Here is a 68,441-nt window from a genome sequence, read left to right as displayed (position 1 = left end):
TGCCGCGCCGCCATTAATTCTCTGTCGCCGCTCAAGCAGGAAAGTTGAGGTCAGAGGTCGTGTGCAGTACCCCTTCCTGTGTGAATTGGCCACTTGTTTCGGCTCACCCCCCCCCCCACCCCCCTCATCCCTCCCCCTTGTCTGTCCCTGTCGATGGTCCACCACCCTGAAAATCAGGAAGTTTTATGCAGTTGACCTTTGACCCCGCCGGTCTGCCTATTTATGTCTCAGAAAACCAGTGAAATTATGACACTCGCCGTCGTCACCCGGCCGTGTCTGGTGGTGGTGGTGGTGTGTGTGTGTGTTTGTGTGTGCAAGTCCTTGACAATGGAGCTCAATCTTCCCCCTGAGGGAAGCCAGTCTGTCCAGACCTCCATCATTCTCCACAGTTTTGATTAGATGAATGAAGGCCTAATAAACACACACACACACACACACACACACACACACACACACACACACACACACACCACCACCACCACCCTGTGGGCTGTGTGTGCTCATGAGGGTTCAAGCTTGTGCCGGGGTGTCCCAAGCACAACACGCCTCTTGTCTGGACATTTTTATTGCAAGTGTGTAACAAAGTCCAGTGAAACAACTGTTGTTTTGTGTGGGCTCACAAATGTTTCTTTTTGTGTGTGTGTGTGTGTGTGTGGGGGGGGGGGGGTGTAGGGGTGATTGGTTGAAAAAAAGAAGACATTGACACTGTAGCAACAAATGGGAAGACGAGTAGAAGAAAGGATATGGAGGGGGCAACTTTACAGTAGCAGCCACGTGGAGCTATTTGATTAGAAAGCAATTTGGTGAGAGAACTGAAGAGGAGAGCAGGATAGATGACTAGATCAAGGAGCAGTAATGAAGAAAGGAGAGGAGAGGAGAAAAGAGGAGAGAGGAGAGAAGAGAGGAGAGGAAAGGGGAGGAGAAGAGAAAAGAGAAGAGAGAAGAGAAGACAGGAGAGGATAAAAGAGGAGAAGAGATGAGAGGAAAGGGGAGGAGAAGAGAAAAGAGGGGAGAAGAGAGGAGAGGAAAGGAGAGGAGAAGAGAAAAGAGAAGAGAAGAGAGGAGAGGATAAAAGAGGAGAAGAGATGAGATGAGAAGAAAGGGGAGGAGAAGAGAAAAGAGGAGAGAGGAGAGAAGAGAGAAGAGGAAAGGGGAGGAGAAGAGAAAAGAGAAGAGAGGAGAAGACAGGAGAGCATAAAAGAGGAGAAGAGAAGAGATGAGAAGAAAGGGGAGGAGAAGAGAAAAGAGGAGAGAGGAGAGAAGAGAGAAGAGGAAAGGGGAGGAGAAGAGAAAAGAGAAGAGAGGAGAAGACAGGAGAGGATAAAAGAGGAGAAGAGAAGAGATGAGAGGAAAGGGGAGGAGAAGAGAAATGAGAAAAGAGAAGAGAGGAGATGTGAGGATAAAAGAGGAAATGAGAAGAGAGTAGAGGAAAGGGGAGGAGAAGAGAGAAAAGAAGAGATGAGAGGATAAAAGAGGAGAAGAGAAGAGATGAGAGGAAAGGAGAGGAGAAGAAAAAGAGGAAAAGAGAGGAGAGGATAAAAGTGGAGAGGAAAGGGGAGGATAGGAGAAGAGATACGAGGAGAGGAAAGAGGAGAATATGATGATGGGGAGGTTCCTCAGAAAAAGAGCGAAGACTCTGAGAAAGAGGCCAGTAGACAGACAGACCGAAGACAGCGTGGGACAGGAGAGACTTAGAGGAGTGATGTGGGAGGAGGTGGAGGAGGTGGAGGAGGTGGAGGAGGAGGACAACGCCAACTAAACACAACAAGAGACGGGAAGAACCTGTCAGTCACGTTCCCACACAACATGCGAACAACCCTGTCAGAGAACTTGGCACACACTAACGGCAGACCTGCTAGGCTGAGGGTAGACATGTCAAGACGCTTGACAGGGGAAAATGCCAAGTTTATGTGGAAATAATGACACAGTACTATGTGGAGCTGCTAAATCATTTATAACTGGCATGAACAATAAACCGCTGTCATAAAATGAGCCCTGCCTTGTACGCTGGTGCTTGCGATTGGGGGAGACACCATGTGTGGTTCAATGGCGCCCCCAAGAGGAGAGATGCACTACTGCATTATCCGCCGTGTTGAGTTTGGTGGTGATATTGTGTTTAGCCATGGCATGGTTCAGGCAGATAACACAGCAACACAAAAGCTTCTATTCAGTGACTAATGAACACAAACTTGAATTACAACTTTTAAATTCACAACAGCAAATCCAGTCTATCCACATCAACTTTCACTGTGTGTGCATGTGTGTGTGTGCGTGTGTGTGTGTGTGTGTGTCTTCAGTGTTTCAGCTGATTACTTCCTACTCCTGAGAGCCATACAACACTAGTCTTCTGTTACATCACAAGCCCCCATGGTCCCACACAAACTTACTGGGCTTTTCACCACCATGCTTGGTCTGTTCACCCATCGAGTGTGTGTGTCTGTGTGTGTGTGTGTGTGTGTGTGTGTGTGTGTGTGTGTGTGTGTGTGTGTGTGTTTACCACTCTGTCTGACATCTGTCCACATCTATCACCCAGGTCAGGGCTTAGATCTGCCCCAGATTGAGCTTCTGTTTGGGGTTCCATTCTCCCCCAAGGACCACACCACCACAGCCACATATACACAAACCATCCACATCTATAAACGCTGACTTTGATCTGGGGGTTTTTGCAGCCGAGCAAAGTTTCACTCTGTTGGTCCAATCAGGCGGGCGCCGTGTGGACCCAGGGCATTCCGAGAGGGACCTCACCCGGTCAGCACCGTGACCTGCCCCGTCCACTGGGCCAATCAGCAGGCAATCAGGTTTCCCCTCTCATCGGCCTCTTATGCGGTTGTGTCTGTGTGTGTTTGTGTGTGAGGGTGTGTGTTAGGAATTGTGTGTGTGTGTGTGTGTGTGTGTGTGTGTGTGGGTGAGGGTGCGTGCATGTGAGGGGGCGTGTGTGTCTGTGTTAACATGAGTGTGAGAGTGTATGTGTGTGTGTGTGTGTGTGTGTGTTTGTGTATGTGTGTGTTAATTTCAATCCCTCATTCAGCCAGCATTGGCTTACCCTGCTGTGCTGATCGTTATCAAACCCACGGCACGGCCTGGAGATCGCCGGGAGATGCAGAGAGATCAGCTTTCCCCAGCACTCGTGCGGTCCTCTCAACTATTGGGTGAGCTGAGCGATGCACAGAAGCCCAGATCCACTGTCCTTTAGGCTGGAAGGAGAGCACGTAGGGTACCAACACGTGAGCGAGGCACAGAACCTCAGATCCACTGTCCTTTAGGCTGGAAGGACAGCACGTAGGGTACCAACACGTGAGCGATGCACAGAACCTCAGATCCACTGTCCTTTAGGCTGGAAGGAGAGCACGTAGGGTACCAACACGTGAGCTGGCAGTGGGCTCTTGTGTCATTTTCCGTTCCTCTCTCAGGGCGACGTTGCATTTTACTTGGGACAATTGTGTTATTCTGCAGTGTCTGTGAGCCACTGGCAACGGGGTCATCCCTATGTTCCCCAGGTCCTATGTTCCCCGGGTCCTATGTTCCCCAGGTCCTATGTTCCCCAGGTCCTATATTCCCCGCTCGTGGTTAGGGTTAGCGGGGAACATAGGAGCCGGGGAACATAGGACCCGGGGAACATAGGTATGCTTCCCTGGCAACAAGGGCTCCAGTGATTTTTTTCCAGGGCTTTTGTTTGTTTGTTTGTTTTTGCTTTTTTGTTGTTGTTTGTTTATTTTTGCTTTCGGACAGTGACTATGTGTCTGTGCAGCAACTCGGGAGCTTTGTGTCAGGAAAAAGGCCTGAGTGATCAAAACAAGTGAGATTAAGGTGTTATGATCATGGGTCTGGAAAAAAAATAAAAACAAAAACAAGCCTGTCTGTTACTGTTTACTCAGCAGCCGAAAGAAGACGGGAGGGAATTGAGTTATGACTTATAGCACTCATGGTTTGAGGGGATAATTTGAGTGATTCAAAATGTGCCTTGCTCACCAGAAACAAGGGAATTTGCAATGCGGCAGCTGGATTACCACGTGTGAATGTGCCAAGATGGAGAGAAAGAGAGAGAGAAAAAAACGATAAAGACATTACGATCATTCTGGCGAAAGAAAAAAAAAAACAACAATCCTGTCTGTCAGTGTTTATTCACCAAATGAATAGGGACAGCGGAAAACCGAAACAAATGGGAAAAACACGACAATGAGTTACGGTATTACATTTTCCAGTAAACAAAATAAAGAAACGGTCACATTTAAAGCAATGTGTTTTGATCAGATGTCACAAAGACAGATCGCGGCACCCTTTGAGAACCTAATAATTACAGGAGCAGATTTATGGGACTGGGCCATTTATTCAGTGGACTTGGGGGCCGATCTCACAGGGGACGGTGGCTAAATAGGTTTTCACATATGAGACCGAAGTTGACTCTGTATTTTATTGAACCTTTGGCTGGAGATCGAATCAGACCTGCCCTGAAGCAGTACCAGCAAGCATCTGTGGACCATGCAAATTCAAGATCATTCAACCCCTTCCCCCTACACACACACACACACACACACACACACACACACACACATAGACACACACAGACACACACAAACACACACAAACAGATAAACACAAACACACACAAACACATTAACACACACACACACACACACACACACACACACACACACACACACACACACACAGACACACACACACACACACACACACACACACTTATTGTGAGTCAAGAAAGACTCTCCAACCTGCCAAGGAAATGTCAAACCTGCCACTACCGAAACGGCATCAAGCACGGTAAGATTTGATTTGACAGACCAACCTTGCAAAACCGGGCCCGAGTCCTAGTCAAATGCAGATCAAGCAGGTCAATGGGGCTACATATTTAAAATATCAAAGTCCTCTTTAGATCTGCATTATATTGTTCTCTGCACACACACCACACACACACACGCACACACACACACACACACACACACACACACACACTCACACACTCACACCTCTCTCTTTCTCTGTGATCCCCTCCTCTATCAACCATTTCCTCTGTCACAGAAACCTTTCTTAGGTTGGTCGCTTCTCTAAAGTCCTCACCCCCATGCCTGTCTGAGAGTCCTGCCCCACTCTCTACACAGACACACACACACTCACACACACACACACACACACACACACAGACACACTCTCACACACACGCACACACTTACACACACACTCACACATACACACACAAACACGCTCACACACTCTCCCTGACCTCAGCCTTGGCTCCTCTCAAGAGCAGCAGAAGGGGCTTAAGCATGAGGACTTGTCCCCCCTCTTGTCCACCTTGGCTTTGATTACACGCTCCCTGTGCCCCTGCGGCCTCGCTTCACTGACCCCCCAAACCCCCATATGAGAGGACCACAACCTGGGGGTGGGGTGGTGCTGAGGCTCTCAAGTGGGGGTCCGGTGGGTGGGTGGGTGGGGGGGGGGATTGGGGTTGTCATTGTTCTCTTACTTCAGACACAGCCAGCGGCTATGCAGAAAGGAACCGGTACTGGTGAGTGTGTGTGTGGGTGTGTGGATGTGTATGGGGTTGGGGAGGTTGCACCATCAACCTCAATTTTCTACAGATTAAATGAAATTAGCAGCAGACTGCCCCTGAAAAGAGTGCTTGACCGAGGTGAAGGCCGTCCACTCTCAACAACACCCACTACCCACCCACCATCACATCCTTCACCCCCCCCCCCCCCACAAAATCCCATTCAAGGGCCGCTGTCCAGCTGTTCCTGCGTTCGGTCGGTCAGTCGGTCAGATACCCCCGACGGACCCTCCCTTCAAGCAGACGCCACTGTCGCGTCCGTAATGATGCCCCGGGGGGGGGGGGGGGCAGGAAGCAGCGGGGCAGGTGGCAGGTTCAATGGCCAGGCCGGACAGACCACTGGTCCCATTCTATTGCCCCCCGTGGGGTTATTTCAGAGAGAGCAGAGTGCAGGATGTCCGAAGCGAATGCGGTTACGGAGCTTAACTCAGTGTCCAGTGAGCTGGAACCAACTGTGGTTATTGACTGGTCTTTCATAGGGGACTCGCGAAGGCAATATTGTTCGTACAGCAACCGTATTCTAAGCAACTATTATTAAGTCATTATTGAGTTCTTATTAATTAATAGGTTATTAATAGTTTTTATTATTAGGCTGCACACCTGTTGTTCCTTGATATGTTAAATACCAGGAGAGTCACCAATATGCAATGTCAATGATTGTTTTTTCTTTATTTCATTTTATTGTTTGTGAAATTGTTTGTCTTGGTGTCATGCACGGGTATGCTGGCGACTATGCTGCTCTGTCCGGCATCTTTTGTCTTGTGTGTCAATGTCTTGTGTGTGAGCACTTTGGGTTACACTCTGTGCATATAAAAGTGACTTGACTTGACTGTTGAAATTGATTGGATTACAATGTCAACAAAAGATTAGACATACTACATTTGGTTTGACTTTTCTTTGGTGGATAGTTGCACCTGGGGATAGTGTTCACACGCACATACACACACACACACACACACATATACATGCATGCACACACACATACACAGACAGAAAGAGAGACACACACACACAAACACTCTCTTTCTCACACATGCATGCACACGCACACACACACACACACACACACACATGCATGCGCACACACACAAACAGGAACGCATACATAGTCTCTCCTCTCACTTCGTAAGGGAATAGTCAAAGTCTTGCTCCAGTGGTGGTGTTAATAGGATTGGATTGCTAATAAATCTGCACTAATTAGGCAGAACAAATTAAATTAATTCATTCCAATATTTTTAATTAGAGCTTCACGGAGCCTAACCTAAATTCAATGTGCTTGCATCTCTGGTGGGCTTGCTTTTGCAACAACATTTAAGAGGCCTATATTGTCCAAATTAATTTAGCAGTGGCATACTAAATGCTGATAAACCCTAATGTGTTTACCCCTGTGATTGTGTAAACAGGTTTGTTCTGCCGGGAGTGAAGTCACTATTGCCATCATGACTGTAATTAAGGAGATAGTGGGCAATAGTGTAGGACTGGTCTATTCTATTCTGTTCTAAATAAAACTAGCCCTGGCTGACCTGGATGTGTGACAATTACCCCCAAGAAAAGTATGTTATTTTGTCTTTTTCTATTTCGTGTTGACATTTTAGAGGAAGAGATTCTACTTTCTGAGTCTGTGGGCCACTTATATTCTTTAATAGAGAGACGTTTCCAACATTTTCAACAAGGGGCTCACTCTTCCACATGCTATGTTGCTATAGTATGTTTTTGGATAAACAAATGAATGAATGAATGAATGAGTCCATCAACCAAATATGTCTCTCATTGTGTAATTCTTCAGAATATCAGAATAATTAGGTTGCTTTTTTAAGATAGATAGATAGATGGATAGATAGACTGCCTTTGCTAGCCTTTCATTTTAACATGAGGTAGTTTGATATTTTTAAATAAAGAAAAATCATAGATTATATACATTTTAAACCTAGCAGCTGATGGTGATGAGTCCTTCATAGGGAACTCATGGTGTTCTCCTGCCACCTAGTGGTTCAAGCCTTTAACCTAGACATGCAATGAAGAGTCACTTTGTCCAGTAATATAATATACAATTTAATTTATTTAATTCTAATTTAAAGTATTACAATGTAAAAAAGACTAAAACAATTTGATTAAGAGCAGTTCAGTTACAGAAAGTCTGACAGGCAACAAAGTGAACCAGTAATAGTTCCAAACACATGGTGGTGCATCAACATCAACAGGAAAACTACTGTAACTGCAGCATAACCCCCTGACCAGTAGCACAACATACAATCTGTCTGATAAATGTGTGATAAACTGCTTTATTCATTGCTGTCAATTGCTGTGCAGACAATTATTAGTTAGTGTATTTCAAGAAAATCTCAAGACTAAAAGATTAAAGGAACATTTGTCCTGAAACTCTGGTGCAGATTACAGTAGCAAAGATATAAAAAAAAATTGACTTTGATTGAGCTGGTTGAGCTGGAGGTCTGGACTGGAACACAGATGTTTTGTTTATGCCTGAGTGTGGATGTGTGTGTACTGTATGTGTGTGTGTGTGCGTGCTTGTGTGTGTCTCTGTGTGTGTGTGTGTGCCACAATAGGCATAACTCTAAGGCTATGTGTTCTCACACACATTCCAGTATCTCTCGGTGTCTCACCACCTCTCCTCCTCTCATTTCCCATGATCCCACTCTCTGCGCAGCACACAAACCCTCCTCTTCAAATGTAAACGTCCGGCCCCAGTTCTGGTGCGTACACCTGATCCTCCTTCGTGAAGTCTTCGTGGGGAAGCCCCTTCACCCTGACCCTCCACACGGTCATCTTCCTCCGCCGCGGGTCGTGGCCGCCGGGATGGAGCCTCTGGGCCTCGGCCCTGGCCCGGGCGTTCTCCCGGCGCGCCCGCTGCGTCTCCTGGCGCACGTACGCCTCCAGCTGAGTGTCCGTGCGCAGCTGGAAGCCACCGTGCTCGCGGAACGGGTCCAGAGGGTTGTGGTGGTGACCGCCGGGCGGACCGAGAGGGTTGTGGTGACCGCCGGGCGGCGCGAGGGGCGCCTTGAACTCCACGTGCCGGCCAGGGCGCTTGCCGGAGCGGGAGGAGGGGGCGGTGGGGGTGCGCAGGGGCATGCGGTGGGGTGGAGGAGGGTGGGGGTGAGGGGGGTCACCCTGGGCTAGAGGAATACTGGGCGTCATCACCTGGGGGGGTGGAGGTGGACAGAGTCAGAGAGACACATACAAACTTATCTATTAAAAATAATTCACACACTCTTACACGTATACAGAAACACAGACACACACACACACAGTAGAAGTAGTGACAAAATGATGTTGACACCATAATGTGCTTTATGTCTGAAGTGCATGAGGTGCTATACGTCTGAAGTGCATGAGGTGCTAAATGTCTGAAGTGCATGAGGTGCTTTATGTCTGAAGTGCATGAGGTGCTATACGTCTGAAGTGCATGAGGTGCTAAATGTCTGAAGTGCATGAGGTGCTTTATGTCTGAAGTGCATGAGGTGCTATACGTCTGAAGTGCATGAGGTGCTATACGTCTGAAGTACATGATGTCTGTGCTATATGTCTGAAGTGCATATGTCTGCGGTTAGCTATATGTCTTGGTCCTCTCTGAGAATGCTTTAAAGGCTTTGCTATGTCTTGGTCCTGCCTGAGTGTGCTTTAAAGGCTTTGCTATGTCTTGGTCCTGCCTGAGTGTGCTTTAAAGGCTTTGCTATGTCTTGGTCCTGCCTGAGTGTGCTTTAAAGGCTTTGCTATGTCTTGGTCCTGCCTGAGTGTGCTTTAAAGGCTTTGCTATGTCTTGGTCCTGCTTGAGTGTGCTTTAAAGGCTTTGCTATGTCTTGGTCCTGTCTGAGTGTGCTTTAAAGGCTTTGCTATGTCTTGGTCCTGCCTGAGTGTGCTTTAAAGGCTTTGCTATGTCTTGGTCCTGCCTGAGTGTGCTTTAAAGGCTTTGCTATGTCTTGGTCCTGCCTGAGTGTGCTTTAAAGGCTTTGCTATGTCTTGGTCCTGTCTGAGTGCTTTAATAGCTTTGTAGACTCGAGCCCAATAAAAGCCCACAGACCTTGCGAGCGGCGGCTCCTCCTGTTCCAGCGGTCTGGGGTCTCTTGCGCTGATGCTGCTGAGGTGTGGTGCTTCGACCTCTGACCTCTGAGCTAGCCCTTACGGGTGAGGTCACACAGGAGCGCACCTGCTTGCTCCGCGCTTGTTGGCACCTCGTTCCCCAGCTCGGGACTGGGTTTGGGTTTGGGTTTGGGTCCGGTTCCGAGGCCAGGTGCATCAGAGGGGTGTAGATGACGTTGGTGTGCTTGTAGAGGGACGGCTGTGGCAGCCTCGGGGTGTTAGGCTGCAGGCGTCCCTCCACCAGGAGCGGCGGAGAAGGAGCCTTGTGCATGTGCGTTGACGGAGAGGCCGCGGTCGGTGGGGGGGGAGTGGTGTCGGGGCGGCGGCAGAGGTCATCTTTGGGGGGCGATGGCGGCGACGGCGGCTTGGAGCCCCAGGCGTCACGAACGCGGGCATTGCACTCCAGGTTGGCGCGGAGCGGCTCGGCCAGGGGGCACAGCTGTGAGGAGGAGCCCAGGGTCAGCAGCATGCGCTCGGGCGTCACGGGCCGGTGCAGACCGCGCGTCTGGACACGGCGCAGCAGAGCTTTCTCGCTGCGGCTCAGCTCCGAACTCGTCAAACTCTGCTCTCGACCTGGGAGAACACAAACAGTTTAAAAATAATATGTGTCTTTCAACATACCAATATTTACATTTCCCTGAAACTATGACACACTAAAATGATACAGTGATAGCACACTGATAGACTGTCCTAAAGTGAGACCTAATGCTGTCTTTCTAGGTTCAGGTTGCTTTCATCCTCATTCATTTCTTTCTTATAGTAAAGTAAAGTCAAAGCAAACTGACAGGTATCGGTAGCAGACACTTTTGTCCAGTGGCATGGACTCACAACAGTCGCCCAATGGTCAGGCACCCTTACCCAGGTCACTGGTGGTGGTGCTAGGTGCCTTACCCAGGTCACTGGTGGTGGTGCTGGGCACATGACTGGCGTTGTGGCCGTGTCCGCTGGAAGAGGACAGGGCAGACAGGCCCTTGGGCATGAACTCAGGCTGCAGGTCGATGTAGGCGCGGTTGTGCCTGTAAGGCTGCCGGGGGGTCCATGCAACCGGCCTCATCCACTCCTGCTGGACCTCTGTGGAAACACACACACACACACACACACACACACACACACACACACACACACACACACACATTAATCAATCAATTACTTAATCAACCAACCAATCAGTGAATCAATCAATCAATCAATCAAAAATATGTAATCTTATGACCAGTCACTTAGAAAAAGCATGAGTGGGAGTCAGCGTTCACACACACACACACACACACACACACACACACACACACACACAGAAAAATCAGTCACTAAAAAACAAGCCATCTCGTGTGCAGTGGCCAGTGACCAGTAAAGGAAGGAGTGTGACTGAGAGAGGGCCTCACCCCTGGCGTGTGTCATACTCAGTGCGGACACACTGCGTGCGTGGTGTGAGAAGGCCTCGTTGCCCTGGTCAGCGAGCGGGAAGAGCTTGTGACTGGACGATCCGATGACCGCCATGCGCCTGGCCCTCACATAAGTGTCGCTGTGCTTGCGGAGGTCGGCCTTGGTCTCCTTGGCAACAACGCTGGGCTCCTCCTGCGCCTCGCACTCGGACGACGACATGTAGTCCCAGCGCACCTTGGCGAACTGGAGAAGGAATATCCCGGCATCCGTGTCCACCACCATGCTGAGGAGAGGTCAAAGTTCAATGGTCAAAGGTTAAACATTACACAACACAACTGAAATATCTGTCATTACCCAACACCAAATGAATACAGGAAGGTGTCACTGTCACACTGCAACGGCCAACGCATCTACACTCTGTGTGAGAGTGTGTGTGTGTATGTGTGTACACTGCCATTCAAAAGTTTGGGGTCACTTAGAAATTGTCATTCCACTCCATTATAGACAGAATACCAGCTGAGATCAGTTGCATTGATTTTTTTTAATCAGGGCAGTAGTTGTCAGATTACATTATGTGCATTTGCATATAATTTGCATTTGCAAAAGGGTTCTCCAATGTTTTCTCAGTTAGCCTTTTAAAATGATATCAGATTAGTAAACAGAATGTGCCTTAGTGACATTGAATGAATGGTTGCTGATAATGGGCATCTGTATACTTATGTAGATATTGCATTAAATATCAGTCATTTCTTTTTACAACAGTCATTTACAACATTAATGATGAAAACAAATGCATGTCTAAGTGACTCCAAACTTTAGAACTGTAGTGTACATTTATTCATTTAGCAGACACTTCCAAAGCAACTTACATATGTCAATTATATTACAAGGGTATTGTTACATTGTCCCCAGAGCAACTTGGGGCCAGGAACTGAACCCAAAACTTTTCTGGCTACTGCATGCTAGCCCAGCTCCTTAAAGGAGAATTCCGGTGTGATATTGACCTTGTGTGTTGAAACATGATACCGAGTGTGAACGTATGTCTCATAGCTTATCTCGGCTTGTCCTCTGCACTCAGAAATCTGGCGCTAGTTAGCCGATGCTACAAACAGTTTTTCGATGGGGGTGCCTCGGGCATCGGCCTTTAAATGTCAAGGCCCTCGGAAGTCTACCAATGAAGTATGGAGCTACTTTGAGCCTCGTAAATGGTGTAAAACAGTGATTTACATGTATTTGCATGGCTAGGCCGATGCCCGAGGCACCCCCATTGAAAAACTGTTGGTAGCATTGGCTAACTAGCGCCAGATTTCTGAGTGCAGGGGACAAGCCGAAATGAGCTATGAGACATACGGTCACACTCGGTATCATGTTTCAACACACTTTAGGTCAAAATCACACTGGAATTCTCCTTTAACCACTACGCTACCACCGCCGGCACATGCACATATTATATCTAGTCTGGAATGAGATGAGCAACTTCACACAATATCAGAAAATGGGATATGTGTCAAAATGACTGACCCTATCTCTCATGAGATCAACAATGTAAAGAATGACCAAGGAAAGAATAACCACTACAATACATTATAACCTCACTAAGCATGCACAACAGATGCCAAACACGTCTTGAGTGTGCCTTACAACTTGAAGCTGAGGGATGGATGATGTACTATTAGGGGTCGTTTGGGTCGTTGTTTGGGTTGTTGTTTGGGTCGTTTGGGTGGGGTTGAATGACTCACTTGTTTCCGGCCACATGTATGGAGTGGACTGGAGTGTTGTGACCACAGGCCCTGATCACTTTGAGGCAGTCTCCTGTGACAAAGTTAAAGATCCGGATCTTTCCATCCAGACAGCCGGTGATCGCCCGCAGGTACTGACACGTCAGTGACAAAACCTCCCTGTTTCATTTTCACACACACACACACACACACACACACACACACACACACACGCAGCTTGGAATTTTACAATGCAAAATTTACATTTTTATTATTTGAGTTTTACGTTATATTTCACTCACTGTAGCATGCTTCAAATTCCAGATATTGAGAGAGAGACAGAGACAGACAAATGGGGAGAGAGAGAAAGACAGAGAGACAGAGAGAGAAAGAGAGAGAGAGACAGAGAGCCTAAAAGTCAAATCAAAAATGTGAAATGCCTCACATCGTGCAAAGTGGGGCAGTAAGTCTACTTAACACAGGGACTCACATCGGGTGGCGGTAGGTCATGAGACACTTCTTGAAGTCGGGGGTGACGCTCCAGGCCATGACCTCCCCATCTGTGCCACCGGTCAGGATGTGCCACTCGTTCATGTAGAGACACCCCACTGGCCCCTTATGGGCCTCTATCACCTACCGCACAGGGAGAGACACAACACAACACAACACAACACAACACGCTTTATATGAGTCTACACACAACCACAATACAAACCGCCAACACACACATACGTACACACACAGAGTACACAATATATAAGAGCAGGACTTATAAGAGGCTGCAAGATAGGCGTAGGGCAGAAAGAACAGGCTATATACAGTTTGGGGGAACAGTAAAGGTTTTAGATGTTTACTAACACTGTTCTAATGATTATGTCATTATTATGTCAGTGTGTCATTCAAACACACTTCTTCATTTCGCAGAAACATATCCAGTCACTTGGATCATTCATACGTTCATATAGTTTTAAATATCACCACAAAAATAAAGAATTGAATTTGAATCAACCTATGACATTGGATCGATGCAAACTGAAAAACAATCCATAATTCTGCTCCTGGTCAGCTCGCCAATTGCAGTGGTCCACTCACCTTGAGGATGGAGGCCGTCTCCAGACTCCACATCTTGACCAGGCCTTCGGCACAGCTGCTCAGAACGTAGGACTTGTCCATCTTCACACACAGGACAGGCTGGTTGTGTTTAAACCTCAGCGACTCCTCACACTTGCCCGATAAGTTCCACACTGGTCAGAGCAGGTACATGATATATTTTTATTATTTATAATGAATTTGGTCAAATCAAATCAAATTAAATCACATTTTTAGTTAATAATTCAAAAATGGTTGATTTTCACGCACACATATACTATGACCTGCACAGGGATAAACAAACACATATACACACACTCACACAAATGCACACACATCTCCATTGAATTCCTTCCTTCCTTCCTTGAATTTCCCCTAGGGATCAATAAAGTATATCTATCTATCTATCTATCTATCTATCTATCTATCTATCTATCTACATGCAAACTGCAAAACCACAATAGCAAAACCACCACAAACACACTCCTTCTGTCACACACATAGTACTTTGCTTTAAGTGCACTCAGACCCCAAGAGAGCTATGTGCTTGAGACGCACAAGCTGACAGATACATCTGGTGTACAATCCATTTTACTGGAACCTGCGTTACATTCAAGAAGTACACTTGTGTCTCTTGTGGTCTGGAACGTTTAATTTTGCCAAAAAATGATTGTGGTCTGCAACTCTTCATTTCAGAGTTTCATTACCCATGTTACAACTGGTAAGTCCAGTGATTGCTGGACACAAAAACAATGCACTACTGCAGTCTCTTATGAAACAGGCAAAAAAGACACTACAGTATTCTGGTAGCCTGGGTGAACCCAGACGAACTTGCAAATCTGAATTTCGTCTGAGGTTCGTCTGGGTTCTGGATCATTTAACTAAAACACATGACCTGATTTGGATAGTGGGTGAGAGGTACTGAAACTCCCAAATGAGATGTAGACCACAAGATTCTTCAATAGGAAGCAAGTTCCTTACATCATATGCATACATCCTATTGTTTTCGGCACTGCTTGTTTTTTGAAAGAGCACACTTGTGAAAGGGGGTTAAAAGCTACAACTTTGAAGCTCCAGAACTACTAGATTTCTGCACATTATCTATTTTTTACAAGGAACATTATGGTGAAGCGAGAAGGAATGATACTAGAGACTATCATTTAATTGACACTCACACAAACACAGAGAGAGAGAGAGAGAGAGAAAGAGACAGGGAGAGAGAGGGAGAGAGAGAGAGAGAGAGAGAGAGAGAGAGAGAGAGAAGCTGACTGTGTTTTTTCCCCTGGCAGATGAGATGTCTGACCTTTGACCCTGCCGTCCTTGGATCCAGACGCCAGTCTGTCGCCGTGCAGGTCCAGGCAGTTGATGGTGCCCGTGTGGCCCCTGAAGAGCGCGGTGCAAGCGCCCGTCTTCAGATTCCAGCACCTGGTGAAGAGAAAAAGGAATGCAGCGCTGTTTTATTTTGTTGCTGTTGCCGTAAGTGTGCACAAAACTCTTTTTTTATTATTTACCTACAAATTATGGTGACCACCACACACCACACCACACCACACAAACACACATATGTGCTGCTCTTTATGCCTTAAGCTTTCTATCTTTGCACACAGAAGGTCAGGGGGCTCCCAGAACAGAGCATACTGCCAAATGCAAAATAAAAACTATTTGGTAACACTTTACGGTAAGGTTACATGAATCATCATGAATTGTTGCATGAATTAATCCATGATTTATGTATTACTTCATTCCTTAATATCTCATGAATCATCAGGAATTTACATGAGTTCATAGTTTGTCATTTGTGACCTCATACATGAACAACACATCAACTAGTAAGCATTAGGTATGGTGGGCACATCATTATGATTTGTTTGAAGAATGATCACAATGATTTATTTTTCTGCCAAAAATGTAGTCATCACTACTCAAATTCCGATTTGAACACAACTTGTGCAGTTCTCTAAACACATGTCATTGTTCCCACTTTAGTTAAGGGGCCACTGACATGATGAAATCATGAGTAATTAACCTTAAATTCATGTAATCATGATGACCATGCTTAAGAAATCATAAATCAGAATGATGTTCCCACCGTAACTAATGCTTTAGTTGATGTGTTGTTCATGCAAGAGGTCATGAATGAGAGACTTTGAATTCATGTCAATTCCTGATGATTCATAAGATATAAATGAATGAAGTAATGCATAAATCATAAATTAATTCATGTATGAATTAATGATAATTAATGTACCCTTACTGTAAAGTGTTACCAACTATGTCTTTGACAAAGTGGTCCTGACAGAACCAATATTTTTTTTTTTTTTTTAAACAGTCAGTCAAGGCTGGGTATTTGCAGCTGAGTGTGGACCTGATGCTGAGGTCATATCCTGCGCTGAAGACGAGGCCGCGGTCCTCACAAAGCAGCACGGTTCGGATGCTCCCGGCGTGGCCATGCATGGTCGGTGGCACCTCCCTCTGCGCCACCACATCCACCAGCCGCACCACGCGGTCCTTGGACCCCGTGACCACCAGCTGCCCGCCACCGTAGTGGGCCACCCGCGACGGGTCCTCCCTGCAAGCGAAGTGGAGTTAAATAAAGTGACTTGTATTTGGCAGACAATTGTCCAAAGTGCCATGGATTCACAATGGCAGGTCCAGGCTGCAACGCTACTGACGCTCAACCAGGAAAAAACAGGATATATAATATAATATACACAGTATATCATATATATAATATAATATAATATAATATAATATGATATAATATAATATAATATAATATATTCTGAAAATAGTAATGAAATAGAATAAATGAAGTGACTGAAATGCATAATTTTGTGTTTTCTTTGTGCAATTACCTGGAAAACAAATCACTAACAGATTTTTATTAATGATACCAGAGGAGCGCATGCATAGGAACAGTGAAGCCACGTTGTAGATAAAAGTGTCAGCTAAATGGCTAAATGTAAATGTAAAGGCAGCAGGTGTTGAACTGCGGAGGGCATGACTGACCTGCTGTGCATCAGAAGGATGTTGTACACTCCACAGAAGACATTGCGCTCCTCCATTGTCACGGTTTTGGTAATGACACCAGTGTAGGCGGACTCAAACGCCCCTTCCTGCAGATGAACACAAGATGGGCATGCAGAAGGTCCAACACACACACAGTTCTAGCTACCTTCTGTTATAGTTTATCTTTTTGTGTCTCTTCTGCTTTTAACACTTAACCTGGATGAGACATTGGACCGTGGCCTCAAAACGTCACATCATTAAATATTTGCTTGGGAGCTACGTCTGGTGTGCGGATGTGGTGGAAAACCTTACACAAGGCCGTTTACTCAAACACCAATTAGCACTCTGGAGAAAACTCCATCCAAGGACACACTAGCTGAGACAAGAGAGTTGCCGCTGACCAAGGAACTGTATTCACAATACCACAACAGTGACACAGCCTGACTAAATCTAAGCCAATGAACCACTAAACAGTAGATTTAATGAATATTCTGCAGAACATTCTTTCCAGTGAGAAGATGCGTAAAAACTGATGGACTGATGGATGGAGCTGCTGTGCTCTGTCTTTTATACTAGAAGTGGAGTCCAAGGGCCTCCTGTTTCCTATACGTAACACGTCCACTCAGAATCAGGGGTTCATCCCCTCAGCAGGTGACTGACGTTTTGGCAAACCAATCAGGGTTCTTAGAAGGAAGTCGACTGATCATATTGGTGGAAAGGTCCGCCGTAATTTCCATAAAATAATGTGACATCAGTTAGCCTTATGTCAAATGTGCTGCCTGTTCTGCATACAGCGTCCCAGGGGTTTGGGTTACGTTTGGACCTGTGGACATTAGGTGTTTACATAGGGGATTTGTAATGGACAAGTCCTAACAAACAGGTGCTTAGATGAGTCAGGTTGCCTGAGCAGTGGCTTCTGTGGCCCAGTGGTACAAAGGCCTTTTCTGGATAATTACTACAGTTTCATTTAATTTTCTACACTGAAACCAGGAGACCAAGCTTCAGTGTTATCTTGATCTCATTCAACACTTGTTTTCATAAGTTGCTTTGGTCTAATGAACTTATTTGTTTGAATAAGTACAATGCCTAATAACTTCGATAACTAGGCTACGGATTCGACCCCTTCCAATACCTTAGCTTCAAGAAAGGACAAAGTAAAGGCCTACACACACGGGCAGTGATGGCGACGACAGGCGACCGGAAAAATGTAATAGAATCTATTGAAGTGAGTGGAGCAACGCACACGGAAAGTGGAATGACAGGGCGACTGTTGCCGTCGCATCGCTCTAATCGACCCCTTTCTATTAGCCCTTTCTAGGGCAATTTTGATACGTCATAATAGAAAACAGCAGTTTGGTCAGTGTGTGACGGCCTTAAAGAACACCCAGAGCAAAGGATAGCAGCACACCCACACTAAACCTCTACTTGTTCTCTCGCATCTCTATTCTTAGCTACATTTACCTTCCTACTTCGTGAGGACAGGTACATGAACTTCTCATCGTCTCTAGCGGCAACCAGCACATCCTGGAACCTGGCAAAGGCAGGATTGACGACCTTGGGTTTCCCCTGAGTAGGCACACAGAGAAATACAGAGGTAACACGTGATGTGTGTGTGTTATTTTGTAATAAGAGATCAGATGTGTTTCTATCTAATAAAATAAGAAATTAGGCCCTTGTACAACATACAGTACCTGCAGGGACATGGCCTTTTTCTCCAGCAGCCTTTTCACACGGCCTTCGTGCTGAACCTCTAAAGCCAGGTATTGCCAGTGCTGGGACACATTCAGACAGCTGAGGAGGGAGGTGCTATCCAGAAGGCCTGTGGGAGACCATAGCATACACCTTTAATTCATACCGGGTTTGGCCCATAGCATACACCTTTAATTCATACCGGGTTTGGCCCATAGCATACACCTTTAATTCATACCGGGTTTGGCCCATAGCATACACCTTTAATTCATACCGGGTTTGGCCCATTGCCATCTTAGACATGAGTTCTTTGTTTTCTTTTCTTATTTATAAAAAAAAAAGCACCAACAGTTTTCAGCTCCAGTTCACAGAAGAATTGGGTATCAAATGGAACTTTTAGCCTGGTGCTAAAGAGTTACATTATGGTGTCATGGCAACCATGATGTAATAACAGTGTAAAATTCCAAGATTCGGTTTCACTATGAGCCTGTTTACCAAAGATTCTAGAGTGCAAGATAGAAAGTCCATTTTTACAGTCAAATCAAATCAAATCAAATGTTTATTTGTCACATACATTATACAGGTAGCCTATAAATGCAGTGAAATGCTTGTTCCACTGACTCCAAGACCAACATATCCTTGGTCTTCGTAACATTCAGGAGGAGGTTGTTTTCCTGGCACCAGTTAGATAACCTGTCTACTTCACTCAAGTAAGCCTGCTCATTGTTCTTTGAAATGAGGCCAACTACTGCTGTGTCATCAGCAAACGTGCATTGAATATTATTCCAAGAAGTGGTGGAATTATAGCACACAGCTGACTTTTCCAGCACAGAATAATTCACTACTAAAAAATATGTGTCTCAATAAGTGTCTCAGACCAACTTAGCAAGTGGTTTGAGTGATCAGTTTACGATGTGTGTTGGTGATTGTTTACACTTGTGAACTGACCACTTGTGATCGGATCACCCAAGACACATTTTAAAAACAAATGCAAATAGGCTCTGTGGTGTTACAGAATGCTCGCAAATGCATGACAACAGGAGCGGGTCGATTTCTCAATTTTGTTGTTGCATTTTTCTCTACGGAGCTTCCCCTACAGCTTTGGGGTGCATATTTCACAACCTCTCTTTGGTATTTTCACTGGCTCAGCCATGATGAACATTGAACATTGAAGCCATCTCAAAACTAGCCGGCATGGCTAACTGGTGCTTTAACTCATTGAATGCCAAGCTGTTTTCGGGAGCTTTGTCCTAGAGTGCCAGCAATCTAGACCATTGTTGAATTCTGTGTTATAGCTATGAACACATACAATAGCTCGATTAAAAGGTGAGACTTTAAGCTCTCGGTGGGTGCAAACCGTGTATTTCTACACGCCTCTGTTCCTGAGTAATCCCAAGCTAAACAGTGGCTAGTTTTCATCAAAATCGCTGTTTTTTTCTAGAAATGGAGATATAACGTCTTTCATGAAATATGTTGTATATGTATATAAGTGTTGCCTGTTACTTACTTGTGTAAACTTTCTGGGAAGTGATCAGCGAGACCTGGCGAGACTGCCACCTAGTGATAGACCCACGAAAATGGCCTGGTTTTGACCTGACGTGCATACGTCACTGATTCGACCCAAAGCGGCAACCGAGTTATGATAAAATGTCCAGATAAAATGTCCAGATTGTGCGTTTTCATAAGTTTCACGATCGTCATATATTTCATTTCCATTCATCACAGAGTTCCCAAAATCACACATAAGGTGTGTTAGAGTGTCTAGTTTCGTAATTTAAAAAAAAAGCTAAAAACGTAATATATTACGTTTTTGGCACTCAACGCATGGGAATGAAAAACGTAATATTACGTTTTTGGCACTCAATGAGTTAAGGGGACGTGTGTATGACCAGAGGATTTAAAGTATTTTGTGTTTCTCGCTCGTTCTCGCTCGCTTTTCACAGGACTTCCTGATTCAGACACTGCCAGGATGCTAGTGCAGATCTTGCAAGGCTGGTTTTCCGCTAGGAGACGGTAGAGGGAGCAGGGAAAGCCGCCTTTCTCGCCACAACATTTAACCATCACAATGATTTCCAAACTGTGTTATTAAGTTGAAAATGTTGAATAGGTCCCCTTTAATCTTCCATTGTGGAAACACAATCTACTGCATCAGCATAATGTTATTATGAACAAATAAAGAGATAACCTTGTATTTACAATAATACACTAATCTGTCGGTCTCATGTCTGGGCTGAAAGAGCCAATAGTTTTGCAGAGCACAGAATGGAGGTGTGCTCCACCGAGCATACTTTCATCTTGATAAGGCTAGGGTCATGTATTTTTTTCTTCTCTAGTGACTTCAACACTATGAAACCTTTAGTGATGGAGGACAAGCTTATGCATATAGGTGGACACTCCACTTGTGACCTGGATAACTGTAAGAGTGACTGTTACAGTCAACACAAGTCTTTTTGTTCCCACCCTGATTGTGTCACCATCTCCATGGTGACCTGCCCTGGTTGCTCTCAAGAGTGATGACAATTAAAGCTCCTGGGAATTAGTCTACTGTAAGTAGTCCTGTTTTTTTTCTGTTGATAATATCAAACCTTCCACTTAAACTCTTGATTACTGCAATACTGTGGCCTACACAAACAGTCTTGATCCAGGAAAACACACACACACACACACACACACACAAACAGACAACAGACAGACAGACAGAGAGACAGACAGACAGACAGACAGACAGACACATAGATAGATAGATAGATAGATAGAAATAAAGACAGGAAGAAAAGGAGCAAGAGAGAATTTGTACCCAGAATCCTCTTGGTGATGTGAACAGGAAGCTGACGGATGAAGTCGCGGTGGCGGCCGACTCCAGAGAAGGACCGAGAGGACTTTGGCACGACCGTGAGGGCAGGGTCGTCTGAGTAGGCAGAGTCTGTATCGCTAGCATCTCTCTCGTCACATCCAGACGTCGCGCTCCCATAGCCGGCATAGCTGGTCTCCTTATGTCCACCATCACTCACTGCTGCTCGTGTTGCTTTGCAAAACAGGCCCACACACACACACACACACACACACACACACACACGGGATGACAGAGAAGTGAATCCACACACTCACTCACTCATTGACCGATGCAGACCACAATATCACACTGCACATAAATGTAGAACCCAGGACCACAAAAGTATTCAAAAAGTAAACAAAACAAAATGGCATTCAGCTAAGACATGTTTCATCATCGACATCCAGGGTTAAGCGTGAACACAGCCATCCCCCTGACCTCACCCTGCCCCCCCAAGCACTGCTGTATCAGCTTACTGGTGAGAGAGACACAGCCTGTGTCCACGGTACTCTCCATTACGTCATCGGCCTGGCATCGGGATGGGAGGTCCACAGCCCCATACACTGAGCTGGCACAAATAAGCAGCTCCAGATCCGGATTCCCATCTGAGCTGAATGAATAATGTGATTCTGGTATCGAGGCGATCTCATCCTCTGTGGTGCCACCCAAAGCTGTTAGAATGTAATAGGCCTATAGTGAGGGTCAGTATCAATTATGAACTAAAAAATCTATTAGGCTAAGCCAAAAATAAATGGAGGCATAACAGCATCTTAACAAAATAACTTTAGCAAACAACAAATATTACTGGCTATTAGGCTTATTATTATAAGTCTATAATAACCACATAATTCGCCCTCACCTGATCTAAAAGTGTGGGGGTTTCTTTTTTCTCTAACTAGCAGAACATGAACCAGGTTTCCAAGGATGTGGAGAAGTTCTGTGTCGCATAGAGACAACATTTCCATGAGGTAGTTCGATTTGGTCCAGTTCGAGCTGTGACTGAACCAGTCCCATGTCTGTCTGATGTCATCTTTCAGTATCTTGGGGTCCAGAGCTCGATTTGAGCTGCAGTGGGATGCGTCTCCAGACAGACCTGGTTTTAATCGGGACCGTGCGTAAGTAAAGTCCTTCCCCATGGTTACTTCCAAGACATTGTTGATGTTTTCAAGTATGCCAGAGTTTTCACAGCGAGCAAGAACACCAGAGAGAAACTTCCTTTTCGTTAATTCCCCTGTTTTTAAAAACCAGTAAATTGTCTGCAAGAGTTTTGAAGAAAGCACACAAGACTGGCAGTTTCCACAGCTAAGCCCAGAATCTTCATCTTTGCAGCGCCATTGACAGTCAGCCATGAATTCGGTCTTTCCCTTACCCTTCAAAGTCCTCATTTATGTGACGTGAGACTTAACAACTGTTAACTTTCATAAACTAACTCAGCTAAATGGTTTAACTGCACGCAGTTTAAATAACAAAATCACGGCTTCGGGAATAACTGTATGCTGCACAAGCTGCAAAATTCGCAGGCAGGATTTCTTGCCGAGTAGTACGACACGACGCTGACAGGTTTTGGGGAGCTAGTTCTTGGTTGGAAATCTTTCACTTCCTTGATAGTGTTCCTACGTTGCTATGCAACAAGTCGCCTCATCAACATGAAAGGTGGGAGAGCCTACAGCAATGGAGGAACTAGACTGTTTCACTAGATTCCAAAGCAAGGTAGCATGAAAATGTTACTAAGTCAGATTAAAATCGTCATGCGCCGCCCGGGAATCGAACCCGGATCGCAAGAATGGGAATCTTGCATGATACCACTACACCAGCGGCGCTTCTACGATTAGTAATTAATACCAATATACCCAATTTGTCAGTTGTCTGTAAGCTCTCTGGCTTTGTTTAAAATAGATTTTTGTAATTTGATTTGATCAGTGTTAAGCTTTAAGACATCCTTATATTAACTTGTGAAAATATGTTAAGCCTGTAGGCCTAAATTTACCCATCTAATTTGCCACTGGATGGCAAGCACCTAAAATTATGCACCTTTCAGTAAATACTGGATGTTGAACATATTTGAGCAGGTTTACTTTCTTTTTTGTCATATTACCCATATAACAAATTAACAGGAAAACAGTAGGCCTAAGATGTAAACCAACAATAGTAAACTAAACCGTTATTAAAGGCCTACAATAAAGTAGCCAAATCAGTTCTATCGTGGGTGACTTTGTAGTTCTTCAGAGCTGCTGTCTGTAGGCCTACCACGTGCATTACGGACACTATCATCACCATTACCACTGCCACCTCCAGCTATGTTGGGCAGAGGGTCGAAATAAACATGGCATTAGTGGACACCGCAAAGGCGCACTTCCATTCACAGACGCACCGTGACTATCGCTATAGTCGATCATAATCTCCAAAAGGCAAATATTCTCCTTCAGAATCAGAATAGGTGAATAACACAACCTACCCAAGACTTCATCACACGTGAACGTTTTTTCAAAATTTGGTGTCGGCCTATTTCTGCTTCAATTTGTGCAAAATTATGCTGCATCGCTTCCTCGTCATTACAAACAAATGCACGTCTTCGTGTTTCTCGCGTAGTAGCCTATTTCCTGAAAACATTGGGGGGCCTTGTCGTGGAAAAGTTTGGGAACCCTGGACTAGCAACTCCTCCATGTTCAAATGTCATGAAATTCGGGCTAGTTTTGTGCGATCCTCAGGGAAGCAAGAAATCGCCATAGAACATTGCATTTGGACACTCCCTTACCTACTATAGGAATACTATAGTATTTTGGGACATAGAAGTAGTATAAGACTACTATATAAATACTTAGTAGTATTACAGAACATCATGTGCAGTGCTCTCAGTCCCTTTAGCACTGTTTAATCTCCAGGGCCCAATCCCAAAGTCCGGACTCACAGACTTTGCTGCGCGTTCTCACGAAATTCTTAAGGGCTGTCTCAATGTCGCATTTCAATGGGCATGAGGGTTTGAGTAGCCTACACACTTACCGAGCCCTTTTTCTTCAACTGCATTAGTGCAGACTTCACCAATCGGAATTACCCACAGTTCAAATGTTGTGATAGCCTATAATGAGATGAGAGAGTGATGAGAAATCTGGAAATTACAAAGGTAAACAGCACGACTAGGGTTCCTACACAAAATTCCATTTAAAAATGCCATACTTAAATATTCAAACTTCTCGGTAGATTTTTCTGACCATATTCTAGACATTGTCAATGGAGAGTTCTACTAGCATTGTGAGGAGCTGTATAATAATGTTTATACAGTTTATTCAGAAAACACTTTATTGGATACTTTTCGTTGGGGAAGTACTGTTTTGGAAGGTGCACTCACATTTTTAGTTCTCTGTAGATACAGCATAGCCTACTGTACATATGTTGAAGACTAATGCACTGCTGGCAGAGGCCTCAGAAATCACTGTGAACAGTATTATTTGTTTGCTATAACAGTTTATCAGATAATGCAGTATACATGTCTTGGTAACTTTTACAAAATCAAAAAAGTATACCAGTGTTTTAGCCAAAAATAGCAGAGCTACGCAAACATTGGTGCACAATGGTATAGGGCACATGCATAGAACAGGGGTTCTTGATTTGGTTTTGGTACCAGGGTCCCCTTGTGGGAGAATTTTTTTTCTGAGGACCCCCATTCAATTGTATCTTGATGATGTGGACTGACAGTTAAAGGAACCGTATGTAAGATTGTGGCCAAAACTGGTACTGTAATCACTTTCAAAATACTGTAGAGCGTGTATCCCCTCCCCCCTGACTGGCAGAGCTGGCAACCCGGATGCCGAAACACTACTGACTTTGTGATTAGTAGATAGGTGGAGGGTGGCACATCAGGCCAAAACACAACATGACAACATCAACATCAGTTACAAAGCCTACAGAGCTGGGGATGAAGCTGGCATGAGAACAGCGAGAGCCAACCTGTCCCGTGGCATCAAGGAAGCAAAAAAGGAATACACTCACAAGATAACCACCCACTTCAAAGACAGCAGGAACGCACAAAGCCTATGGCAGGGCATTCAGGCCCTCACGGACTACAAGCCCGCGCCACAGAGCTGCGAGAGCAACATCCCTCTGCTCAACAACCTGAACCGCTTCTTTGCTCGCTTTGAAGCACAAAACAGCACCTGCCCACAGAAGACCCATCCCCCTCTACATGAGCAGCCCCTGTGCCTCTCTGCCGACAGCGTGAAGAGGACACTTGCTGCTATCAACACCCGTAAGGCAACAGGTCCAGACAACATCCCTGGTCGTGCGCTGAAGGACTGCGCAGGGGAGCTTAAGGATGTCTTCACAGACATCTTTAACACTTCCCTGAAGCAAGCCATCGTCCCATCTTGTTTCAAAGCTGCCACCATCATACCTGTGCCGAAGAAAACTGCTCCATGCTGCTTCAATGACTACCGCCCTGTGGCACTGACACCCATCATCATGAAGTGCTTTGAGCGGCTTGTCATGTCACATATCAAATCCATTCTCCCCCCCACCCTGGACCCCTTCCAGTTTGCATACCGAGCCAAACGGTCTACAGAGGATGCAATCTGCTCTGCCCTCCACCCAGCCCTCACCCACCTGGAAAAAAGAGACTCATATGTGAGATTGCTGTTTATAGACTTCAGTTCTGCATTCAACACCATAATACCACAACAACTCATCTGCAAACTTGACAAACTGTGACTCAGTACCTACCTCTGCAACTGGCTACTGGACTTCCTCTGTCAGAGGCCTCAAGTAGTACGTGTTGGCAACAATACCTCAAGCAGCATCACACTGAGCACAGGGGCCCCCCAAGGCTGCGTGCTCAGTCCGCTGCTCTTCACCCTGCTGACGCATGACTGCACTGCAACCTACAGCAACAATCACATAGTGAAATTTGCTGACGACACAACTCTGGTGGGTCTCATCACCAAGGGCGACGAGACTCAATACAGGTTGGAGGTCGACCATCTGACCACGTGGTGCAGGGACAACAACCTCCTGCTGAACGTCAGCAAGACCAAAGAGATTGTTGTTGACTTCCGGAGAGGTCACACCCAACACCTGCCACTGACCATCGACGGTGCTGTGGTGGAGAGAGCGAGCAGCACCAAATTCCTGGGGGTGCACATCAGTGAAGACCTCTCCTGGACCACCAACACAGCATCACTGGTGAAGAGAGCTCAGCGCCGCCTGTACTTCCTGCGGAAACTCAGGCGAGCAAGTGCTCCACCAGCCATCATGACCACATTCTACCGAGGCACCATTGAGAGCATCCTCTCCAGCTGTATCGCTGTGTGGGGCGGAAGCTGCACTGAATACAACAGGAAAGCCCTGCAGCGCATAGTGAACACAGCTGGAAGGATTATTGGTGCTTCACTCCCCTCCCTGAAGGACATTTACACCACCCACCTCACCCGCAAGGCGACCAAAATTGTGAGTGATGCAAGTCACCCCGCTCACAATCTGTTTGATCTACTGCCCTCTGGGAAGAGGTACAGAAGCCTGCGCTCCCGCACTACCAGACTCACCAACAGCTTCATACACCAAGCTGTTAGGATGCTGAACTCTCTCCCTCCTCTCCCCCCTCCACCCTCAGCTACATAACATCCTGGACATTGGACCCACAATGGCCGCCTGCACCACTCCACTTGCACACTTGTACACTTTGCAACTTGTTGCTGTTGTCCTGAAAACACAACACTTCTGCTGCTCTTACATAACTTGCACCACTATGCCACTTTATTTCTTACTTAGGTCAAACAGAACTACCTCAGCCTCTTATTGGCCTGACTTTGCACTAGTATTTTATTTTATTGACTGTCTATGCACAATTTCAACCAAATTTTGCTGCTCTTATTTTTTCATTATATGTGCCCTCTTATTTACTTATTTACTTACTTTTTTGTTTACTTGAATGTTATGTTTGTCTGTGGACTTAAAATTGGTAAAATATGTCTTGTCTCCACCGTGGGATAGTGAGAAACGTAATTTCGATCTCTTTGTATGTCTGGAACATGTGAAGAAATTGACAATAAAGCTGACTTTGACTTTGACTTTGATCAGTTGAGGGCTGCAACTTCACTTTTTAAATGACAATATCCTGGCTGGACTACTGTTGTCAGTGATATAAGTATTTGAAATAAACATGATTTCTTAATGTCTAGTGACATATCAGGGCCATTTTATGATTAATTGAAATACATTTCTTACATATGGTTCCTTTAAGCTACACAACAGTAGGAATTGTTCATTATGACCTCAGTGAAGTGATTAGTACTGTACCCTTTTTTCTTTTTTCCATACTTATCCAGACCTGGAAATTACTAAAATCAAATTCCATACTTTTCCGGGTTTTCCATAGTGCCTAGGAACTCAACACACAACCACGGAACGGAACATTTAGAGCAGAGGTCTCAAACTCCCGGCCCGTGGGCCAAATTCGGCCCAATTCCGGCCCGCGACCTATGTCAAAATAATAATGTAATCCGGCCCTTGAGGGTATTTTTAATTGCGACAAACAACGATACTGATTAAAATAGAGATATATCCAAGTACGGTGACAAATCTCAGTTGTACTCTCCTCCACTATTTGCTAGACATCCAGAGCTTGATTCAAACCCAAAATAGCTGCACAAAGTTTTCAGGAAATACTTGTATTAGGCTACAAGCGAGAAACACGAAGACGTGCATTTGTAATGATGCGGAAGCGATGCAGGCCATAGTTTTGCACAAATTGAAGCAGAAATAGGCCTACACCAAATGTTGAAAACATTCACGTGTGATGAAGTCTTGGGTAGGCTATGTTATTCACCTATTCTGATTCTGAAGGAGAATATCCTTTTGGAGATTATGATCGATCGTCTATTGACAGTTATAGTCACGGTGCGTCTGTGAATGGAGGTGCGTCTTTGCGTGTATAGCCTATGACGGTGTCTACCAAGCATACCATGCTTATTTCTGCCTAACATAGCTTGGAGGTTGCAGTGGTAATCGTGATGATAGCGGTAATGGATGTGGTACAGACAGCAGGGGTAGTAGAAATAGGACTCACCCACGAAAGTCACCCGCCATAGGAACTGATTTGACCAGGATACTTTATTGTAGGCCTTGTGGTTATGGGCTAGTAATAGTTTACTATTGTTGGTATACATCTTAGGTTTTTTCCTGTTAATTTGTCATGTGGTAATGTATTTGTATGTTTTTGTTTGTATATGACAAAAAAGAAAGTAAACCTGCTCAAGTATGTTCATCCAGTATTTACTGAAAGGTGCATAATTTGAGGTGCTTGCCATCCAGTGGCAAATTAGATGGGTAAATTTACCCCCATTCATAAACTTTTGTTTATACTCAGAGATTTTTATATTTACAGTAGGACTTTATCTCTGACCACTTTCAAGCCATGGTCTTTTGAAATTTTGATATAAAAATGTAATGGTGTTGCTTTCTTAACCCTGACGCCTTGTTTGCAGGTTTAAAAAAGTTGAGAGGAAAATATTTTTGGTGTGAAACACACACACATAGGCCTACCTGTTTTTATGCTTTTTTGTTTGTTTTTATAATTTGTATTAACATTTATTTTATCATTAATTTATTTATAAGCTAAGGTTGCTAGCACAGGTGTCTAAAAATACATAAAAAGACTTTCAGCATTTGCTGTTTGTAGTTTTGTGTTTAAAAATAGCCGTTCTTTTTTATTATTATTCTTTAACACTGACGTGGCCCTCCAATCAGATGACACTGGCAGAAGTGGCCCCCAGCTCATTTGAGTTTGAGACCCCTGATATAGAGGAAGGGGACATTTAGAAAAATGCTAGCAGCAACCAACAACACGTTTTAACATGGATCAAACCAATCCAGATAACAACAGTGTGAATCCTCCAAAGAAAAATAAATATTCATGTAAGTAGCCTCCCTGACCAGTCATGTTTAGCTGTCATCTAGCATGTTAAATTCTAACAACTGTTATTTTTATTTCTTATTAAACGTTTCCAAGGTAACATGTGATCTCATGAAGTACTGTCCCAATCCCATTTATACCTATCTGAGCCCATGTGGCCTCACACACTCACTCACTTAGCGCCTGATATCAATTAAGTCTGTGAGTCTTTAGTCCTTAGTCCACAGGGCTCACTTTGGGATTGGGCCCAGTATGTCTGACTGAGCTTGGATTATAGCAGAGGCAGAATCTGCTTCACCTGCTGTGCAGCATTGCTGCTCTTTTAGTGGAAGCCTCTGGTGAGATGTAGTTAAATTCAGTAGATGGCAGTAGTCTCCATGACGCTTTACTAGTCCCTCTGGTAAATGTGACCTCTCTAAATATAGTCATATGAAATTATGTCATTGTCCATGTGTGGACAGAATAGGTGTTAGATATAATTTAATGCTCAAATTCAAAAATAAAGAAATACATTTTATTTACAAAGTGTTGCAATTTGTATGAGCTCTCATTTGCTTCCAACAATGGTCACCAGGTAGCATTTGGCAGTTAACATTTCTAAAACATGAACCCCTGAACAGAAAGTAATTTGAAGCTTACACAGACAAACCACATCTAGGACACATCTAGATGATTTTACATTCAATTCCCTGTGAAATTGTGTCTTTTTTTTTGTTCGAAATACAGACACAAAGGTCCTAGAATGCACATCAGTAATGTCAACAAACTGTATGTTATGTCTTTATTACAGTGTCAACATCTCCCTTGTGACAGACGCTTTATCTGCCCTGTTCTAGCCTAACAGAGGCCTTCACTTGTAAGATCCTCAGAGAAGAGAGTTCACAGTCAATATTAAAGTATGGAAACACTCTGTCAGTGAAAGTGTGTGTGAGAGTGTGTAGGTGTGTGTTATTATCAGGGTCAGAGAATGACAGCTCTCCTCTGTCCCAGTCCAGCTGCACTCTGATCCTCTGGGGTTTCTGCTTCACTGTGAGGAGAGTGTCAGGCTGTGGTGCAGCATGTGCGCTGTATTGATCTTCATTATAACACATGAACAACTCTCCACTCACATAGTCATAGTTTCCCTTCCTCTGGAGAGTCTCTGCCATCACACCCACCCACCACCTTGTGTTTTCTCCAACCTCCACATCCCAGCAGTGAGTCCCTGAGTTGAAACCCTCAGAGCCCAAGACACTGGGATACTCATCGAATCTCTCTGGGTTATCAGGAAGTTCTGCCTCATCATGATTGTCTTCTTCATTGTCATCTTCTTTACTGTCATCGCCATGGTCTTTGTCATGGTTGTCGTCACGGTTTTCTTCATTGCCGTCACCATGGTCTTCGTCATGTTTGTTATCATAGTCTTCTTCATTGTTATCACCATGATCTTCTGCATTTCCATTAACATATTTTCTTCTCATACTGGTCAGGTCCTCAGACAAAATGAGATCTGGGAATGCAGTGTTTGGATCCAGAATAACAGGAGCTGCAGAGAGAATAAGATGAGTCATGATGTCTGTTGATTTCCATTTGTGAAACAGCATCCTAATGTCAGCAGGAAGAGGTGACAGATCTACAGGAGGATTATAACACACACACACACACACATTCAAGAAAGGTAAGGTCTGGGAGAAACAGAAAAACATGGCAGGCTTTAAAGGACATTAACCTGAAGGAGTGGGACATCAGCAGCAGAACAGAGGAAATATCCTCACACACACAAACAAGCGCTCCCTGTACTGTGTGCACACACACACACACACACACACATGGACAGACACACACACGCACGCTCACACATGCACACACACACACACCTGAAAAGAGGGTCATTCCATGTTTAGAAAATAAATGTAAAAAGCCTTTGCACCAGACCATCATGGATTTTTCTCTAATGAACGATTTGCCTCTGACGTAGAACGTTGGGTATTTGAGTTAGCACAAGAAATGGATGTCGTTACATCTGAAAGCAGATTTGAAGACCAAGGACTGATATTGTACATATGGCCTCTCATGTAATCAGTAAGTTGTCTGGAATAGTGTACACTGGAATGGGTTCAGGGATATTAAAGGGAAACTTGGCAGGATTTCCCCCTCTGCTGGAGAAATTGTGCATTATGCTATTTCAAACTGTGGAAAAAGGTAATGATAAAGCACATGGATTTGTTTACAAGCTAGCAAAACGGTTAGCATAAGTTCGGCAGACAATGTGGATGTTACAAGGTAAGAAACACGATTTAAAAACGAGTTTCTTGTTTCTCACTTCTCTTTCCGGGACGGTAGTCTCAATGTTGCAAGGTTGGTTTTCCGCCTGGGGACGCTAGGGGCAGCGGGAAAAGTCACCATTTTCACCGGAACAGGTCATTTAACCATCCAAATGATTTCTAAACGGGTTTATTACGTTGAAATAGTTGCCAAGTTCCCCTTTAAACTTCAGTGTAATTCACTGTGGGTGGTGGTAGAGTAGCGTCTAAGGAGCTGGGCTAGCATGTAGTAAGTAGCCTGAAAAAGTTGTGGGTTCAATACCTGGCTTCCACTATTGTGCCCTTGAGCAAGGCACTAAACACCAAGTTGCTCTGGGACAATGACCCTTGTGATATAATTGACATATAAGTTGCTTTGTATAAAACTGTATGCTAAATAAATAAATGTAATATTCCACAGAAATTACACCAAATCCAAGCATACCTTTTTCAGAAAAGGCAAGTTTCTCAACATTATATCCCAAATCTGCGGTGGGGTTCACCCTCATTTTCCCAGAACAAATTATTGAAATAGAAATGTGTTTGTTTGGGCCTCTGAGTGCATATTCTGACAGCTCCACTGTTTTCAACATGGAGGGTTTTCATTTCAAACAGGTTAAATTAAATGTGAAGTCCAAATCACATGGCATCTACGACCTCCATGGAGCACATCAGCCTTAGAATAGGTGCAGACTAATGTTTTGCATTTTACTGCATGCAATACACTCTATAATGTAGTTGAGGACACATTTCAGAGTCATGTATAATGCTCAGATTCATGAACACACATTGATCTAAAACATACAGCCAAACAAGGCAAGAAATGGTACAGAGAATATTAACATTTTAGAGTGGCCTAGCCAGAGTCCAGACCTCCATCCGTCAAAAAAGTGAGAGGCCAGAGTGATAGCAAATAATCATTCCTGCCTCAAAACCCGGATTGCTGCTAAAAAGGTGCGGCCTAGAATCATTGTGGAGACATGGAGAGGCTTGGTAGGTATTACAAGAACCATTTTGAGAGCTTTGAATGCAAATAAAGAGGTTTCCGCTGATTATTTAAAAAGGATATGAATAATTTTGGACATGCCATTTTTCATAAAACAAAAAGATGAAAACGCTTCGATTCAATGTTTCTACCACATTGTCTTACAACCTTTAGCCATGTCATTTTCAGTCAGAACAAACTCATTGGTCAAGAGAAAATCAACATTAAATCAATAATGAATAATTTTGTTCTTAACTGTACAACATAAGTTTCTGCATGTGTGTGGCATGTGTGTGTCCATGTGTCAGTATGTACTCACTGTACTGAACAATCTCCTGCATCTTCTCCCAGACTCTGAACTTCAGGTTGCCCAGGTGCTTTGCCACATTGATCAGTGCTCCTGAAACCTTCTCTGGATCTTGCAGTGTGCACTGGGCTCTGGAATAACATTCAGGAGTCAATGCTGCTGTGTGTTTGGATTCAGAACCACAGAGAAGAGAGAGACAGGAGGCAAATCACTCACCTTTCCACTGTGGTCTTGTAATTCTGTGAAATGGAAAAGGAGGAAACGAAACAAAATATCATTAACTAAAAACGCAATTCCCAAGGAATTACCAGTGCATAAAAATGCAAAAGTTGTGATGTAAAATATCATGTATAGTTAAAATAGATAATACAGAGCTGGTTACTGCGGTGTTCCTAGAACAGACATGGTGGTTGCATAGCTTAATAAAAGTTGATAGTTTAAAAGTAGACTGTTTAAAAGCTGAATGTAGATAGTTTAAAAGTTGTTGATAGACAGCTAGTTTAATAGATAGATAGTTTAATGATATTTTAAAAGTAGACCGTTTAAAAGTTGAAGGTAAATAGCTTGAAAGTTGTTGACAGACTGGAAGTTTAATGAATGTTGATATTCAAATAGTTTAATGGCTGTGTATAGGTAGATATTTGACGATAACTGAAAGTTGGAATGGCTCTAATGTTTGCTCTAATGTAGCAGTTATGCTAACAATTTTAACTATGGTAACAATGTTAACCATGCTACTTAACTAACTTAACTAATGTTTTCTAGCAGTTTTGCTAAAATGCTAACATGCTAACAATGTTAACCATGCTACTTAGCTAACTTAGCTAATGTTTTCTAGCAGTTTTGCTAAAAATGCTAACAATGCTAACATGCTAACTATGCTACTTAGCTAACTTAGCTAATGTTTTCTAGCAGTTTTACTAAAAATGCTAACTATGCTAGCAATGTTAACATGCTAACTATGTTAACCATGCTACTTAACTAACTTAGCTAATGTTTTCTAGCAGTTTTGCTAAAAATGTTAACTATGTTAATATGCTAACTGTGTTAACCATGCTACTTAGCTAACTTAGCTAATGTTTTCTAGTAGTTATTATAAAAATGCTAACCATGATAACATGCTAACTATGTTAACAATGCTAACTAGCTACAGTGGGTAGGAGTCATAGTTGAGGACAAGTGTTGACATAGTTGATGACAAGTTAAAATTTGTTGATAGACAACTAGTTTAATAGATAGATAGTTTAATGATAGTTTAAAAGTAGACCGTTTAAAATTTGAATGTAAAAAGTTCAGTAGTTTAATGGGTTAAATTGTTTAACAGTGGATTATTGTAGTGAGGACTTTTATTTTGAAACAGATTTGGGCAGAGGAAACAGTTGAATAGGATGTGTAGTCTTAATTGACCCAGATTGTCTGCTTAAAGCCTGAGGGCTATATTTTGGGGCACCAGCGCATGGCGTACAGTTCGTTTTTCAGTCGCGCGAAGTTTTGCACCTTTATTTTTTAAGCATTGCGCCCAGGGGTGTGGCAATTAACAACCTAGGGCGGGCCCTGGCGCGTTGTCTAAAAATCGCTATCATACACCACCTAAACCTGGTCAGAAGTCAATGGCGAGTTGTTCATATGCTATTTTAAGAGCGCATGTCAACAGTCATATTGGCAGGTGCACGCACCATCCTTCTATCATTCATGAACGCACACCAGCGCACGTCCATGCAAAGCATTACAAATTGCACGATTACAATGTTAAACATAATTAGAATAAAGATATTACGAAATACTGTACATCTCATGATGAGTAGTTATTCACCATCATTTGCAAATTGGTAATGACGGTTAAAAGTGATTAGGGGAGAGGCGAGAGACACGTATGGAGCACAGCTGAAGACGCACTGTCTGTCACGAGATATAAGCAACTCCTCTGCAGGATAAATGTTGTTTTATTCAGTCATTTGAGCAACATTAGGGTAAGTGTTGCTTTTTCCAGCCTATGTTTTCGATGGTAACCCATTGTCAGTCAATAGTGAAAGTAACTGCATATAACTGTCTTGTCGTTGACTGACTTCCTTGGTGAAGTTAGTTTCACTTTGCCAATGAGTTCAAATAATAGACGAGAGCAAATGCGTGAAGGCTATGCTAAGTTTTAGTAAAGCATGGTTTAAGAATGACTATTCCATACGGTCTCGCAAGCAGCCTCCTTCAAATGCGCCGTTGAATGCCAAAATACCGATGCATTTATCTGACATATCGCGCGTTGCGCCGTTAAAGGGAATGACAGATGTCATTCTCATTGGTTTAAAATGATGTTATGCCCCAAACACACCCATATGACTGATTAAAAGACCTAGGAACACCTTGTTACGCCATGCGCTCCACTTTTGAGGACGAAAACCCTCCCAATATGAACTGGACATCCTACTAAATTTGAATAGACTTTTGACGAGCGACGATGCACTTTAGAATGTCATGATAGGGCCCTGAGACTGGCAGTTGATCCAGGTGGCCTGAACACCTGGCATAGGATTCTAATTGCTTAATGGCCGTATTATGATGTCACAATCGGCAATGTTAAGTCTATGGGGATTTTTAAAAAGTTTTTCTTTAATAGTTTAAAAAGTATAAAAGTTTCAAAGTTAAGTCCGTTTGAAGACCTACGTAACAAAGTTTGAATGAAGTTTCTAAGTTTAACTGTTCAAGAGAAATTGTGTACGGAAAAAGTGGTAAGCGGAATAATAAGAAGAAGTAGTTGCCTAGGAAGAACAGTACAGTGCATTTTCATGCACTGTAATTATAGTTAAGCAGGCAGGTTGTTTTTCTCCAACAATACACATAACCACCACCACTCATCCCCAATATACTACCTTTTATAAAGCCTCAATACAACTTCTATGTAAGGGATAATGTATAGAATATCGCCGGTCATTATCGGAAAATAAGTCCCGACAGGGCGAACAGGAACACGACACGCCAGCTGAGCGTTTTTCCCTTTCATATTTCCGATTGTTTTATATATTTTTTGTTTTAAGCGCGAGTTGTAGCTATTTCCCTCGAGTAAGCGTTCACATTATTGTCACACATCCAGAAATCACAATGTTGTGGCAATGTGGCCTAGATCAACTTTGTTTATTCTACTTTAGGTGCGCGATGCGTGGTCTCTTACTTGGATATGATTGGTTTGATGACTTTTTAATTATGCAGTTATTTTTTGATGTTCCAAATGCCCATCAAATCCCGTTATGAAAACCCTGTCACAGTGGGTGTGTCCGACTGAGTAACTGCATGCACAGAGACGAGAAGGCTGATCATCTTATCTAATTCTGGGTGAGATGACGAATAAGCTAATGTCCCAAAAAGTTGGCATGTTCCTTTAAAGTGCCGTGAGGAAGACACACAGCAAATGACGACTGTTTCACTTGCCCGGCAACAACCACTTTACCACCTAGCAAACACAAACATCAGCGGGATGAACAGGTCACTACATGTTGTTCTCATCAGTGTCTCTAAACTAGGGTGACCAGACGTACCGGTTTAACCGGGACAGTCCCGATTTTGACATGCGTGTCCTGAGTCCCGACAAAAGCCTGTCGGGATGCTAAAATGTCCCGGTTTCCACCAACCACTATTAAAGTTTCCCGGTTGTCAAAGATTACATAGCCGACATGGTCTTATTATAGCCCGATCATTAACTAAACCCACGTAGAAAGACTGTAGCCTAAAGCCTAGCAGTCTGCATAATCTTTGCAACCAATGTTACAATGTATCCGTAAACATTGTTGCAATGCCTCTTCATATCTGCCTTGTTTTAACGGTTAGGCTACACTACGACAATGTTGAAGAGAATTAGCCTCGTGAGACCATCCTGATCTCGCGAGCTTCAGGGTTTCACTCGCAGATCAGTCTGGATACTTTCCGTTAAAGAGAATTTGGAGCAGTTCACCAAACTAACGTCCAATCAGCGTTGGCTTTGAGGCGGGTTGAGGTGTGACGCAACGAACAACATGACGGCATCCACATAGATGAGCATAGCTATCGCGCAAGTTTTATTCAAATTAGAAAGTATTCCTGGGTAAGCTGTGAAGCTATGAGTGGGAGGAATGAATGACACAGACATCCTCCACGGCTAATTCCAGTTCACAATGGAGGAATATACTTTCTTCAGAAGTGTAGGGCCTACCGTGAAAACTTGATGGGAATTGTCGTTGATTAGGTTCATGTCACATACAAATGGTAAGTAAAAACATCTTTACGTTAGTCACGGAACTTAATTGTATGTTAAACGAAGGCATTAGAAGAACACTCTGTTCCTCTAATTGGTTGATTTGGCCCGTCGATAACCAACAAAGGTGGTGATAGACAGATGGTTTATCCAATCAGCTAACCAGTATTTCCGCCCCTTCCCAAAAGTTCTTCAATGAAAAGTTCCCAGATGGATATGCGGAGCAAATCCATCTGGCGGAGTCAGGTTAGAAGAGAATGTCATCATTCTCAAAACTGTGTGTTAAATGTTTTCATGCATGTCTGGATAACTGGTGAACAAGTTTTAGGAGACAAACAAATGACTTTGCACTCGTGTTTAGGCATAGTACAGGCCCTTTTTCTCTGACTAAAAGTGTGCAGAACTTGTGCATTTACATAACAATATTTAATAAATGTTCTCGGGGGTGACACCCCCGAACCACCCATTAACTTTTGGGCTTAAAGAAAAAATGTCTGTCTGTCTGAGCTGCCGCATGTTCACCTTAAACGCGGTCATGCACAAAGTGTCCCGGTTTTAGTTCTGACAAATCTGGTCACCCTACTCTAAACAGCCAGAGATTTTACCACCAAAACTATATTCATCAGACCGTTTGATTCATGATGGACAGTTAGTGGTTCCTACCTGCAGGAAAGTGATGTCATCAGCTCCCATGTCCTCTTCTATGACTCTGATTGTGTCTGAAAGAGATGAAATCTCTCTGCTCATCTTCTCAATCTTCTCCTTCATCATCTGACTCTTCTGCTCCTCTTCCTCCCTCACTGCAGATATCTTGGCTGCCTCTTCATCTCGTAGAAACTGATGAAGCCTCTCAAACTCCAACTTGATCTGCTTCTCTGTGTTCTGGGTTTGAGTCTAAAAAAAGGCATCAGCTTCATGAGTGTTTATAGTTCATAAAATATGTGGAAATATAGTAAGACAAACAAATTCAAAATAACACACTCATTTTACAAATGGGTCATTCCACGTCAATTCAACCAGGGCCCACGCAAGGGCCAGGTCTCAAAAAAATCTGAAAAAATTACCAGGTGTACCTATGTTACCCAGGAGACACACTGTAAAAATACTTTTATGTAAGATCAATACTTTCCAAGACAGTCAGTTTTACAGGGGGGGGGGGGGGGGTCGATTTTGTTCGGCCTCTTTTTTTTGTCAAAGTTCACAAGCCCATAGCATAAGAACTAAACTATGTAGGAGGCTCAAATTTTGCATGCTGGTATAGTATAGGAATAGTATGTAGCAACATCCGTCATGTTTGGTCTGGATGATCCTGCATGGTCATAGCTGTCCCTCAAAGTTGATCAAAATTGTATTGGAGTTTTTGACTGGGCTCTGTTAAGGCCTTCAGAAGACATATTTGTACTCAACATAGGCTCTTAATTTATTTTCCTTATTGAGATAAGTAGAAACACTCTCACAAAAAGCAATGAATAAAAAAGAAATCCCTTCAGGGTCTGAACAGCAGACCTCACAAGTCTGAAAAATAATTTTGGTTCTCATTTTCAGAGCACCCTGTGTGACCACAGGTTACTCTATACAACCACAGGTGGCACTGTGGTAACTCCATATAAAACATATTGATCTCAATAAGTGTGTGGGCCCTGGTTGAATTGACGTGGAATGACCCAAATCTGTGTCCTGAAACATTTCCAAAACAGTGGAACACATACAAACAACATAACAGCATATTATGCAAATACTGAAAATGCTTAGTGATGAAATAAATAATTACTCAATATCATATGCCATTGCCTCCAAAATGCAGTTGTTATTTTTTGTATACGGTAAAAATGCTGTCACGTTTTTACAGTTCTAAACTGGTTAGAAAGGTTGACATCAGTGTTACAGTTCAGGAGTTACAGTTATTACGTTACTGGTGCAAGACTACTGCAATGGATTGGCTGACATGGTTGTACCAGAGACTTGAGGAGACACAGAAATGTATCGGGTTAGTTTGTAACGCAAACATGGCAGTCGTCTACACATATTCCGTCGCCAAAAGTTGACATGTGAATACACTGTGCTAATCATGTGGTATGTTTTGAATACATTGTGCCAGTCATGTGTTGTGATCTCGCAGCTGGAGTGAGGTTGGTATGTTGTGATTTGTGAAGCATTGCACACGTGCAGTTCTACCCGAAACAGATGCCCTATAGGTGCCCAAAAAGCGTTGCAATATGGTTGCTGAGTGGAGGGACGAGCTATGTGAAGATTGGGAAGAGAGCACCTCCTGTTGGATATGGTTGGATATGGCAGGTTGCGGGTTCAAGCCAGGGCAGGTTGGCGGGTTGAACCATGTGGCCAGTCAATGTGACGCAGGTTACACAAAACATGACCAGCAGATCACACTAACCTTAATGTATTCAGTTGTTTTGTCATAGTTGACTTTAGCTTGCTCAAAGTCCTTCAGCTTCTCCTGTAAAAGTTGCAGATTGCCCTTGAGCTCCTCCTGAAATGAATGGACCACATTAGTGTGGAACCTAAATCCATTATCACACACACCACAACTAGATGTCATTAACCATCAACAATTAACCACTGCTTTTTTAGCTGGTTGAGCTGGCAGTCCTCGTGGAGTACTGTAGTTACGGGGGAGCAGCAGCTTCGATTGTAGGACATGCAAGAAGGTGCTGCCATAGCATGTTCAAAAAGCCTTACCTTCATCTCAGAGGCTGCTTCTCCAGTAGGACTGAAGTTGTGATTTTTGTGTAATTTTGAGCACAGACACACCAGGCACACAAGCTGTTTGTCATCTTGGCAGAAGAGCTCCAGTTTTCTTTTATGCTCTTTGCAGAGTATGTCTGTCTGATCTTTCTCGTGTAAGAAAGTCTCACACAGGTTCTTTAAAACCAGATTTGGAAGGGGGAAATCCTTTGATGACTTCATCCTGCAGACGGGACATTCTCTGGACCCTTTGCTCTCCCAGAACTGCTGCAGACAGACTTTACAGATGCTGTGACTGCAGGGCAGGAATACAGGATCCTTGAAGATTTCACAGCACACTGGACAGGAGAGATCCTCCTCTAGCTTTGAAGCCATTCTCTTTGACAAAAAACAACAACAACATAAATATTGCTTTTTTTTCTTATCTTCAGCTACAGTCTAAAACGTGCTTTCTTATTATTGTCATAAAATGATCTCCACGTTCAAGCCTTGTAAGCCAACATTAGGCCTACTTCGTGTACTGTAGTAGTAGGAGGCCTAGGCTACGCCTATACTCATGATTTTATACTTTCTCTTTTACGGTGCTATGTACAATCTTTGTAGGCTATCATTTCTGTTTTAGCATTCATTCTACAAGCCTTTACATCTTTATACGCAATCACCTTATGGTCAGTTAAAGTAGCCTACCTTTGAAAACTAGGCTACTTGTTAACCAAAAATGTCATACCAATGTAGTTCAGCGTGTTGTATAGCGAACCGACCACCACCTTGCGTTACTGAAATTCACTTCCTCCTTCAAGAAAACAGTCATGGGGAGGGATCTAGAGAAGCCGCCAGGTGATTGGTCAGGTACAGCTCTCCCATGATAAAAAATATCTTCCTAGGCTGTGGGTAGACTGTAGATCAAGTTTAAGCAAGTTCAAAGTGAATTTTGTACCGTTTTGCTACAACATGTTTGATTACAGTGTGCAACGTCCAACAGGCTTTATTGAGAACCGTTTGGCATCAGACGGTCAAAAATGGCTCTTTTAAAAGTTGCCGAATAGCTATTTTAAAAGTAGCCTAAGGGTTGCCAACCGCTGGCAAAGCTATGATGACAATAAAATAGTCCTATAGCTCTACACCTATGACAAAACCTTCCGAAATGAGTTATCGATCAAACATGCAAAGGGATTTTTCTCAATCTCAACGCAGCTCTACCTTGACTACATTGCGCAATTTGGAACGCATCTTGAGCATGCAGACAGAAAGATAGACGCACCAGCTCGCTTGTCATTGTTGCCATCGCCATGAGAAACTTTTAAAAGGAAATTACGAATTCAACAAAAACTGGGAGGCTAAAAAATGTGGCGGAGTTATCAAGTTCCCACTGCCTCGCCATTTATACGCTCAGGTTGGTGAGAGTTGCTTTATAACAGTGGTTCTTAAACTTTTTGTCTGGCGACCCCCCAATAAACATAGGCCAAGTCTCTCCACACGGCTGAGACCCTCTCTCCATATGGCTAAAATGTGTTGTAATCATTACAAGAGACGCAGGTAAAGATTTGCATAAACAGAGCATCTAGGAACATTATGAAAATGTGATTGCGAATTGTAAGCCTATCTAGTGCTACTGAATACCCCAGTTTAGAGGTCTGCACTCCCGCGGCAAAAGAGTGCGGCGCGGGACAACTTTTGAAAGCTCTTTGCGGGAGCGGGCGGGATGAGAGAGGTGCGTTCGAAGGTGCGGGACAAACTGATGATTCACTGCACTCCCGCAAATTAAATATGTGCGTAAAATTAAATATGGAAATGATGAAAAGTAGTGTTCATAACTATAGTTAAGGTGGATGTTCTGTTAGGCAGCATTAAAAAAAACGGGGTTTAAGCATGACGGATAGTAGCCTAAGCCTATAGCCTATATTGTCGTTTACGTGGGTTCAATTTGTTCCTGCTGCTCATTGTCAAAACTCGAAATCGAAAGCATGACAGAGGAAGAGGGTACCAGACTAGGCCTACTTTAGTTGTTAGTCTACATTCAGAACCAAGAACCAAGAAACTGACATCTGGAGTCTTTCTCAGGTGTGTGTGCTCCTTCCGTGAGACAGAAATGAAAAAATGAAAAATGAAAAAATGAAATCTCTCCTGCATGCGGGCTTTAGCGGGCGGTAGCGGGACATCATGTTACAGATGCGGGCGGGAGCGGGACTAAAAATGACACATTAATGCGGGAGCGGGACAGAATATTGCGGGAGCGGGCGGGCGCGCTCAGTCCCGCGCAGACCTCTACCCCAGTTCATAAACATATTTCTCTAAAAACTTTTAGAAAAATAATTGTGCGACCCTTCCCATATTTTTGGCGACCCCCTGGTGTCCTGACCCCCAGTTTAAGAACCACTGGTCTATAGCTTTCCATCTGGATCTTTTGGCCACCCTGCTGACTATTTTATTTATTGACACCCCTTGTATTTTTGTATTTATCTCCATGTCTCCTCCCCTTGCCCTTCTCTGCTTCTCGCTGTCCTTTGAGCTTTGAAGCGGTGGTTCGATACGAATGGTCAAGGCAAATAATTTTGCTATTTGGGCAGCCTTACAAGTTCCTTGTATCCGTTCAAATTGGGTTGATCAGAATTTCCTGATTAACCTATGGCACAAATCTATTTTGACACTAAGCTGTATTCTTTGTAAAACAAAGCCATGTTTTCCAACTTCCCACTATTGTCATGAATGCATTTTGTGTGAATTGGAGAGGGCTTGGCATTGACACACACACAAACAAAAGCTCGCAAACACACTCACACAATGAACTAAATACTAACTTTCACCTTTTGTGTCTTTGAGGACTGCATATAGTTCACAAAATCAATGTAGCCGTTAAACCAGTAATGAAATTATGGACATTAGTTTATTTCTGGCCTGCCAATGTGTGGACAATAACCTAAAGATAGGCTAAAACAAACATATTTGAAACATTTTCAAAAAACAGTTTCATGCATTGGTGTGTTTGCCTTCAGATTTACATTCTATCTTCAGGCACCACTCAACTCAATCTTTGGATCGGTCAGTTCCAGTTCTCAGCTCTCTCCCATCCTCTCCATTTTCTCGCTCTCCTTCTCTCCCTCTGGGCAATTCCACGGAAAATTGACTTCTGGTCACATCCATAACGCCAGTGAAATGCCTTGGCATTTGTATGATGTGAATGATAACATTCATTTTTTGTGCATTTTTTCTCATTTACATTCTTCAGCCAAAAATAGCAAATGCTCAAATTTCATGTAATCATTCACATCATACCATACCATCACATTTTATTGGCGTTATGGATGTTACAAAAAATTTAATTTTCCATGGAATTGCCCCTCTGTCTTTCTCCCTTGTCTCTAATACAGATGGACACTCAGCAGCAGTGTGTTCCTGATGCTAGGAATATCACAATGTGATGACAATCATCCTGGAACATCATTTTTATTGGGCAAAGGGAGGATTGCACTTTTTTATTTTTTAAAGACCTTAATCGAGAGTTTTGCTTGATTTGTATACGTGTTGTTGCCATTGTAAGATCAATGTTCTAATATTATTCTGTATTGTTGAAAACATACATTAAAATATTAAAAGTAAAATAAAATGATCAAAGAAGTGGCAATAATTGTGTTTTCCTACATTCAACACCAACAAATGTGCACCTATGCTTGTTGTATGTAAAAATTTAGGATGAAGAAGTTTAAGTAAAAGTAATTTTACTTAATAGATCTCTGTTTTCCGTGGTCACAGAGTACTGACGGTGACGGATACAAAAGAAAGGTACAGGTACAGTGCTACTCGAGAATGTTCTACTTTACATTATCTTACACATTTTTTTGATGTGGACTTAATGTATAGAGGGGTGCTATTCATCAATAAATAAATAAGATCCATCAAAATAATATTTTCATATTTAAATATTAGTTTTATTTATTAGTTCCATATTCAAAATGATGTTTCACTTATTTAAAATAAGTATTTAAGCAATGAGAGTGGCATAAGAAAATAAGTCCCTGAAGTACAAAATGCTTGTTTACAAGTGAGAGTGGTGTTGGTTAAGGATATCACGGCTGTGATTTAGCCGCAAATTTGTTAGGGAAATGGGTAGGGAAAAAGGCAGAGAAATGGGTAGAAAAGTTTCTAGAAATAGTCTTCAGGATGGTGTACAAACACCAGTGTTTTTTTGTTCGTTTTTCTGTTTGATTGTTTGTTTGTTTTTGGTAGGGGGGGGGGGAACACAAAACGGACAGGTAGAGGACCATGAGGGGCAATTTGCTGAATTTCACAAAACGTTTCAGGGATCAGAATTGTGGACATCAGAAAATAAAACATCAGACATTAGTTCCTGTCCCCTCTCAGGTGGACAGCAACGTGAAACGGTTTGGGTGCCTGTGTGCCTCCAAACACCATGCGGTAATCAGGAACTCCCTTCTCCTCTGGCCAGACCAATCGGAAGCGACGAAGCAATGTGACCAGGATGAGGAAGAGTTCCATGCGAGCAAGCCCCTCCCCCAGACACATACGGGAACCTGAGAGAATCAGATTTGCCCTTGTAAAAACCAGCACTGACAATACAGTCATGCAGATGAATATTTATGTTATGTAAGTTTTAACACATTGTAATGTTTGTAAATTAGTCCAGTCATTCTGGTGATTATATGTAAAGTCCAACAGGGCAGATATACCTGCAGAGAAGGGCATGAAGGCGTCAGGTTTGACAAACTCCCCCGTCTCATTTAGGAAGTTCTCTGGGTTGAAGTCATGAGGGAACTTCCACTGACCCTCCTCACGTAGAGCTGAGGACAGGAAAGGAATGACCACCGTGCCCTGCAGAGGTGGAGACATAACACAAAACAACTACTGAGTCAGGATTAACTCATTGAGTGCCAAAAACGTAATATTACGTATTTAGCTTTTTTTTTTAATTATGAAACTAGACACTCTAATACACCTTATATGTGATTTTGGGAACTCTGTGATGAATGGAAATAAAATATATGACGATCGTGAAACTCATGAAAACGCACAATCTGGACATTTTATCATAACTCGATTGCCGCTTTGGGTCGAATCAGTGACGCATGCACGTCAGGTCAAAACCAGGCCATTTTCGTGGGTCTATCACTAGGTGGCAGTCTCGCCAGGTCTCGGTGATCACTTCCCGGAATGTTTACAGAAGTAAGTAACAGGCAACACTTCATATTTCATGAAAGACGTTATATCTCCATTTCTAGAAAAAAAACAGCGATTTTGATGAAAACTAGCCACTGTTTAGCTTGGAATTTCTCAGGAACAGAGGCGTGTAGAAATACACAGTTTGCACCCACCGAGAGCTTAAAGTCTCACCTTTTAATCGAGCTATTCTACGTGTTCATAGCTATAACACAGAATATGCTGTGGCTGTACAAAAATCATCAACAATGGTCTAGATTGCTGGCACTCTGGGGCAGCTCTCTTGTAATACCACTTTGCACCACAGGTGGTGCTCTATTAAAGTTATTACAGTGGAATGCATACAATACAAACACAATACAATGCACGGGAAGAGTACCTGTAATGTCAACAATGCAACCAAGTTACAATGATGGCAGTGAATGGTGAATGTTACCTTGGGAATATTGTATCCCTGGATGTGTGTGTCTGTGGTTGTGGTGTGAAACATGCTGAGGGGGACCGTATCAGCTAGCCTTTGGGCTTCATGGATCATCGCCTGGATGTAGGGCATGGACAGGCGATCCTCAAAGCACACCTGCTCACGAGATCCCAGCACTTCCTCGATCTCCTGGTAGCAGCGCTCTGAGTGTATTGGCAGACAGACAGACAGACAGACACATTCACACACACACACACACACACACACACACACACACACACACACACACACACACACACACACACACACACACACACACACACACACACACACATTAACATCCTGTTGAGGAGTGGATACACAGTCAGTGGATACACTAACAGTGGATACACACATAGTCATGTGTTGGCTATAACTTGGCTGGGGGTTCAGTTTGGTTAAAGTAATGCTCAGTAGACATTAAAAACATTAAAGTGGAATTTCCAGCAAGCCATCTGTAAATTATCTGTTGATGGACTAAGTAATGTCATAGCTCTATATCTGATGTCTAGAATTTGCACAAATATAGGTTTGGCATGGCATGATGGTAGGTGATGGTAGGCATGATGAGGTAGTCAGAAGCAGTATACAGAAAGAGTATATATACGTATACTTACACTATACTGCTAAACATAAAAAACAATGAGTTTGACTTTGAGCTCACACCTTGTATGTGAGGGTGGGTCATGAGGTAGAGTGTTGCTGTCCTTAGTGTGTTGGAGGTGGTGTCAGTCCCAGCAATCAGCAGGTCAAACAACATGGCTGCCAGTTGACTGTCCTCAAAGGTGGTGCCTTTATCTGCCCTCTAAAACACACAAACACACACACACACACACACACATACAGGCACACAAACACACATCAGTGTACATTTTAATAAGTCTTAGTAAGCTCCATACTTTCCATTGCATGACTTTGCCATCATTTGACTTCTCATATTGTCCCATGAACTTACTTTCTCTAACTCATCCAGATAGCAGTCGATTAGGTCTCTTGGCTGACCTGAAACCCACGAGTCTTTGTGCTCAGCTACCGCATTTTGTATATGGCCCTGAACACCGTCATGTAAATCAAATGCCCGCTTACAAGGCAGAGGCAAGCTTCTAATGAATGGAGCAATTTCATAAAGCTGCATCAAGAGAGAATAAGAAATGTTACTGACAGTAAAAAACACAACATGTAGTTGCAACATTTATCTCATTGTTTGTAACAATTCAATCTCAACAAAAAAAATGTAGGCAAGAAACAGTCAAGGCACCCAAAAAAGCATATCACCAAGATCAAGAATTGGCTCATACTATTGCCCAGGGATCAAAGACCAATTTAGTCAGTTCTTCAATCATGAGAATGAGGTTCTTGAAGTAGGGGTCATCATAGTCAAATCGAGATCCAAAAATAATGGAACAGATGATGTCAGAGGCAGCAAAGTGGAAGAGATGCTGAGGATCCATAGACTTCTCTGAAAGAGAGAGAGAAAGAGAGAGAGAGAGAGAAATAATATAAAGAGAGAAAGAGAAAGTGTGTGTGTGAGAGAGAAAGGAAGATAGAGAGAAAGAAAGGGAGAAAGAGAGACTTCACTCATATGTGTGTGTGTGTGTGTGTGTGTGGGGGGTGTCGAAGGATATAGATTGATATAAATAGATAAAACAAATCCCTAATTGTTTTGGTGGGGTACATATTATAGATTTGTCATTTGTTGTAAAATATTTACTTGCTGAAACAGATTTTGTATTATACTGCACCCTAGTGGACATAGTCATAGTAAGTTGTGATACCAGCATATTTTCAACATTTTGCATTATACCTCACACTGGTGGACAAAAGCTGCCTGAATCAAGTTGCTGTTTAGTACCTGCATGTTTTTCCACCTCGGCACAGATGTGTTGGGTTTCTTCTAGAATCTTCTCCTCCATGGAGCGCTTCCCCATCCCAAAGTTACGCAGCGTGGTCAGGGCGAAGCGCCGGTGCTCCTGCCACTTTGGACCATAATCTGCCAGAACCACACCTAGACACACACACACACACACACACACACACACACACACACACACACACACATTGTCATTTATTCATGCAGTGACAACAATATTGGAAACACACACATATGAAACTTGATTAGTACACCTACATATCCAGTGTGTGTGTGTGTGTGTGTATGTGTGTGTGTGTGTGTGTTGCCTTGCCTTTGCACTGAGTGATATGACAGACCATCAGGTGATTTGGTCGTCCAGCAAATTCAGTGGCTTTAGAGACGAGAGCTTCTCTGATGACCTTTTGACTGGCCAGTACCACAGCAGGACGAGGACCAAAATACAGACTATAGACAGGGCCATAGCGCTCTGCCAACTGAACAGACACACACACACACGTCACACACACACACACACACACACACACACACACACACACACACACACACACACACACACACACACACAGAGAGAGAGTTTAATGACAAGTCATTGTTTAATGACTTAGTTTAATGTTTTTACTATCGTTATTTAAGCAATACTGTAGGAGTGATAGCCTAGAGTCAAATACTATCACATACACTTACATCTCTTGTAAGCAGGAGACCATATCAATTCTTAAGCAAAATTAAATGGAATCGAATTGAGCTTCAAATATTGGATGCAACGTATGTGGTCATATGATGCCTATTGTGTGGTCTCTGCTGTTCTATAAAGCCATTTTGAAGCTATAGAGTTTTGCTGAATTGCAAACAACTGAGCACCACTAAACTTCCAAGGATGTGTAGAAATACAGCGGCCGTTGAGTGACATTGAAAAATGTAAGGCCCTCTACAGGGACGTAGCACAAGATCCTGGGCCCCTCCATAGGCAGTCCTGATGGGCCCTCGTGTTCCTCAACCTGGGTAAAATAAAATATATTCCAGACTTTTCAAGGGCCCTCTCTCCCCTTGGGCCCCTATAATCAGTAGTGGTTTTACCACGTCAGTTATGGGGGCAGCCGTGGCCTACTGGTTAGCACTTCGGACTTGTAATCGAAGGTTTGCCAGTTCGAACCCCGACCAGTAGGAATGGCTGAAGTGCCCTTGAGCAAGGCACCTAACCCCTCATTGCTCCCTGAGCGCCGCTGTTGTTGCAGGCAGCTCACTGCGCCGGGATTAGTGTGTGCTTCACCTCACTGTGTGCTGAGTGTTTCACTAATTCACGGATTGGGATAAATGCAGAGACCAAATTTCCCTCACGGGATCAAAAGAGTATACATACAGTCCAACGTCCCTGACCCTTTATATCTATAGTGTTTTGGTCTGTCTTTTAATAATACGATTCCAACAAGATTATTGAACACTTTAGTTCTTCCATTTTAAAGTATTGCTTTGTGACTTTCTCCTGCCAATTCACTGTAAGTTCAGTCATATACTGTGTACCAGACTGTCTCCATTGTTTGTCATACAACAAATGAAGTTCAACTGAGTTTATCAGATAATATGAACTCAACTGAACTTACACAGGGCAAAAAACATGAAGCATTATTCAGGAAATACATGCCACTCATTCTGTTCGTTTGTAGTGAGTTGGGCGTAATTCCCTAGCTGTTAGGACAACGTTCCTTTAGCTTGGAGAAGGCCTGACTTTTCCCACCAATCCTGCCATTAAAAGAGTATTATGTAATGACATACAGCTGAGGTTATACAGCTGAGGCCCTTTACATATTCACATGGACAACAATGAACTTTGAAATCTCACTGAACTTTGAGTATAAAGACCCCAGTCATGAAAAGTGCAGCGCACCTTGAACTCTCTCTCAATAATAAAAAAATTAACGGTGCAACTTTTTAGATGAAGCCTCCAAAATCATGTACATTGTGTTAACATGCATACATGTTGATTTATATATAGTACATGTTGCACAATACATAGCAACATGCAAAAATATGTTTATTTATGTAATATTAAGGACTTTATCACAGATGCAAGTGCAAGTACTGTTTGACTGTTGACTCTTCTTGACAAGTGTAAATATTGTTTCTTTTCCGTTTTCAGTATTTTTTTATACGGGCTCAGCCATTCCACCTGACACTGTAACCAGAAACATGCCCATTCTCAGAATAAACCAACTCTGACTTCATTAGTATCAACTGGAAACATTAATAACATATTGTGATCAAATTGGTTTTCTAGACAATAGCTATGTCAAGTGTAAATGTAGCAGATGTTTTGCATAAACACAGAAGTTCAGAAATTCAGGAAATTAGAGTTAGTCACCTAACTTGCAATGTGTCTGTCTGTGTGTCTTTGCATGTAGGTGCTCCTTACCTTATCCAAAGTCTTTAGTGGCTGTTGTGGGTTGATCTCCAGCAGGTTTCCCAGCAGAGGAAGTGCTCTGGGTCCAGGAGGAAAGTTCTCAGGTCTTCTCACCCTGAACAGGAAGAAGAGGAGGACGACTCCAAACCACAACAGCAGCACAGAGATCAGCATGGTTACTGTGTGTGGCTGTGTGGATCACTGTTGTCTCGGATTCTGTGATTCTCTCTCTATGTGTGTATGTGTGTGTGTGTGTGTGTGTGTGTGTGTGTGTGTGTGTGTGTGTGTGTGTTTACAACTAGCTTGCCTGACATGTGCTCCATAAGGTTATCAAAGGTAATCGTAGAATGGTGTAGCAGTAAAGAGGAGAGAGGTGAGGAGGGGAGGGAAAATAAGACAGGAAGAGAGGTGGGTGAGAAGGGGAAAACGAGGGAGGGAGAGAGGGAGGAAGGGGCAACACGAGGGGGGAAGAGAGGGAGGAAGGGGCAACACAAGGGGGGGTATGTGTGCTCGTGTGGCAGATAGAGAAAGGGACCTTATGTTAATGATTATTAGATCACTGAGCGCCGCCACCAGTGTCATTGCAAAAGTTTTGTTCTTCATTCCAACCTTTTCAAGTATTGAAACGAATCTCCTAGAAAAATAAGGTTTTGGTGATTTTAATTTTAGTAACGGTAGAAAAGATCTGCTGAGATCTGTGTGAGTTTGTGTAGTGCAATTGCTTTTTAGGCACCAAAACCCAAAATATTTTAATTAGCTTCTAACTCAACTATTTTGCTTAAGGACAGTCCTCTTATTTAAAGCTCCAGTGATATGTCACATTTTGTGTAGGCAGTTTTGAACGATACTGTTATATGATTATACGGTTGCATAATCAAGTTGAAACAGTTTAGAAAGCATTCAGTGCCACTTCATAAAAGCCTTTATTGATATGGAATTGACATTAGAACATTTTCAACACAATATTTACAAACATGCCACCATTTATGACATCTAGTAAATTGGTATACTATACAACTGTCAGAACTCAAGTGCAATGCAAGCAAAACACATGTTTATGTCATATAAAACTGGTTTTAAGGCTCTTAGAATGTGTAATGAATCAGCTACATATGCCTCCCAAAATGTCATTTTTCTATTAACAGAAGTGACAAGGGACTCTTCTCTATGTAATTTATGTAACATATAATCTTCCCTTAAGACATTTTTTTGTGCAAATGTAATGCTGTTTGAGTCCATATTCCATTTGCCCATTCTGACTACAGATCATAGCATAGATGTGGAGCATAGCATAGCACATATCGTGGCAATTAATAACAGCAGCTAAGGCTATCAGTCAGGACGCGCTTGGTCGCTTGTAAAACGCAAAGTGCACTATGTTTGCATAAAAAAAAGAATGATGTCGGGCGCTTTTCCGCTTTGAGTTGAACTTTTGAAAACATAGTGCACCTCACTTTTTATAAGCGGCAAAGGGAAGCCTGTCTGATCGCCCTCTAAGATAACAAGAGACTGAGAATATAATCAGAAGATTCACTGTAACAAAAGCTGGATAGATTTCACTACAATCTGAAATACTAAACCAACATGGTGATAAAAGACATGAAAAGTAAAATGTGCTTTGGAACATTCAGTTGGCATTAGCTTGTGGATTCCCTTAGATGGATGGTGATGTGGAACGGTTTGGGTGCCTGTGTGCCTCCAAACACCACGCTGTAGTCAGGAGCTCCCTTCTCCTCTGGCCAGACCAAACGGTACCGACGCAGCAATGTGACCAGGATGAGGAAGAGTTCCATGCGAGCAAGCCCCTCCCCCAGACACACGCGAGAGCCTGGGAAAATAATAAGAACATTGACCTCAATGAAAGCTGGATAGAATTGACAACTACCTGGTCTACTAAACCAACACGGCGATAAACGACAGAAAAAGTAAGACTTATTTATTTATAGGAGTTCAATACCGTCTTAAAAAAATAATGGAAGCGAGGAAATATGTGTGCTACCTGCTGAGAAGGGCATGAAGGCGTCAGGTTTGACAAACTCCCCCCTCTCATTCAGGAAGTTCTCTGGGTTGAAGTCATTAGGGGACTTCCACTGACCCTCCTCATGTAGCGCTGAGGACAGGAGAGGAACGACCAACGTACCCTGGAGAGAGAGAGAGAGAGAGAGAGAGGAGAAAGAGTGAGAGAGAGAGAGAGAAGAGAGAGAGAGAAATGAGGTGCGTTTAGCAATCCAACTCCATTAGGGCAAAACTCTTTACATTATTCCTAAAGGCCCTTAGAACAGTGCTGCTTGATGTTGAACCGTATTCCATTGTTGCTATAGCAAACCTCACTCTCACTTTCGCTTATTAAGAAGCTAACGATAACATAGGAATGTATGAGTCGCAATGTTGTGGTGCTGAAAGAGAGAGAGCTACCTTTGGAATGTTATAGCCCTGGACTTCTGTGTCGGTGGTCGTGCTGTGCAACACGCTCAGAGGAACAGTGTCAGCCATTCTCTGGGCTTCATGGATCACGGCCTGGACGTAGGGCATGGACTGGCGATCCTCAAAGCACACCTGCTCACGAGAGCCTAGCACTTCCTCGATCTCCTGGTAGCAGCGCTCTGCATGTATGCAACAAACACACACGCACACACACACATACACATCCACACACACACACACACACACATGAATACACACACGCACACACACACACATGCACACACACACACACACACAGAGAGAGAGAGATGTAAAGAATAACCGAAACATATTTCTACAAACCAACCTCTATTGGTAACACTTTACAATAAGGGTACACAATTTAGCATTAGTTAAGTACTAGTTAAGCATTAACAAACACTTAATTCATCATTATTAAGTATGTTTTCAACAATAATGATTAACAAATATACTTTTCCTCATTAATAGTCTTATTTAGTATGTGTTATCAGTCTGTATTCCCTTGTTATAAATGATGAATTCGTAATGTGTACATACTCACCTCACGATGAATTCATAAGGTACAAGCAGTAAATGAACTCATAATTCCTAATGTTTACATACTGAACACATGATGAATTCATAATGAAGTAGAGATTATGTCAATGCTACTTTATGTGAATACCTCACTTATTTCATTGGCAATTCAATGTTATTCATATGTACCTACAATTTCTGTCAGATTCTGCTGTTTGTACATTTGTATCGAAACTTGAATTAACCCATGGTTGTACATTTGTTTTACATTGTAATTTTGTTTTATGACATGTAATTTTGTGTTTGTACATTGTAAATTTGCACCCGCTAACGTAAATTGTTTTACACTTTGTAAATTTGCAACCGCAAATGTAAATTTTTTGCACTTGCCGGCGTACAAATGAGTATCAAGATGTGACTTTACTTCAGAGAACACAAAAGTGGTAAGTAATGATGAACTCCAATTTAACAACTTAGGAGTACACAAAATCGATAACTAAAGGTGATTTCATGACGTGTTCACACACAGGCCTCTGCATTGCAACATCTGGAAAAGAGCCCACCCGGGGTCTCTAAGGTGCCTGAGGAGATTTAATCATTGCACACAGTACTGTTTACCAGCTGGCAAACAGTAGGCCTATATGTATGAAGTCTGAATAACATTGAATTGCCAATGAAATAAGTGAGGTATTCACCTAAAGTAACATTGACATAATCTCTAGTTCATTATGAATTCACCATGTGTTCAGTATGTACACATTAGGAATTCATCATTTATAACAAAGGAAAACACACTGATAACACCTACTAAATTATCTATTAATCAGGAAAAAGATATTTGTTAATCTTTAAGTAATGTTGAAAACAAATTTAATAATGATGAATTAAGTGTTTGTTAATGCTTAACAAATACTTAACTAATGCTAAATTGTGTACCCTTATTGTAAAGTGTTACCCCTTTATTGAAGTGCAGCTTGAGCTTGTACCCTGTATATGTGGGTGTGTCATGAGGTAGAGTGTTGCTGTCCTCAGTGTGTTGGAAGTAGTCTCTGTCCCAGCAATCAGCAGGTCAAACAAGGTGGATGCCAACTGACTGTCTTCGAATGTGGTTCCTTTGTCTAACCTCTAAAACACACAGACAGACATTTCACAGGACATACAGTGTATATTGGGCAGACATGTAGTCGATATATTTTTTTTTTTTTTTGTAATACTTTTGGAGCTTTTATGCCTTTAATTATTAGTAGCTAGCGTAGCGGTCATATAGTTTTTATATACATAGTATATATCATTTTGTGTGTATGTATATATATTTTTTTTCCGTCAACGTTCTGAATTTTTTCCCGGGATACTGAAACACAGGGACACTTGGTGGGCATGTAGCCCCACTAAAATTTTACGGAAGCGCAGGTCAGATTTGAACTCAGGTCACTGTGGACACATGGACTCAAATGTGACATGGAAGCTGTAGCCAGTTGTGTAATCAATGTAGAAGACAATGTAGAAATACCATTTAAGAGCACATTAAATTTAATTTGTCTTGCTAGTGCCCTATTTACGTACTTTTTCAGTCTCGTCCAGATAGCAGTCAATGAGGTCTCTAGGTTCTCCAGACTCCCACGATTCTTTGTGCTCTGCAACTTCTTTTAGGATGTGGCTTCTGATCCGGCTGATTAAACCATACGCCCGTTTAATAAACGGTAAAGGCAAATTCTTAATGAATGGAGCAATTTCATAGAGCTGCATCAAAAGAGGGAAGAGGTAACATATTAGTAGTGTCAAAACTGTGAAGGGAGCTAAACAGAAATGATGAAAATATGGGTAACACTTTACTTTAGGTTTAGGTAAGATTGACATGACACTGTCATAACCCTAACCCTAACTTGTCATGACGAAAACCGAATGACACTTGACAGAAGCGAGTGACAGAAACGTTTTGTCATAAACGTTTATGATTTGTTTATAATGTTTATAACACGTTCATAACAGTGTCATGTCACTCTTTTGTAGATACCTTCAAGTAAAGTGTAACCAAAATATCTATGATAATAACTATTATTCTGTGGTGGCACAGCCCTAAATGTAGTTTTGTTGAGGCAAACAATGAATGCAGCCCTGCTATTTATGGAACAAATATGAATATTTAACTATCTGATAAATAATGTCAATATATGTACAAAAGAAACGTACGATTGCCCAAGGGTCTAGAGCTATTTTAGTCGCTTCTTCCATGAAGATGATGATGGACTTAAAGTAGGGGTCATCATAGTCAAATCGAGATCCAAAAATAACAGAACAGATGATGTCACAGGCAGCAAAGTGGAAGAGATGCTGAGGATCCATAGACTTCCCTGAGAAAGAGAGTGTGTGTGAAAGAGAGAGAGAGAGAGCGTGTGTGTTATAAGTGTTCTAAAGTGTTTGCAACACACACACACACACACAACCAGGGTGCGATTTGTAGGGGTGGATGGTGAGGATTTCCCCCCCTCTGGTTTTCCTATCCCTACCTCTGCTAAATTATTTTTATCGTCGGGGGGGACAACATTTATCCCCCTCTGCCCCTCATATTGATTAATGCTACTTCATAGTAAAGCACTGCAACGTGAGAACAGTCTAGTAGGCTAGCCTACATAATAATCTGACATCAGAAACGCACCGTCACCGTCAGCACTGATGCTGCTGACACAGTGGCTGCGTGATAACTTAATTTGGCCTTGATCGTGCAGGACATTTCAGAATGTTGAGTGTGTAATCCATCATAAATGGCTAGGTTCAATGGAAAAGTTAGCTGGACAAAAGAAAGAAAACGAGAAGGATTCAGTGAAACATAATAATGTTTTAGAACCTTCAAAATTAGAAAACTGATGCAACTGAGATGGAGGACAACTGCACGTAGAGTAGAACGTAGGCCTATTGTCCGAAGGAACCTACATTAAATGAGGAGATATTTGCTGAATGTCACAAAAAGTGTTACAGAAATTGCTTGGCATCGCTTATTCAATGGCTCTCTACCAAAACACCTGTAGTTTGCGGAGGACGAACGAGAAAGCACTCATAATTAGCCAGTAGTAGACAAATAACTTTTAGACAAAAAACGAATGTTGGTGGGTATTTAAACTATCTAGCGGGTGTTTTAACAGCTGCAAGAAATAGAAGCTTCATGGTCTTTATGTTCTGGTTCGTAAATTATTTTCATAAAACTTCAAGTTGCCCTATTACTTTACTCTCCAAACTCTTCACTGCACTGTAGGCAATTAACTGACAGTATGATAGGCTATTTATTTTCTGTAGGCTACAATAAACACATTTATTTTTTTCAACTTTTGCAATATTACGCACTTGGCTACTGAACGCAAATCAGCAGGAGAGAGAATGCACATAGCCTACGCAGCGTGTAGCGCAATGTGTAGGCTATTTGGTTACCAACTAACACTGTTAGCCAATTCACTAACTTAAAACTTCAGTGCCATCATATACAACGTTTTTTTACACAACAAATACAGAAAGGATGGAGGCAGCAAAAGTAGAGAAGTCATTTCAGATGGGGCAAGAACAAGGTGAATTTGTATGCTTGTCAAAACGTAGTCCTACCCTGCATTAGAGGAGCTGATCATCATACCAAGCACACTCGCTGTTTAAAGTCATACACCACGGTAAACTAAAACTAAAATGTTACAAAGGTGGCAAAAATATTGTAGGGTATTATTAGCCATGACATTACTAGGCTATGAATCGTTCGTTCATTTTTTTTTTTTTATTGGGGTGGGGGGGGGGGATTACAAACTTCTACTACAATCATCCCCCTCTGGTTTTTACACAAATCGCACCCTGCACACAACCACACACACACACACACAACCATAAAACACACACACACACACACACACATACACTGTAGGTGTAAATGCATAAAAGCTGACTATTGAATCAGAAAGCCGCATGTTTATCCCTTGAGCACCTGCATGCTTCTCTAGCTCAGCACAGGTATGTTGGGTTTCTTCTAGAATCTTCTCTTCCATGGAGCGCTTCCCCATCCCAAAGTTGCGCAGTGTGGTCAGGGCGAAGCGCCGGTGCTCTTGCCATGCAGGACCATAATCTGCCATGATCACGCCTACAAGCACAGTAATTTTAACACAACAACATATTTGAAATGCACAAATAAGCATTATGGAACATTAAACATGTTTGCACTTTCACAGATCACATAAGCATTAAACCATTTGAAAACACACACACACACACACACACTGTGTGTGTGTGTGTGTGTGTGTGTGTGTGTGTGTAAGCATGTGTAAACATGTGTGTCTGTCTGAGTGTGTTGCCTTGCCTTTGCATTCAATGATATGACAAATCAACATGTGATCTGGTCGTCCTGCAAAGTCAGTGGCTCTGGTGACGAGAGCTTCTTTGATGACCTTCTGACTGGCCAACACCACCGCAGGACGGGGACCAATGTACAGACTGTAAACAGGACCATAGCGCTCCGCCAACTACACACACACACACACACACACACACACACACACAAACACACACATTTATTTAATGTTCAACTGGGGTGAATAAGTTCAACTGAGGTCTAATTCAAGGGCAAAGTGTTTCTCACCACCATCTATCTGTCTATGTAGTGTTCACTCACAGATTAACAAGTGACCCCGAGTAGTCGTAGATGGCTAAATCTCTGTAGATTAGAAACTCTGTTGTAGATTAAGAGTTTGTGTGTGTGTGTGTGTGTGTGTGTGTGTGTGTGCTCTGAAAATAATGATCGTGGCACTCATAACTTTAGGACTAATACACCTACAGTGTCGATTACAACGGAGTATTAGGGCCACACGTGAAGAAAAAAATATTTTTGCCATGACGAGATTAAACTCGACATGTTGACTTTAAAGTCGCCATGTCGACAATAAACTCGACATTTCGAGAATAAAGTTGAGATATCATGTCGACTTTAATGTTGACGTGTCGACATTAAACTCAACATTTTGAGAATAAAGTTAGTTTGGAGAGAGAGCGACCGCTCGGGACGATTGAAAAGGAGGACAAATGAAACATTCCAGTTTTCTTCAACTGCAACAATGATTAGGCCTACATCATGTGGACAAAACATAGAATTTAACCTCCGTTGCTCAGCCAAATACTTTCCTGTTAGGTAGGTCCTTTTATCACGGAGTTACAGTCGATAAATGCAATGGTCAAAAGTAAACGTCATTAGCGGTTTATTTATTTATTGTATGCCTTTTATTAAAGAGTGCTTTTCCTCTAAAGGTTCAACTTCATGCTTATGCACTAGACTAGGCATACTAAGTGCTCTCCCCAATCGCAGACTTTCACATTGCATGTTTGTTTGTAATGGATGCAAAACAGCCTATTGCTGAATGTCTATGGAGGGACGAATGAAGCTGTCCTCCCGACCAGGCAACCCCATGTATTCTAAGTAAATGCACACATATCTGTGTTTATAGCCTCCTATATTTATTGCAGGTGAGACATGGAAAAGCAGAAAAATGAGTTTTGCCATCATACCTATGGAGAGTGACAGCCTGTGGGTCATAAAGGGCAGTTATTTGGATGTGCGGTGGCCTTACCCATGTAAAACAGAGGGAAATAACATTTTGTAATAGAAACATTATATCATTGGAAACATGTATTATTCTAGCTATATAAATGGCATAGTGCATGGAATTTCCATAACCGCGAGATAGCGCTTCACGATGACGGCAATGATCAATCTATCTGAATATCTGCAATCTAGCAATCTATCTGAAACTAGATGTACCGCAGAGCGGTACAAAATATGACCGCCGCCCAGTCCAGCACATTTTTTCCACAAAAAGAAATCACGCTGAAAGACCTATATGATTCTAACTGTCTCACTAAATTGCATTATCCACACTCAATTCTCACTGGTATCTGCTAGACAACAAGTACCAAAACATGATTAGTTCATAGATTTCACATGTAAAATTAATTTTATACAACTCCACCTCCATCTTGCCTGTTCATAATTCTGAGAAATTCTTGATTGTTTGTGTTATGTTTATGTTATGTGTGTGGGTGTGTGTGTGTGTGAGTGTGTTTGTGTGTGTGGGTGTGTGTGTGTGTGTGTGTGCGTGCTTGTGTGTGTGCCTGCGTATGTGCCTGTGCATGCAAGCGTACATATGTCTACTGTGTGAGTATGTGTCATACGTATGATTACTGTGAATGTATGTGTGTGTGTGTGTATGTTTGTGCACATGTGTGCACATGAAATGGGTTAACATGACCCCTGGAGGCAAACATACGGAAATGGTCATCCTAGGCTCTACAGTTCTCAAGATATTCACAGAGAACTGTGTCTGCCGGTTCCATGCTATCCATGTGGGGGTACATGCCCACCAAGTTTTGTGTACCCCGGTCTTTCAGTGTCCCGGGAATCCTTGTTGGTCACTAAATGTACACATAAATTATTTTATTGTAAGGCCCCCCAGGAACGAAAGTACACAAAACTTGGCATGCATTCGGAGGGTGTCATAATGATCCTACACTTTTAATTTCGTGCAGTTTTGACCTTGTCAGCCAGAGATATTGTGATGAAAACACCTCATTTTTACTTTTTTGTGTTTAACTAGGTGGCGCTATACATGAAATGAGTGGTTATGGAATGGGTTGACATGGCCCCTTGAGATCAACATACAAAAAAAATGGTCCTCCTAAACCCTACGGTTTTCGAGATATTCACAGAAAACTGTCTGCCCTACCCTCCTTTCGGGGGGTCCAGTCCAACGGGGGGGCTACAGATCAAAACGAAAAACGATGGTTCGCTGCGCGGCGGTCATAATAACACCTATTTGAAGTAGGCCTATTATTCATGTCACATATTGTGTGTTAGTGTAGGCTACATAGCTTAAACTGTAGGCCTAGGCTATGTTTAAACTGTATTTCGGGTTTAATGTCAGCATGCGACTTTAAAGTCGACACGTCAAGATTAAAGTAGATATGATATTATTTCAACTTTATTCTCGAAATGTCGAGTTTAATGTCGACATGTCAAGTTTAATCTCGCTATGGCAAAAATATTGTTTTTCTTCATGTGTGGCCCTAATACTCCGTCGTAGTTAATACATATTAAGTGCTTTGTTAAGCCCCAAATGTTTTCTTTGTGCCATGTGGGATGCCTGTGTTTTGTGACACAAATGCCATCAGACCTGATCATTGATGAGAGCAATAAGAATGTATTCATACTGGAAGTAGGCTGTTGTCTTGATCCATGTCTAGAGAAAGCCTACAGTATTTAACAAAGCTGGTGAAATATCAGCGTCTTGTACAGCAGACGTGTAGTCTTGGTTACAAGTGCCGATATGTTGTGCTCATACTTGGAAGGTTGGGCCACGTACTTAGGCTGGTCACTAGCGATCTCAGGATTGTTGGATTTACAAAAGTGAAAGCAAAACAACTGGCTAAATACTGTTAAATGTCATCCATTGTTGGAAGTCGTCGCATTGGTGGAAGGATGCGTTGTGTATATCCTTAACATCTGCTGTGCTGCTACTTTGTTATTGGCAACAGAATCACGTGACTGAACCTTGTCTGAGCAATTATTACTATGGAGCCCTAGAGGGGTCATCGCAAAATGTTTTGCATGTTGAGAGAATGTGCGCTCGTTTTACTACATTGTGCGCTTGTTTTACTAAATTGTGCTCTCATTTAACTAAATTGTGCTCTCGTTTAACTATATTGTGCACTCGTTTTACTAAATCGTACGCTCGTTTTACTAAATTGTGCGCTCGGTTTACTAAATCGTGTGCACAATTTACTATATTGTGCTCTCGTTTTACTATAGTGTGAGCTCATTTTACTAAATTGAGCTCTCATTTTAAGCATAGTAAAACGAGGGCACAATTTATTAAACGAGTGCACTATTTACTAAAACGAGCGCACGATTTACTAAAACGAGGGCCCGATTTATTAAAACGAGAGCACAATTTGTGAACATGGTTATAGAACATTGTGTGCACGATCTACTTAAACGTGGCCACAATTTGTAAAACGTGCACTCAATATTGTCTTGACACATAAACATGAGCACGTTATAGTATATTCGAGATCTCGATCTACTAAAACGCACCCACGAATAATTAAAACGTGGGCTCGAAGAAATTAAATTGTGTGCACAAAAACGTAGTGTGGTGTTAAGGGGTATCCCCGGGAATGATGTCGGGAGGTGTGTCGCTTGTAGTGACGTAGAGGGAATCTCATTGATTGCAGTGCACCTGGATATAGCCCCGTTAGGTAGGCTGTAGGTGGGAGAGCAGATGATTGTGTGTGTTTGCACAGGCCCCTTGCCATCATCGTCCAGCTGAATGTTTGCCGAAGTTTTGAGTGTTTGTTGAGGTCCAAGTGTATGCAGAGCTGTGGTGTTTATCGCGAACGGTGTGAGCTGGGCTACATAGCCTGAGAAGCTGAGCATCGTGAACGCCACTGTTTATGTCTCCCGTTTTTATAGTCCGTATCAAAGCTTACCTCGTTGTGTGCATCATTGGTGTGCGGGTGGGTTATATGGTGAGGCCCATCGGGCGCTAGAGGGAACCTTATTGTATTGGGTGGGTATTAGGCTACTACTAATACGCAGTAGCCTATTTGTACCAACAGTAGGGGGGCATTCCATCAACCTCGCTAAAGGCCAAACCTGGGGGGTATTCCATCAACCTCGCTAAAGGCCAAACCTGGCTTATTTCGATAAGTCTCGCTAATTTTATTGAGAATTCCATTCCATTAACGAGGTTAACGTGAATCCCAGCTTGGTAACCATGGGAATTTATGCCACAGAACTAACCTGCTCCGTAGCAGGTTAACTTTCAAGCTAAATTAAGCTGTGTTGCAAAAAAAAAACAATCAGTCGGAAAACGAGTCCAAAAAGATGGTTCCGTCAACCTGTGCTCTCGTCACCTGTAGCCTACAACTTCAAAAATAGAAGTAGGCCTATAGAAATGTTTTTTCCCCGACAGTGCACCAAGCATGGATTTACACATTCACTAGCTCCAAAGAATTTATGAAGATTATACGATTAAAAATGTTTTAACTTAACATGCGTGTGGTTCTAGGAATTGTGCTACTCTGCGTCACTGGTGGTGTTATGTGCAACGAGAAGGCATAGGAAAGGAATTACATTCTTGCGTGTTCGCAGGTTCGCTTCCCATACAAAGTATTAAGGCTACAATGTTTATCACCTTGACAATGGCATTTTTAGTTATAATCTTTGACGAAAGACATATGTCCACTGCTGATAAAGGGTCATGCACATTTGGTAGGCTGTTCAGTGACAGCTTTGCCAGTGGGCTATATTATATCTGATGAGCCAAAGGATAATTATTCTGTAGCCTAGGCAGCTAATAATTAAAACTGCTTCATGTGTCGACGATTGTTCATGAATGTCAAATCAACTGTGTGCTACACAGATCAAAAACTAGGCATAAATTGAATTGAAAGCCATTGCCTTTCAGATACTTTTATTTCAAACACTTTGGGACTTATGGGAGACAATAGGCTATTATGTTGATACTAATTTATTTTATGACCACCTACACCTAGACAATAATTTGTAGTGAACTCTTAATATAAGAACGTAGGCTATAGATAGTTTTGAATATATGGTAAAGTTGTTTTTGAGTTTATACTATTTATTCATTCACTCGTTTTGTTCAAGCATAGACTGTAGGCTATGTGTTCAAGAGTGAAGCCAATCAAACTCGCAATTGATTTCAAACCATTAGCATTGTTGTTTTAAATGTATGCTTTCATTATTCTCCAATTTCTGTGGGCAATCTAATTTTTTCTCTCGATGTTAAATTTGATGACTTTCGATGAAAATCCTAGATGGTGCTTGCCTATCGAACAGAAATCATCTAGTATTGTCTTAATTTTACGACATATATCGTCTTTTCGTCAATCTACTGTTTTGGTCTACTTTTCTACCTCGTGCACGAGCAGACATGAAGCTGAACTAAACCTCGCTTGAATAAACGAGGCCAAGATGCCGCTAACTTGAGTTAATGGAACGGCTTCAGCCCCAAGTGAAAGTCTACGCTAGTTCAAGCCAGGCTATTTCTGTTAAGCGCCGCCTTCATTAGCGAGGTTGATGGAATATCCCCTAGGTCTACGTGTTGTAATTGTTTGGGAGCTTGTCGCTGTGATGTGCTTCGATTGCCTTCTAGACCTCAGTTAAGTCAACAATCCAGGAGATAGTGGAAACCGGTCATTACAACAGAGCCCGAGTAGCCTTTGTAGCCTATAGAATTTTCCCATTATGGGTCTCCATAGCTGGCGATTGAGACCACAGGTGCCCCTGCTACAAAGAGTCCGCTATAAACCATGACCACCTAAAGTATTTAATTAGCTGCCTACGGTTATCATCACATTACCAATATGAACTGTTACAGACAGCTGTAGGCCTAGTCCATGCAAGGTAACACGAAGTTGCCACCACAGCACAGCGAGCGATGAGAAAATGTTGGGAATTACTAAATGTGAGCACGAAATACATATTTCAAGAGCTCAATTTAGGCCTACAACGGGGTCACGTTGTATTAATTCGAGGGCTCAATTAAAGGAAAACGTGCTCACGTTTTATTAATTGGAGGGCTCAATTAAAGGAAAATGTGCTCACAAATTATCACAACCAGAAAAAATATCACTTAGAGTGAGCTCTCCCGGGCTCCGTATATTGCACCTCCAATAGTGGATACAAATAAAGAAGTGAACTGGGGGGTATTCCATCAACCTCGCTAAAGGCCAAACCTGGCTTATTTCGATAAGTCTCGCTAATTTTAGTGAGAATTCCGTTCCATTAATGAGGTTAACGTGAATCCCAGCTTGGTAACCATGGGAATTTATGCTACAGAACTAACCTGCTCCGTAGCAGGTTAACTTTCAAGCTAAATTAAGCTGTGTTGCAAAAAAAAACAATCAGTCGGAAAACGAGTCCAAAAAGATGGTTCCGTCAACCTGTGCTCTCGTCACCTGTAGCATACTACTTCAAAAATAGAAGTAGGCCTATAGAAATGTTTTTTCCGACAGTGCACCAAGCATGGATTTACACATTCACTAGCTCCAAAGAATGTATGAAGATTATACGATTAAAAATGTTTTAACTTAACATGCGTGTGGTTCTAGGAATCGTGCTACTCTGCGTCATTTACGTTCGGTGGTGGTGTAACGTGCAGCGAGACGGCATAGGATAGGATTTACATTCTTGCGTGTTCGCAGGTTCGCTTCCCATACGAAGTATTAAGGCTACATTGTTTATCACCTTGATAATGGCTTTTTTTAGTTATAATCTTTGAAAGACATATGTCATATGTCTACTGCTGATAAAGGGTCATGCACATTTGGTAGGCTGTTCAGTGACAGCTTTGCCAGTGGGCTATAGCCTATTATATCTGATGCAAGCCAAGGATAATTATTCTGTAGCCTAGGCAACTAATAATTAAAACTTCTTCATGTGTCGACGATTGTTCATGAATGTCAAATCAACTGTGTGCTACACAGATATTAGGCATAAATTGAATTGAAAGCCATTGCATTTCAGATAATTTTATTTCAAAACACTTTGGGACTTATGGGAGACAATAGCCTATTATGTTGATACTAATTTATTTTATGACCACCTACACCTAGACAATAATTTGGAGTGAATGAACTCTTTTAATCTAAGAACGTAAGCTAGGCTATAGATAGTTTTGAATATCTATATGCATATCCATAAGTTGTTTTTGAGTTTATACTATTTATTCATGCACTCGTTTTGTTCAAGCATAGACTGTAGACCTATGTGTTCAAGAGTGAAGCCAATCAAACTTGCAATTGATTTCAAAACCATTAGCATTGTTGTTTTAAATGTATGCTTTCATTATTCTCCCATTTCTGTAGGCAATCTATTTTTTTCTCTCGATGTTAAAATTTGATGACTTTCGATGAAAATCCTGTAGATGGCGCTTGCCAAATCGAACAGAAATCGTCTAGTATTGTATTAATTTTACGACATATATCCTCTTTTCGTCAATCTACTGTTTTGGTCTACTGTTCTACCTCGTGCACGAGCAGAGATGAAGCTGACTTTAACCTCGCTTGAATAAACGAGACCAAGATGCCGCTAACTTGAGTTAATGGAACGGCTTCAGCCCCAAGTGGAAGTCTACTCTAGTTCAAGCCAGGCTATTTATGTTAAGCGCCGCCTTCATTAGCGAGGTTGATGGAATATCCCCCTGTGTGTGTGTGTGTGTGTGGATATTTACCTTCTTGAAACTCTTTATTGGGTCGTGTGGGTTGATCTCCAGCAGGTTTCCCAGCAGAGGAAGTGCTCTGGGCCCAGGAGGAAAGTTCTCAGGTCTTCTCACCCTGATGAGGAAGAAGAAGAGGAGGACAACTCCAAACCACAACAGCAGCACAGAGATCAGCATGGTTACTGTGTGTGTCTGCTCGGCTCTGAAAAATGTGGATAGGGAGGTGAACTTTGCACGAGAGAGAGAGGGAGAGAGGGAGGGTGGGGCGTGGTGAGATTACAATGACTCAGGATGTTTACTTACTTTCACCGGTACACTGGTAAAGGAAAGGGCGTGAGACTGTTTGTGTGTGTGTGTGTGTGTGTAGTTGTGTCTAAAGGGTGCATGTGGAAACACAAACCCCTCTCATATGCGGTATGCATGGCAATTCAACACATTCATTACAGATTATACAGGTTGCTATGGCTTCGGGTTGCATAAGGACACCACACACGCGCACACACACACACACACATTCTTCACACAGATTCCCCCCCACACACACACACACACACATTCCTAATTTGCCCTTTGTAGTCCATGAGCCACAGGGGGTCGTCACTAACACTTGGGGGGGCAAATTCTCACTATATTTTTCTGAAAGCTACATATCTCTGGAGTATAAAATGGTATGATAGCAAGTTGGATCTTGTAGCTTTGTGGCTGTACAGGCCTTCAAAGTTGACCTCTGATTTGAAAAAAAGGAAATTCCGCCTATTGGCTTTTTTTGTTAAAACACTCATAAGAGCCCAGAAAATAATCCAAACCTTATTATTACTGATGCATATGTGGTGTTTGGTGTTGGCATACATATTTTGACTCATTATGTGATTTTTCTCTTCATTTGGGTTGATAAAATTCAAGATTTATGTGCAAAAAAAAGCTAATTTCAGTTTTCAGATCAACATGTTACGGCAGTACCTGAATCCAGACCTGATTGATCATTACTATTCTACCTTCCTTACTTTCAATTGCAAGTTGAAATTAATGTTAAATGATGACATACATAGGTCTGCAGTACAAATGTTTTTAAACAATTGTAGCTGAAACGAGTACAAAGGATCTTTAATCTATTCATTGAATTCATCATCGTCAGAAGAGGAGCACAGAGGATGCCATCTCTATGGCACTTCACTCTGCCCTGTCCCACCTTGACAATAGCTGTGGTGTCAAATCCACATTAAATAATACAAACTCAAAAGAAGTACGCACACCATGGATGTATACTGCAGATGATGGCTTTAATGCACTCCGGAGCATTAGTGAAGAAAGCAAGTAAGTGAAAGCAAAGTAAGATAGGCTAACATCCTCTGGCTGTTGTCCAGCCTTTATACCCCTTCAAGTCATCCCAGACAGCACCCACTCTGTTTATAGATAACTGACCAAGTAACGTATGGTACTTCACCTTTGCCCTCTCATCCTGTTATTCCTTCATTCTTTAGGTTGTGCCATTCTTTAGGTTTTGCTTACATTTCCTGTCACCAAACCTTATCTATGCCATTTTCTGCCAGGTCTGCTCTTTCACTTAAACCAGTCTTCCTTTCCCACACTGAACATACTACAGAATTCAGTTTCACAAAACAATGATATTACACAGAATAAAGATACTACATAAAATATATATAAACTAAAGGATATATTTCAATAAAGGCCACGACATTCCCCCCTTTGAGCATGAAGTGCTCACTTATGCAGCAAGATCAAACATTTATCACTATTTTAACACCTCCCCTACTATCAAGAAAATACAGCTGCTAAGCTGAGTCACACTACAAACAGTCAGCTAAGCAAACCAGTTACCACAGCAGCAACTATAAGATTAAGCAATTGTCCCCAATACCACTGATAAACATAAAACTCTTATATTAGTACTGTTATTACACCCTTGAACCAACCCTCACTTAAATCAAATCCAATAGTGTAGTGTTATTATCAATTAGAATGGCAAGTTTCAAATCCTCTCGGTGGAAGCGAAAACCCTTAAGGGAAAACCTCTTTTTTCCATTGTTTTTAGAGGAAAAAAACCTTCATAAGGGAAACTCTTCTACTGTCCTGTTTGTACAGCAACACTTGTTTACAACAAGCAAGAGGAGAAACTTTCCTTCAACTACACATATGCTTTTCCATCCCCATAAATTCATCAAATGAGCAAACAGATCACATAAGAATTCCTGATGGGTGTTTTCAGATAGGGCTAGTCCTATAATATTCTACGCTTCTACATGAAGATAGGTTACATGCTATAATGACCCTCTTCTCTGAAAACAAAGTAACACCAAACTATTAATAATACATTCTTATTACACACAGTTTTTAGTCCATTGTTCCTTGGAGATGGCAGAGTGTAAATGCAATCGCAGATGTATTAGCAAATGTTGGATGCTGCGCTTCAAGTGTGAAGTATGTTACGAATGTTGCAATTCACAAAAACCAAAGCCATTGTCTTAGTTCCGTACTCCATCTCATATGCTCTGAGAACATTGGTGGCTTGGCTGTTGGACGGAGTGGAGTCCACACCCAATCCCACTTCATCAATAAAAGAGCTGGTTTTGCTTCCAACCAGCATACTGTATCCTAATGTTCCTCCTTTCTCCAATCCTCTATGAGGAGCATCAGTTCTGGCATCACTGGCATCACTGTCATGTTTCCATTTCCTTGTCATCTGTCCTGGCACTAGTATCTCCTTCCACAAGGGTTGCCATTTGCTTCATTCATCAACAGCAGTGGCATTTGTGATCCATTTCTCCCAGCCACTGTTTTAAGCACTATGGATCTCAAACAAGGAAGAAACAAAGAGAAAACAAGCACAAATACAAGCAAACCTATTCCTACAACTATTCCTATTTGTGCTAGCCATATTTCTAATCCTCCTAATGCCCCCTTAAACTATCTTTCTATCATTATTAGTTTTGCCATAGCTATGTTATGGGAATAAACATACTGCAATATACTCCTATGTTGACACACACTCCACTTTCTTTGGCTAATATCTGATCCAACATCATCCAGTGGTGCATAGCTACCCAGAAGGTTGCAGCCACCTGTTCTCTTAGTGCTCCAAGCACATAACAGACTTCTTTCATATTGGAAGATTCGTCAATATTCCAGATTCTGGTGGTTTGGTGGTATATCATGGACTGGGATCTCTGCAGTTTTCTGTCCATTCCCTGGTTATTATCAGGGCAGATGTTGCTGGGACAATGTCCCCCCTTCCTCACTGGATTCCTTGCCTGGAAGTCTACAATCAACAGGGGAACAGGAGCATACATGCCAAAAACACTATACTCACCACTGCCAGGACCATTTCTGTCCCCAGGTAGTATACTGTAGGTTGTTGACTCTTTTCCTGTAGGTCCTTCCGAAAGTCCTTTTTCCTGCTTATAAATTGTTCTGTGAATTAATGACAATTATTCCATATCATTTCTAATTTGTCCTCGGAGCTGATCCAAAGGTGGGCCTCTGATGGATCTCTCAGTTTTTATCTTTAGTGCAAAAAGTGA

The 68,441-nt window shown here is 42.5% G+C and overlaps 4 protein-coding genes and 1 non-coding gene across 6 annotated transcripts; all 5 read right to left on the bottom strand.

Annotated features, from left to right (window-relative positions):
* Positions 1-7,759: 7,759 nt before the first annotated feature.
* On the bottom strand, positions 7,760-22,731 carry fbxw10 (F-box and WD repeat domain containing 10). Its single transcript, XM_076298724.1, has 15 exons — positions 22,242-22,731; positions 21,859-22,035; positions 21,347-21,574; positions 18,552-18,679; positions 18,322-18,426; positions 16,861-16,967; positions 16,217-16,420; positions 15,155-15,276; positions 13,855-14,006; positions 13,253-13,395; positions 12,784-12,942; positions 11,044-11,327; positions 10,520-10,732; positions 9,603-10,234; positions 7,760-8,722 (listed from the first exon to the last, which is right to left on the bottom strand). Exons 1-15 carry the CDS (start codon positions 22,729-22,731, stop codon positions 8,249-8,251), a joined length of 3,618 nt encoding a protein of 1,205 aa, XP_076154839.1. The 3' UTR covers positions 7,760-8,248.
* Positions 22,732-23,131: 400 nt separating this feature from the next.
* Positions 23,132-23,202, bottom strand: trnag-ccc (transfer RNA glycine (anticodon CCC)). Its single transcript has one exon. It is a non-coding gene; the product is annotated as a tRNA-Gly (tRNA).
* Positions 23,203-29,745: 6,543 nt separating this feature from the next.
* LOC143137688 (E3 ubiquitin-protein ligase TRIM39-like) lies at positions 29,746-40,566 on the bottom strand. 2 transcript variants are annotated; one of them, XM_076297988.1, is made up of 7 exons: positions 40,506-40,566; positions 39,773-40,156; positions 39,468-39,563; positions 37,739-37,969; positions 33,073-33,095; positions 32,869-32,987; positions 29,746-30,807 (listed from the first exon to the last, which is right to left on the bottom strand). In XM_076297988.1, exons 2-7 carry the CDS (start codon positions 40,151-40,153, stop codon positions 30,101-30,103), a joined length of 1,557 nt encoding a protein of 518 aa, XP_076154103.1. In that variant the 5' UTR covers positions 40,154-40,156; positions 40,506-40,566; the 3' UTR covers positions 29,746-30,100. The 2 variants fall into 2 exon arrangements, with proteins under 2 accessions (XP_076154103.1, XP_076154104.1); XM_076297989.1 differs by having other exon boundaries at positions 40,466-40,543.
* Positions 40,567-43,786: 3,220 nt separating this feature from the next.
* Positions 43,787-49,867, bottom strand: LOC143137691 (cytochrome P450 2F2-like). Its single transcript, XM_076297991.1, has 9 exons — positions 49,694-49,867; positions 47,594-47,756; positions 47,263-47,415; positions 46,709-46,869; positions 46,366-46,539; positions 46,077-46,215; positions 45,387-45,574; positions 44,464-44,605; positions 43,787-44,307 (listed from the first exon to the last, which is right to left on the bottom strand). Exons 1-9 carry the CDS (start codon positions 49,853-49,855, stop codon positions 44,117-44,119), a joined length of 1,473 nt encoding a protein of 490 aa, XP_076154106.1. The 5' UTR covers positions 49,856-49,867; the 3' UTR covers positions 43,787-44,116.
* Positions 49,868-50,585: 718 nt separating this feature from the next.
* Positions 50,586-65,106, bottom strand: LOC143137689 (cytochrome P450 2F2-like). The gene is made up of 9 exons (XM_076297990.1): positions 64,915-65,106; positions 56,970-57,132; positions 56,601-56,753; positions 54,833-54,993; positions 54,206-54,382; positions 53,629-53,767; positions 52,097-52,284; positions 51,681-51,822; positions 50,586-51,509 (listed from the first exon to the last, which is right to left on the bottom strand). Exons 1-9 carry the CDS (start codon positions 65,077-65,079, stop codon positions 51,319-51,321), a joined length of 1,479 nt encoding a protein of 492 aa, XP_076154105.1. The 5' UTR covers positions 65,080-65,106; the 3' UTR covers positions 50,586-51,318.
* Positions 65,107-68,441: the final 3,335 nt, after the last annotated feature.

This window comes from Alosa pseudoharengus, unplaced genomic scaffold (genome assembly GCF_046254945.1).
Source record: "Alosa pseudoharengus isolate Yale_2024_CS ecotype anadromous, Long Island Sound unplaced genomic scaffold, YU_APseudo_1.1 YU_APseudo_1.1_scf_21, whole genome shotgun sequence".
In the NCBI taxonomy this organism is placed as follows: Eukaryota; Metazoa; Chordata; class Actinopteri; order Clupeiformes; family Clupeidae; genus Alosa; species Alosa pseudoharengus.
This window is presented reverse-complemented; position numbering and strand designations above follow the sequence as displayed.

What these genes read in the sequence shown, in the direction of transcription:
- fbxw10 (XM_076298724.1), bottom strand. Translation starts at nt 22,731, where the DNA reads ATGGCTGACTGTCAATGGCGCTGCAAAGATGAAGATTCTGGGCTTAGC. An exon ending in CATCACCAAGAGGATTCTGG is followed by an intron (nt 18,680 to 21,346) that starts GTACAAATTCTC and finishes GGTCTCCCACAG; the next exon opens with GCCTTCTGGATAGCACCTCC. An exon ending in CACCACCACCAGTGACCTGG is followed by an intron (nt 10,235 to 10,519) that starts GTAAGGGTGCCT and finishes GTGTTCTCCCAG; the next exon opens with GTCGAGAGCAGAGTTTGACG.
- LOC143137689 (XM_076297990.1), bottom strand. Translation starts at nt 65,079, where the DNA reads ATGCTGATCTCTGTGCTGCTGTTGTGGTTTGGAGTTGTCCTCCTCTTC. An exon ending in TCATATCATTGAATGCAAAG is followed by an intron (nt 56,754 to 56,969) that starts GCAAGGCAACAC and finishes CTGTGCTTGTAG; the next exon opens with GCGTGATCATGGCAGATTAT. An exon ending in GACACACCCACATATACAGG is followed by an intron (nt 52,285 to 53,628) that starts GTACAAGCTCAA and finishes GCATACATGCAG; the next exon opens with AGCGCTGCTACCAGGAGATC.
- LOC143137688 (XM_076297988.1), bottom strand. Translation starts at nt 40,153, where the DNA reads ATGGCTTCAAAGCTAGAGGAGGATCTCTCCTGTCCAGTGTGCTGTGAA. An exon ending in ATGACATCACTTTCCTGCAG is followed by an intron (nt 33,096 to 37,738) that starts GTAGGAACCACT and finishes TCCATTTCACAG; the next exon opens with AATTACAAGACCACAGTGGA. An exon ending in TACAAGACCACAGTGGAAAG is followed by an intron (nt 32,988 to 33,072) that starts GTGAGTGATTTG and finishes ATGTTATTCCAG; the next exon opens with AGCCCAGTGCACACTGCAAG.
- LOC143137691 (XM_076297991.1), bottom strand. Translation starts at nt 49,855, where the DNA reads ATGCTGATCTCTGTGCTGCTGTTGTGGTTTGGAGTCGTCCTCCTCTTC. An exon ending in CACTAAAGACTTTGGATAAG is followed by an intron (nt 47,757 to 49,693) that starts GTAAGGAGCACC and finishes GTGTCTGTTCAG; the next exon opens with TTGGCAGAGCGCTATGGCCC. An exon ending in TCATATCACTCAGTGCAAAG is followed by an intron (nt 47,416 to 47,593) that starts GCAAGGCAACAC and finishes GTGTGTGTCTAG; the next exon opens with GTGTGGTTCTGGCAGATTAT.